Source organism: Athene noctua, chromosome 2 (assembly GCF_965140245.1).
Source record: "Athene noctua chromosome 2, bAthNoc1.hap1.1, whole genome shotgun sequence".
NCBI lineage: Eukaryota > Metazoa > Chordata > Aves > Strigiformes > Strigidae > Athene > Athene noctua.
In genome coordinates, this window is record NC_134038.1 from 129,926,348 (window position 1) to 129,995,394 (window position 69,047).

General features: G+C 41.0%; 1 protein-coding gene and 1 non-coding gene across 2 annotated transcripts; one reads left to right on the forward strand and one right to left on the reverse strand.

Moving 5' to 3' along the window:
* Positions 1–4,409: 4,409 nt before the first annotated feature.
* Positions 4,410–46,468, forward strand: COL1A2 (collagen type I alpha 2 chain). The gene is made up of 52 exons (XM_074900295.1): positions 4,410–4,600; positions 6,873–6,883; positions 7,504–7,521; positions 8,208–8,243; positions 9,970–10,053; positions 11,463–11,519; positions 13,792–13,836; positions 13,939–13,992; positions 14,299–14,352; positions 14,724–14,777; positions 15,295–15,348; positions 15,625–15,678; positions 17,376–17,420; positions 17,677–17,730; positions 17,843–17,887; positions 20,406–20,459; positions 21,954–22,052; positions 22,138–22,182; positions 22,279–22,377; positions 22,918–22,971; positions 23,073–23,180; positions 24,040–24,093; positions 24,199–24,297; positions 25,160–25,213; positions 25,599–25,697; positions 26,388–26,441; positions 27,082–27,135; positions 27,255–27,308; positions 27,399–27,452; positions 28,291–28,335; positions 30,478–30,576; positions 31,301–31,408; positions 32,729–32,782; positions 33,358–33,411; positions 33,990–34,043; positions 34,138–34,191; positions 34,294–34,401; positions 35,393–35,446; positions 35,540–35,593; positions 36,512–36,673; positions 38,067–38,174; positions 38,585–38,692; positions 40,345–40,398; positions 40,504–40,611; positions 40,790–40,843; positions 41,198–41,305; positions 41,982–42,035; positions 42,165–42,272; positions 42,677–42,923; positions 43,338–43,528; positions 44,620–44,862; positions 45,420–46,468. The coding sequence occupies exons 1-52, from the start codon at positions 4,531–4,533 to the stop codon at positions 45,564–45,566; spliced, it is 4,092 nt and encodes a 1,363-aa protein (XP_074756396.1). The 5' UTR covers positions 4,410–4,530; the 3' UTR covers positions 45,567–46,468.
* Positions 46,469–58,627: 12,159 nt separating this feature from the next.
* TRNAN-GUU (transfer RNA asparagine (anticodon GUU)) lies at positions 58,628–58,701 on the reverse strand. Its single transcript has one exon. It is a non-coding gene; the product is annotated as a tRNA-Asn (tRNA).
* Between the last annotated feature and the right edge of the window lie 10,346 nt (positions 58,702–69,047).

The window sequence follows — 69,047 nt, forward strand, 5'->3', positions numbered from 1 at the left end:
ACAGCAGACACCAAGTAAAATCTGTCCAGGGTTCAGCTTAGTGCTGCATTAAATCGTATAGACCTCATATACCTATGTACCCTACAAAAGAAAGACCAAATCCAGATTGTGTCACTTAACCAGCCCCAGTGCTCAAAGGAGCCCCAGAGGGAAACTGCTTCTCATATGCAGATTCGTTGCTCACCCTTTACTGCTATACGGTAGGGAATGCCTGAATTATCTGAACAAATGCGTGAAGCTTTGTGTTGGAATAGATGTAAAGAAGTGAGTAACTACTTGCACCAACCAGAAATACTGTGATTCTCCCACCCATATCAGCCTGAGGAAAACTACGATCTGAGAGCACACTAAAACCAGTTATGGTGTGAGGTTTGGGGACAGTCTAGAAAGATGCAGATTTTTCTCTGAACTCTGGCATTGCTCTGTGTTTTCTGGTAATAAGGTACTGGCTAGAGAGTATTAAATTGTTTGGCTGGATAATGGCTCACAGTTGGATGATAAGTTTTGAAGGAGTAGCAAGTGCTTCCTGGTGTATGTATTAGAAACAGTTATAGCTGTCAGAATTTTAGGTCTGCATTCTAATTAATTGTTCAGAATAACGAGAAATAAATGTTCTTCGACATTACCTGGAAGCTCATCTCTTTCAAAGCTTTCCCTACCAGCAAATTTTCCAAAGGTTATTTTTTATTATAATCAGTTTCAGTTTAAGTTGTGCCATAGGCATTACTGGCTTCAGTGAGAAATGGTTTCTTTAAATAGATAGGATCCAAAGGGAAAATGAGTTCTTAGATGTTTCCTTGCTAAAGCTGGCTGATCAAATCACTTCTGGTATGCTAACGGCTCCAAAAGCTGTCATGTTACTTGTGTTAATTTAGGAGTCCCTGTACTAGTAAAGATATTTGCATAATAGCAACCAATTTACAATAATTGTCTTTTAAGGAAAAAATATTTTCCAAGCTCACACCATAGAAATAAATTCCCTGTGCACTCTCTTTTTTGGCAATACTTTGAATCTTTCTCCAAGTTACCTTTGCATGTCTAGATGGAGTAGATGAGCAATGTAGCCTACCTTCACAACAGAAGCTGTGACAGTATCTGTATGATAATGATAGCTTGCGGGAAGATCAACCTAATGGGCCTTTGTCACTTACCCTAAAATAATTTGGTGTTGCTTGAATTAGTACTGATGCTAGAGGGAAAAGAGATTCCTCTTTTTCCTTCCTCATCTTTCCTCAAAATGTGAAGACTAGAGATAAATGTCAGTGAAGAATATCGCCAAAGGCTCCATAGGTTCAAAAGGTCAAGTATGCATCTGACACTGTTAGGTCAAAGCTGACAGTCCTAGAGAACTTCAGTTCTGGGTTTTTCAGCATGGTGGTTTGTTGAAAAGAGACTTGTAGACATGGGAAAAGAGCCATACCAACGAATTATTATCCTGTATCTCCTTTTCTTTTTTATTACCCATATGCACCAATACTGTAATGGCTGGAGTGTACCAAGAACATATCTTTTTCGAAGGCTAGGAACTGTAGTTTCATATAATCTCACCAGTTTTTGTGTGTCACTGAGCTTCTGGCTGCGCATCTCCCTCAGCTGTTTGCTTTACGGTAGGCATGGCGGTTGAAAATCCACATCTTTCAGGGTGGTTTTCCCTTCTTTGGGTTGGGGGGTTGTCTTTCCTGTGTAGGACAGAGGGGAATGGTAGTTTAGTTTGGTTTGATCAGGATACATGTGTCCATATTCTTGCACCATCAGAGTATTCCATTAGTAGAAAAAGGGCTATCATTTCTTGAAAATATGTATAAAAGCAACAGTTGTCTGACATTATATATATATATATATATAATCAGAACAGATTTCATCTCAGTGGTGTCTAATTACTATCATAATCGATCAATAAATGTTCTTCTGATGGTTATAGTGTGAAATGACTGATTTCAAAGGAAAAGTTTAAAAAACTCCACCACTATTCACTGGAAGTGGAGGTGTCAGGAAATACTCTGACTTGAGCCTCAGTGCTTTGGGTCTAATTTCAATTATTTCAACTTCTTTGAAGCCCACTCAGCTATTTTAGGTTTATGCTAGTGTAATCTTTAGCTAACTTTGCTGTCCAGGTTCACTTTAAATCCTACTTGATTTAAATTGATACCATTCCCATGAAAGAATACTTCTGTACTGCTTATGCCATGTACTTTTATCCCAGTGTTTTAATCTGTCATCATCTGTTGGGCTCCTATTTCGCGGTCAGGCAAATTTTGTTGGACCACCTTTTCCCGATACCGTTGGCTTTTCATCCAAACTGCAGGTTTAATTCCACGTGCAGTTTAATTCCATGTGTCGTTTGTCATGCACGTTACCCGTTTCATCGGAACTCCTGATAGCGAGGGAACGTTCCGAAGGCGGCTTCAGCCAGGCAGTTCAGCCCGGGTGCGGCTGGCTCTCCCTGACACGCGTGGAAGCCTGGCACAGGGGCTCCTGCCTTCGGCGGTGCCCGGTGCTGGCAGCGCCCCTGGGACACAGCCTCTCTGGGGGTCCCCCCTGAGATGGGACACCCACGTCCCAGCTTTTCCGTCCTTTCTGTACACGTCCCCCCCCGGAGGCAGCTTCTAAATCAGGGCTGCATACAGCCCCTGCGTCCCCCCCGAGACAGGCTGCGGGGGAAACGACCCCCTCGGCTGAGGGGTGGGCAGGGGGCGGCGCGGCCCCCCCAGCCCCGCTGCCGGGAGCCCCCCGGCTCCGCCCGCCGCGGCTCCCCCGCCAGCGCGGAGGCTCGCTGAGGCTCGCCGGTGTGTCTGAGCGGGATCCGCCTGCCTGGCGACCCACACCCGGGGCTGGGGGAGGGAAGGGGAGCCGGCACCGCGTCCCACCGCGCCCTCCTCGCCCCTTCCGCCCCGGAGAGGGGGGCCCGCTCTGAGGCGGGGCTCCCGCTTGCCTTCGCCGTCACCTCTGCCCGGGACTCCCTTCAGCGAGCAGAGGGGGCTCGGGAGGGGGCCGTCTCCCTGCCGTGGAGGAGCCCCGGGGCGGGGAGGGGGGGGGCGGGCTGGCCGCGGCCGCCGCTTGGCCCGGCCGGCGGGACCACGTCAGCTCCCCTCAGCCGCCGCGGGCCAGAGGCCGGCGGGGCCGAGACGGGCCACCCCAAATGACTGCAGCCCCCGACCCCGGTCCCTGGGGCAGAGGCGCCCGGGAGGGAGGACGGGGCCACGCTGCCCGCCGCGAGCGGCAGCCTGTCCCTGCCAGCCCTCAGGGGCGCGGCGCGGGCACCCCCTCTCGCCCCCCTCGGCCTCCCTGAGCGCCGGGGGGCGGTCGGTGCCCTCCCCCCCTCTTTTGCCCGCCCCCCCCCACCCCCCCCGAGAAGGGCGAAGCCGGCTGCCGGACAGACGTGGCAGGCGACCCCCGCCAGCTTCCCCCTCTGCTGGGTGCGCGGGGGGCCGGCGGGAAGGGGAGCTGCCGGCAGCGCCCGTCCCCAATCCCGCGCGGGGCTGTGTTTAACGGGCCGGCAGGCGGGGAGCGCTCGGTACGGGCGGCTGCCGGGGCACCCCAGGCCGCCCCCTCGCACACGCACACTGCCCCACCGGCCAACAAGCCGGGAGAAGAAACTCGCGGCTCTTCGCCCGCGGCCCGGCCGGAGAGACCGCCCCGGGAAGAGCAAACCCCGCGGAGGGGCTCTGCCGCGGGCATCTGCAGGCGGGCTCACGGGGCTGTGGCTGCCCGCTGCTCGCCGCGGGGAGCCGAGCAGCCACGCCGGCTGCCGGCGGGGAGATGCGAGAGAGCGGGGCGACAGGCTGCCCGCACCCCGTGCGGCAGGGGCCGGGCGCCGCGGGCCCGCTGGTGAGGGGGAGGGTCGCCTGTTGCCCTCGGTTGCGGTGGGGCGGCGGGGAGAGCTCGAGCAGTGGACCCGGGCTCCTGCCGGCTCTCCCGGCCGCTTCCCCGCCGCGATCCGAGCGGGGCGGGAGGCTCCGCAGGCCCTGGACAGCTCCTGCTTTGAAAGCCCTGGGAGCGCCCTCCCGGCCGGTGCCAGCCGCCCGCCCGCCCGTCGCGGCCCCAGAAAAGCAGGGCGAGGGGCGGGGGACGTCTGAAAAAAAAAAAAAAAAAAAAAAAGAATGAGACGACGAGTCAGATTTTCCTCCCCAAAGCCTCAAAGTGTCCACGTCCTCAAAGCATGGAACCAATTTAACGTCGTCGCCGCCCCCCGGCTCCCCCCGGCTCCCCCCGCCGACCCCGCGCCCGCCGCTGCCAAGGCTGCCGCCGCCGGCCGGAGACACGGGGCACGTGACGGCCTGGGAGCCGCGCGGGCCCCGCGGCCGCCGCGCGCCCATTGGCTGCGCCGCCGCCGGTGACTCGCGGCCCCGGGACCCTCCTGCGGTATAAATAGGGCGGACCGGGGCTTGATTAATTTAGCATCCCGGGCAGCAGGTTTCTGCTAAGTTTGGAGTTACTCCTCAAGACTGTATGCCTGCGCCCCGTAGGTAATCGCTAACCACCGACCAGGGGCTCTGCACCACAAGGAGTCTGCATGTCTTACAACTAGACATGCTCAGCTTTGTGGATACACGGATCTTGTTGCTGCTCGCAGTAACTTCATACCTAGCGACAGGCCAACGTAAGTGCTTTTAGCTTGTTCGCGGCATGGGTGGTGTCCGGGGGTGGCTGTCCCGCTCTCTGCGCTCTCTCCAGGCGCCTGCCCCGCGGAGCGGGTGGCTGCCTGCGGCCAGCTGCAGCTTCCCAAGCTCTAGAGACCCATCTCGTCAGGCTGCCGCCCCCGTCCCAGATCAGAATCTGGCTGCTTTTTTTTTTTTTTTTTCCCCTCAGAAATAGAAAAGGATGGCAAAAGGCCAACGAGACAACCCCCCCGCCCCCCCCCAAAAAAAAAAAAAAAAAAAAAAGAAAGAGAGGCTCGTATCCCAAGGAGAATGCAAAGCCCTAACTGAAGCGGAGATGCTTAAAGTCTGGGAGGAGCGTGTTGACGGCGAGCGGAAGAATCCCGGCTGCACCCACGATGCGCTTTTGTGAGACTTCAGGCGCGCTTGACCGAAGCGGGGGAGCGGAGCCGGCGGCGGCTCCCCCCTCCGCTCGGGAACAGGCCGGCCGAGCGGCGGCCAGCCCCGGCCGGGACCCCCCAGCGCCCCGTCCCGCAGCCGCCTCACCGCACGGCGGCGCCCCCTGGAGGCGGAGCGGGGCCGCTGCGGCTGGCCGTGCCCCTGGGCGCCCTCCGGCCCGGCCCGGCGGGGGGAAGCTGCCCGCGGCTCCCCGGGGCTGCCCGGGAGGCTCCCCGCAGGCTCAGCGCCCCCCTCCCGGGGGTCTCCGCCGAGGGGAAGACCGTAGGAGGCAGGAAGAGGGAGGCAGGGCAGGAATATCCCTTGGCTCCCGGGTGAAAAGGGGATGGGGCTCCCCGCGGGTGCAGCGCGGCTCTCCGCCACTCGCTGGGGAGAGGACTGGGTCTCCCCCCACCGCCCCGCTGGCGGAGGAGCGCGGCTGCCCACCCCCACCTCCCCGCTGGGCGGCGGCAGCCTGCGAAGAGCCCCCTCAGCCCCTCGCCGCCTTTCCGCTGCGGGACCGGCGTCGGCCTGGGGCTGGGCCAGGTTCCCGGGCGGAGGCGGGAGGGAGCAGCCCTGCGCTGCCCGTCCCGGCCGCCCGGAGCCCCCGGGACGGTGCCCCCCGCGCCCCGCCTGGCCCCCGCCGGCGCTGCCGGCCGCACGGTGGCAGCGGCCCGGGGCAGGCCCGAGGGCCCGCGGCGGGGCCGTTCTGGCGGGGCGGCCGGGCTGGGGCCTGTCCCGGCGCACCGTGGCCGCCCACCGGGGACATCCCCCCCCCCCCCCCCCCCCCCGCCGCCCCGGTGACGGGCGGCGGTAGCAGCGGCTTCGCAAAAGCCGAGGAGACGGAGCGGTGTGTGCGGGGATCCCGCCGTACCGACCGCCCCCTTTATTCCGGAAAGACGTGTAGTCGGCAGTGCCACCATCACCTGGGGACACTGATGGATTGAACTTCACGTTGGGTTGGCAGAGGCAGTCGGTGTTCTGCCGGGCTACTTCAGTGCTTTCCGTGTTGAGCACTTCATTATTGTTACCTTTTTGCTGGACTGTATGAATCGTCTGAATTTAGCGTGATCATACTTTGCCAAAGTGACTCTTTGTGGAAAAACACCCACCAACCTGTTGGTTAGTAATAATGCCAAATCGCTGGCATTAAAGTGTGCTGTAAGACGTTTTTACCATGGTAAGTTTCAGCCAAAATAGATTTTTAGTTACGTGAGATTCAGGAAAAAATTTTTCAAAATTAGTATGTCCAACTAATTAACAAGAGTGTACTTTGGAAGTAAGTAACATACAAAGAGAAAAATGATTTCGTGTTTAATACCTTCAAATTGTTCTCTCTTACACACTATGACATTTTACAGGAAATTGTGGAATGCTTAGGTATAACCATTCCCCACAAAAAGTGAGGTGGGGCCAGTTATATTAAAATTTAAGATTATCTACAATTTAATATCTTCGCATGTGGCAGCCTGTCTGGATTTATTCCTCCATTGCATGCACACATATGTTTAAATATATATATGTGCATTATTTCCCCCCATGGAGATATGTTTAAGCACATTTAGAACAGACTTATAGAAGATACCTGCCTTTTTACTGTATCAACCATATTAGTTGTTTTAATTTCATTAGCAAGTCTGTTTTGAATTTGAAATGCACAACAATTTCACCTGTGACTCTTTACAGTTTAAGAAAATCACCTTAAAAGTAAGAAATTACATTAAGAAAATGTTTCTTGTGTTAAGGAAAAAAAAAGCCTTGAAATGTAAAACTTGTCAAATAACTGAATCCACACTCTGATTATCTCTTTTTTTTTTTTTCTTTCCCTTCTTTTTCCAGATGTGAGTGAGGTCAGTATCATTATTTTTTATCTCATATATAATACTCAACTTCAATTAACAGGCTAGACTTCTTTTTCATGGCAGTATTATTTACTAACATTAATTCCCAATATGGTCATGGAAAGATACGGATTAGATCCTGAAGGGACTGCCTGGAAAGGTACCCACCCCAATTTCTCAAGTGGGACGGCCTTTTTAAGAGACTGCCTTCATAGGTGTAAAGACCATGAGGAGAAAGTAACGGAGCAGTGGTGTTTGGACATTATACCTGGCAGTTTGGATTGGAGATGACTCTCTTTTAAAGCCAGTCTTACAGTCCAAATTTCATTGCACAGAAGAATTATGAAAAAACTCAGGTGTGACTTTTTTATGCTAGCTTTATAGGCTGTAATAGGTATAAGATTGTCAGTCTTCAACAGAATGTTGTAATGTAGTTACATGTATCTTTATTATATAATGAATTCCTAGCCTTCATAGTAATTTAAAACCATAGGGCATACTTAAATATACTGTACTGAGAAAAATTATAGCTATGTAAGAAGATAAGTCTAAGTTTGTACATTATTTTAGTTTAAAATACTGGGAGAAACTGCATCTTTTTTTAAAATTCTCTTCTTTATTTTTTCCAGGCACCTGCAGGGCGCAAGGTAAGCATTTTTATTTTTCTTGTGTGGAAATGGAGATGATATTAGACATTCTTAGGCAGATTAATATTTTCTCAAATATTGGATGAAAGGAAAACTGACTACATTAATTATTTCCAGTGTTCCTTGAGAACAGCAGTAGCACTGAGATGAGTAGGAAGTAAAAAGGAGGGAACAATGGATGCAACATCTCAACACCAGGGTAAATTCAAATACTGAAATAAGCTGCTTTACCCAAAAGCAGGGCTAAGCCTACCAAGAACTAAACTGTATCAAAGTAACATTCTTGTTCAACCAGAGTTCCTTTAGAAAGATTTACATGATTTGAACAGTACAGCAATATCCATACAGGTCTGAAAGGCTAAATAGATTTTTGTTTTATTTCTAAAAGTCACTACTGTTAAATTAGAGCCAGTCACTCAGCAAAGACTAGAACCAACTTTGCAAGTATTTCAGTGGATGGTGCAGTGATACTTTTAACTGACATAGTAGTGGCAGTGACTAATCTATTTTCAGTAGCATATTGTGGAAAAAGAATATGCTGTCTGTGGAAAATAGCTATCAGACCTGTATGTGAAGTCTTCTTTCCCTTTTTTTATGTACACTAATTATTTCTAATGTATCTGTTTCCCTTCATAGTCCTGGAAAATTTGTATGGTAACTCATTAAGTTTTATTTTCTTCAAGCAGGGCCCTAGAGGAGACAAAGGGCCACAGGGAGAAAGGGTAAGGATTTAGACTGACATTCATTTGTTTGTGATCTTTGAACAACAGTTGTTGGAAGACCAGTAGGAAAAAATTAAGCTTAGGCATTGATGTGAGATCAAATTAATGTACCTGTAGAAGCTTGCATGTACATTTTAATTAAAAAGAAACCAAGTTACCTATGTACCAAATTCTGCCCCAGCACTGTCTCACCAACCTAATTATGGTAATTGTGCCTGAGCAGAATCACAGAATCATCAAGGTTGGAAAAGACCTTGAAGATCATCTAGTCCAACCAGCAGATGTGGTTGAGTTCAGACAGCAGCCTAGCACTCCCAATGATGGTTTGAAAAACTTTTTTTCCAACTGCCCACAGTGGAAAAAGTGCATGAATATGCAGAAGAGAAAGTTGTCACATAAAAACGTAGTCTTTGAACAATATGGTATACGGATAAACTCTCTATATCAAATCTGAATAGACAAAACTAGCTTTGAGGATCATTCATTATCTGTGCCTCCAAAGATGGCTTGAAAAAGCTCTCCCTAGGTAGGCATTTGTCACCTACTTTCTATTAGTCAAAGTGGATATTGTACTGTTAAAGGCTGCTGTAAAAGTAACAGCAAGGACAATTGAATAATTAGTTAAAGAAGGACAGCTGAATAATTAGTTGTAGCATTCTTTTCTATTACTGAAACCTGCTTTTCTGATTTGCATCTGCATCATTGCTACTTTTTATGAAGGCTTATTCTGAAATTCATATCCTTATCTGGGCAGTGTGTAGTTATCATGTACCTTTTTTGTATCTTCTGAAAATGAATATGTCGTAGTACTGATAGGTAGTTCTGGAAGATTTCTTGGATCATAAAATGCTGACAAACGTAAAGAGAACTATTAGGAAGAGTATATCTTTATGGTCAGCTGGATAGTTGCTTTAGGCTACCACTAACTAAATTTGTTTAACAAAATGAGATACACGCTTTGTCCCGAAGGCACCAAACCTAATCCAGCTCCTTTAGAAATCCATGACTTGTATTATGGATTTCATCTGGCACTGAACTGGGTCCAAAATACATACCAAATGAAATATCTCACCTCAATTGCCACGATGGCAAAAATTGACCAGCTTTGTGCACTGAGGATGAAAGAATATAAGGCCAAATGTTGCTGGACTGAAAACATGTAATTTCAAGCTGTTGTAAAAGAAGTTCTGACAGTGGTAGCAGAGTAACAGTATCAAAAATCTGTAAAAAAGCGCTGCTTTATTGTCACTGAATTTGCAATTGTACCAGCAAATATACTAGACTGATTAAAAACTGTCCTTTGACTTACTCTGTATCTATGTTAGTTTGTACCAGTAGGGCTGATCTCTGCCAGTCCTCAGTTGGTCACATTTTAGGCTCTCACTAGCAGAATCTGGCAGGCTGTGTGGGTCTGCATGGGTCACTTGGGGTTCGTGGGTCCAAAATTTGGTCACTTAAAATGAAAATTCCCAATTTGGAGATTACAGTTTGGTAGCATAGATCCAATATTGCCCCCACAAATCTTCTCAAATATGAAACTACAGTAATTATCTGATACGAGGTCTGGCAAGGCAATGTAATTTCAGGCTATGCTTATTTTCTAAAGTTAACCATTTATTGAAACTGCGTATATAGCAATGCTGCCTCGTTGTTAATGAATTTATCACTTCAGAGATTTCTTTAGCCGCTTCTAATGTTCACTTTATAATCCTCTTTTTGATTCTAGGGTCCACCAGGTCCACCAGGCAGAGATGGTGAAGATGGTCTACCAGGTCCTCCAGGCCCCCCTGGTCCTCCCGGTCTTGGCGGAGTAAGGCATCCAAACTTCCTATTACTGAAACTGTTAATCTGTGCTTTGTGACTAAGACTAAATGCATATCTGCCGGAAAACACTGCCGTTGTATTGGAGAGTAGAGGAAACATTCTCTTGTGATCTGCAAGAAATTGATGGTCCCAGTTCCAATGAAACTCTCCTTGGGATGTATATTTTTCGTGGCAGATTTGGATTCTGTATTTGACAGCGATTTATGCACAGGAGCAAATCAACCCTGCTAACGAGCATTAAATTTATACAGCCATAATGTGTATGGATTAGGAATCAAGTAAATGAAACCTGTGCTTTTAGGCAGATGGGGAAAAGAAACGGCACTTTGTGGTTGGTTTCAAGAGACAGCAACTCTATTGGAATAAGCTGAAGAAGACTACCCATAAGCGGAAAGTTCATGCTTAGAAGTCCTTCAGAATTTTAGAATATCTTTCTTTAGAATTTTAAATTTCTATCTGTATTCACGCTGCAGAATGTAACTGGACTCTCGCATACACACTTTCTGCAGAAGTGTCCATCATGTATTCTCTGCAGAAGGCTGGCTTTAACTCTTTACTTGACATTAGCTTGCACAGGCAGCATGAAGACATAGACAGTGTCACACTGATCAAGTTTAGTAAATCCTCCTGCACAGAAGAATACTCTTTTGCCTTCAATAGGAATAGCAATAATTTATTTTCCTAATAGCAACACCCAAACTGCTTTTATTAATTTCTATTATTTTAATATACTAATAAAAAAACACAAGAAAGAGATTTTTGGTGGTGTTGTATAGAACTTTTTTCCATTTTAGTGAAGCGAGAAAATGTACTTTACAAAACTAAATGTATATTTGCTTACAAAATTTGTATTGATAAAAGATCAAAAATCCAGTGCAGTTTTTCTGAGGCTGCATGATCCTCAGATCTTTTTGAAGCTGAATTACCCACCTCATCTGATAGTCAGGGGTGGTACATGAATTTTACTTAAGCAATATGGTGAAAAGATATGTGTAACTTCCCTCATTGGAAATGAGGCAGAATGATTTCAGGGTTTCAAGAAAGTTTTCAGTTTTAAATGAGCACTGAGTTTACATTCTTAATTTTCAGTTCACGCTGTTGCAGTGCTTCTCTTTCACTGCTGTGTAGATATTTGAAGCCATGTGTGGCTTTTGAAGCCGTGTGTGGCTTTGAAGCCGTGTGAAAGGGCCTTCCTAGTAAAATCAAGTCTTTCTGAAAACAAGTGAATAGAAATTTATTTGGGATAGGGCCGTGTTTACTGAGTTTTATGTATGCTGCTTAACATACAGTGTAGCAAGTATAGCAAGTCAGGTGACAGATATAGAATGATCATTTTCAATACTTTTTAAAGTAAAATTTTTAGTATTTTAATTTCAAACTTTTTATTACCTACAGAACTTTGCTGCTCAATATGATCCATCTAAAGCAGCTGATTTTGGCCCAGGACCTATGGTAGGTATATGATTTAGTACCTGATAACTTGTATAGATAACGTGTTTAGTATTTTCCTTTGAGCCTAATCCAGCTGCATTAATGCAAAGCATAGTGTTAAAATTGATGTTTTGCTCATATATTGAGTCAGACTGTAAACTGATCCTTTGATGTAGGACAATGAAGTGTTTGAAATACAGCCTTAGAACTTGAAATATGGTCTTGTGAGTGTATATTTAGCTTGAATATAGCACTACTGGGTCTTGTGCTTTAATTCTATCTGTTACCCACACTTTCATGAATCAGTGAATCTCATAATCTGATGTCAGATAACACACTGATATAGTATTATTTTACCCATATTGAGACAGAAGATTGTGTTTTAGGAATGAGATTGAATGTAAAGCTGCTCTCTTAAGCAGACATAGGTCTAGAAAGTAACTCAGTATCTCAGCTCCAGTTGGTGACCATTTTTCTGCCATGACTGTACGACCCTTTTGATATCCTTGGATTGCACAGGTTTGGTAGGAAATTGGCCACCACTCTTGGCTGTCAACAGTTGAATATTAGTACTTGCTACTACAAGGCTCTTCTGATGAGGATTCTTTATCAGTTATTGTATACTATGTCCAAATGAATGGTTAAGGAGTCTGTTGCCTCTCCACATGAATTTCTAACCTTTCCTGATGTTAGCAGTTATTTTCAGGGTACATAGATAGCAGAACATGGGTTAAATTCACCACATACACTGACATCACAGACAATGCATCAGATGGGTGAGGACCAGGATGAAGGCTGCCCAGGATTATTCTGGGTCAAGTGCTTGTTTCTATTCCTGAAAATAGTGTAACATTAAATTAATTTTTGAAAATATTTTTATATCCATTTAGATGCTAAACATAGGAAAATAGGAGTATCTTTAATCAAGTTCTGCCCTCAGTGTCTGACAATAAATCAGAAAATGTAGATTGAGGATTTATTTGGGGTGTCACAATTTCTAAGTTCCAATTTTTGAGTGAGTTAGGGTTCATCTGACAGCAACAGCAGTAGAATCTACCTACTGTGAGGATTTTTTAAGATTCATAACAAAAATGTGTGCAATTGGGAAGACAAGAAAAGGAGAGAAAAATGATTATGGAATATAATTTCTGAAGAGATTCACAGGGCTTATGCAGCACATATGATTCAGATTGTCCAGAAACAGTTATTTTTCCTAGAATTACTGCATATTTTTATAGCCACAAGATTGCTTTAGCTTCCATAAGTAAATGCCTGTATTTAATATGCATTTATTCCCCTTAATAAAAAGTATTCAGAAAGCTACATAAGCCATTGAAAAGCTGGCACATGATTTTAATCTTGTAATGAGAAAATCTAAAAGAGTTCCCAAGAAAGTTTTAAAACCAATTAAAAACATAATGATTTCTGTTGAAACATCTTATAAACATTCATTTGGACAATAAAAGCCTAAATTAAATTTCAGTTCAAAGTTGTTTGCTTCTTTAGTAAAGCTTAAGACAACTGTTAAGAAAGTGCAGTAATCTATGGAAATTTCCTTTTTAAAGGTGATTTTTGACCCTTTTTTTCCAAGATGTATATAAATTCTAATTTCAGGCAAGGGGAGTATGTTTGTGACTTATTTTGGAGGAGAAACGCAGATAATTGAATCAAAACCAGAAAACAACAAAATAGTTACATGGAAGTTGATCATTATTTGACATTGATGTATACACAATACGAGTAAAAGTTGTTTAATTTCTTTCCAAAATTATGTGTGAACCTCCCAGTTCATGGTATTACTGCCCTTTATATACCTTTATTTCTCGTTTTACCTTTCTACCATTTTAATGATCTTTTTCTAACAGCTCTTCTTGAAAATTACGATAAAATTGACAGGCCCAAAAATACAACCTTTCTTATGTGTTGTTATGACCTTTGTCTTTAAACTCTGGAAGTTCATGCACTCCCTTCGTGGAAGAGAGAGGGTACATAGAAGAATGAACAAGTCAGAATAGATTAAGAATCCTAATCACAAGGTACCCAGCCATAATGGTACATTCTTAATCATCTCACTTGATTCTGTGCTGATTCATTGCCATTAGAAGATCTGTTTGCACTTGGACTGCCTGTGCAAATTCTTGCAGATCTCAACTTCTTCTAACTTGATTTGGACATTGCACACTGAGAACTGTAATGCTTACCAATATTGCTTAGGAATAGCAAGAATTGGTGTTATAGATGTGTGTTTATAATAGTGATTTTTGTTAAAGCCTTCTCAATTTTTCTCACCTAGGGTTTAATGGGACCTAGAGGCCCACCTGGAGCATCTGGACCCCCTGTAAGTACAGTCTCATCTCTCCTACGGACTAATTAACATTGAAATACCTGTAAAAATCACAAAATAGCTTATTCAAACACTAACAAAATCTTTCTCTTCTAGGGTCCTCCTGGTTTTCAAGGTGTTCCTGGTGAGCCTGGTGAACCTGGTCAAACAGTAAGTATAGGTTTCACATACAGACGCTGTTAGCATTAAAAATAGGATTCCAAAGTAGGCTTGTAATGCTTAGTAATGCCCGTTTCTCCAATCCATGTGCACATCCTTGAACATTAGAATTGGGTATTCCTGCTTGATCCTGTTACAGAAACAGAGCTGAACACTCAGATTCAGACTTCTTCAGATTGCAATCATGAAGTGCAAAGTCAGTTAGGCTCCAGCTATGCCCCAACTCAAGTCAGAAACCAGTGAAAAGACTTATCTGAAGAATGATACTTTAAGTAATCTTCAATCTATTTTTAACAGGGTCCCCAGGGTCCTCGTGGTCCCCCTGGTCCTCCAGGAAAGTCTGGTGAAGACGTAAGTGATTATTAAATGTTTCTTATCTCTTTTGAGGCTGTGATTCAACTCTAACATTAGGTTATTGTTAAGCTAACATTCTATTGGCCATAATTTGTACACTGTTCTATAATACCAGGTAGAATAAATAAACCCTGGAACAATTATTTTACAGAGATGCTGTATGTTGGAAATGTACAGAAAAATGGATAACTTTGAAACCTCTCTAAATACATTATTTAGCTTCCTGAGTACAGAGAGAAGGAAAGCTAACAAGCTCTTTGTATTTATTGAAAAAGAGAAACTTTGCCAGAGTCTTTTTTTAAATGGTTTATGTTGTTATTTTATAAAATGACCTGTCTTTCTTAGTGTATTTTTACTGCATTTTTTAGGGTCACCCTGGCAAACCTGGAAGACCTGGTGAGAGGGGTGTTGCTGGCCCTCAGGTATGTACTAATCTATGAATATAATACAAACCAATTATCTTATCAATGAAACATGACAACACTTCTGAATTGCACCACATTAACAGTCTAGTAATATTCCCTATATGGATTAATCCAATTTCAGTTCTTACTAATGCAGGGATATCGTATAGTTATGCTTCTGGTTTGTGTTCCCCACCCCCAGTAAAGCTAGTATAATTAGTAACAGAAGTGACATAGTGAGGAGTTACACAGGAGCAGGTGAGCAGGCACCTTGGCATGGAAAGCTACAACAGCTGTGCTATCACATGTTAATGCATGAAATTTCTGAGATTCAAAACTGGAAAATCAGGTTGATTACTGTTAGTCTTGGAACAAGTCTGGTCCTGGGAGGTTAGGGAATGGACTGTGTTCCTCCCTTGAATGATCATGGTCCAAATCTACTCATTAATTTTATTGAAAGACTTATTCTTTTTCTTTCTTTTTAATTGTGGTATATAATATTAGAGATAATCATTTATGTCCTGTGTGTTTTTAGGGTGCTCGTGGTTTCCCTGGAACTCCTGGTCTGCCTGGCTTTAAGGGAATTAGAGTGAGTATATACATACTCTTTCCCTGAATAGTTAAGACTGAAAACACTTCAGCATACTGAAAACCTCTGGAAATCCCCTCAAAGTTAAGAATGCATGAACCTCTTCGAAGTTTTTAATATCTCCTGATACGAAAAACTGATTTTAAAGAAAAAAAATCATGATTATATTAAGAAATCATTTTGTATGGAAAGAAGGATTTACCTTTCAAGACTAAGAGTTTGTGTGTAGCCATTTGTAGCAAAATATATTAATATTTATTTTTATACTCAATATAGGGACACAATGGTCTGGATGGTCAAAAGGGACAACCCGGTACTCCTGGCAGCAAGGTAAAGATTAAATCTGATACTGTAGGATGCGTTTGTAGCTCATTCTGGTCAAAGGCATATAATGTCCCCTCCAATCAGTCTTCCATGTTGGCATTAACATTGCCCAGCTGCAATAATGTAGAAGTCAGTGGATCTGTGTAGGATAAATAGATGCACCTTAACATGAGAAATCATTCCTGGGGCATTGTTCTTGAGCCCTCCTGTCAAGTTAGTACTTTCAATGAGTAGAGGTGCAGAATTTGGTTCCTGATGATTGACTACCCAGCAGCATTTAAGACTGATTTTGCTATCTCTGCTTTTCAGTGGATTGTATTTTACATTTTGGTGGTTTTTTTTAAAGCACACTGAAATGAAAACATCTAATTTTTCTTCAAAATTCTGCTGTGTGAGACACGTGCTCTAGCATAAGCCTTTCTGCTAAAAAATTGGAGAGATGCAGTGCTCTTCTAAGTTAAGGTTATTTGATCTTCACAGTCTTTTTCCTTTTTGCTTTCTTCAGATTAGTGCATGTTTGAACACTATCCTTAAGAAAATATTTTTAAATATGGTCCAGAAACATCTCTAGCAAACTCCTCCTCTCTTAGTTTCTTCTTATTGCATTCCACCTCATTGCCTAATCACAATGTTCTTAAAAACAACACTACTGCAATATTGGGTTGTAGGAAATTTTAATGCTGCTGACTTACTCACAGGAGATTTGTATTCAAGAATTTCCAACACAATAAAGAAAAACTCAAATACTAATTCTCCCTCTTGCTTGTTTCTAAGAGCTTAGCACTACTTGCTTGTAGAGTTATTAATTATAGCACAGCATTCTCCAATATAACTGCAAGTTGTTAACTTTCAGAAGTTTGGTGAAGAGATAGCAAACAGTCTGCCCAGTTGTTGGAGATTAAAAGCAGATAAAGAAATTAAGGAAGGGAAAGAACAGTTATTAGTAAGAGTAGTAATCTGACTGGAAATCACAAGCGTAATAAATCAGGGTCACTCATGATGTAACTGTGCTGAAAGCAGTGAAGAAGGCAAAAACTTGTGCTGTTGGCTACATTTAAGACTAGGTGCATTTAAGACTAGGTGTATTCAGATATATTCAGGATGAATACAAGCACTCTAGGACAAATCTTATCACTATAGACCAGCCTATACCAACTGCAGTCTTGTTGAGAACACTTAATACTAAAGGGAGAGGAGTAATGTTTTAATGGCTGTCACTCATATCTCAGTGTTATTGGTCTTAAGTTAAAAATACCAGTGGCAGATCCTTATTTCCAGCCCTTTGAAAGGAATTTTGTCACCTTAACCTAAGGCAAAAGAAAGCATCATTCTGATTCTGCTCTAGCTAAAAAACAGTTGCTGATTGATCTGAGTTGGTAGTTGACTATCCAGGCCCTATGTCTTAGGTGTGTACTACAGAGTAAATAACGGAATAAAGAGAGGGGGTAAAGAAAGCTGAGATGGGTAAGTGAAACAACTTGCTCTGATCCTCTTCATCCTAGAGGATTCCAAGTGGCCGTGTTCCAGTATATGCAGGGACAATCACAGTCTCTGTACCCTCAGGACCTGATGTGCTGTTATGGTATACTGTGGTGCAAATGCTACAGAAGACAAAGGCAGTAGGATTCTCTCTAGATGGTGGTGTGCTGTCTGTCCAAAGCATCCTGAAAGTAATTCATGCCTGCAAACTTTCTTTTTCACAGGGAGAACCTGGTGCCCCTGGTGAAAATGGTACCCCAGGACAACCTGTAAGTATTTACTGCTTCTGTGGAAAATGATAATCTGATTAATATGGTTCAGCCAGCATTTTGGTTAATTTTTGTCATCAGTGACACTCTAGCTAGCTGGATACTCTAATATAATAGTATGTGAATGCTTAGAACAGAATTGCCTGGCTGCAACACGCTTCATATAGAGACCTAGCAGAAGAAAGAAAAAAAAAAAAAAAAAAGTATCTTTCTTTGGTGAATAGGTATAAATGAGTGTATTTAAATTTTCCTTCAGGGTGCTCGTGGTCTCCCTGGTGAGAGAGGAAGAGTAGGTGCCCCCGGACCAGCTGTAAGTGGCTTCCCATCTATCTGTTTGTCATTATGACCAGCCACTTACTGTGGCTTTTTTCTGATCTTCGAACCTCTTTTCAAACTCTATTTATCATGTTTGCTCCTCACAGGGTGCACGTGGAAGTGATGGCAGTGCTGGCCCCACCGGACCTGCTGTAAGTTTCAGTCTTGATCTTTGACAGCCTGGTTCCATTAGGCCTTGTGTCCTTCTTTCTATTTATAGAGGATTTCTTGGGCTTCCAAGAAGTTGGATTGTGTGGACATTTTAAACACAGTTCTTTGTTGCTTATCAGACAGTCACAAAAGAATTAATAAAACATAAACCCTTTGCAGATAATATCCTGAAAGCCTCAGGATTTATATTAAACACATCTATATCAAAGGAAACAAATATTCTCTCATTTACACTGGTGAGTTCATAGGGAAACACCCAATGAACAGAATTCTCATTTCCAATAGTCTACAGAACAGTTCTCATCCCAAAACTAAAGGAGGCTTCATACCTTTTAAAGATACATATCATGCACGTGTTGTAGATGACAGTAATTATATACATACTGAAACTATTCTGTGCATTCCAGGACACAGCTCTGCACCTGCAACGTTGTCCTGTCTGACTAACAGGAGCTAACCTTTTTCATTCACCACTGATACCTGAGTTATGTGAGCTAGTGTGAAAGGCCAGTAAGATCCAACTGTCCTGATCTGACTGGTAAACAATAACTATTCTAATAAGTGGTAATCCAATGCAGGTTTGTCTGTTTAAAAGGAGTTAGTGTTGCTATAGCATATCACTGACTTCAGTAAGCCTCATTTATTTCAGTGAAATAAATGTGTGTACAAGGGTACAGTTTTGAAGCTAAAAAAATCAGTAATAGCCCAGAATAGTTTTTCTTTCCTGCCTTTAAAATTTGAGCCAATGATGAAACTGTAATTGGTTCTGTTAACTTTGCTAAAGTTGATTTTAATACTTCTTGTCACTTGAAACATCTGTCGTGCTTTAACAGAGTAGAATGTTAGCATAGATGTGAATTTCACTTCAGTTCTCCCATATGGAGTATTTTAAAAATATATGTGATTGGGCATTTAAATTGCAGGCAAACAGAGACCTTATAGCTAAGATCTGATGTTATACTTTATAGTAGAACCAAAACATTTAGCTATCTTGAAAGCAATTGATCTACTATAGGACAGATACTCTGGAGCTGCTGGCTGCAGAGGTGTTACTCTACATGGGCAGCAGCAGGCAGTTGCATTGGGTCCCAGTGTCTCTGCCAGGCTAAAGTTATTTTACACATACTTAAGTTATGATTCTGTAACATTCTATAAGCATAGCAATTACTAACACTCCTTTTTAAAAAAAACTAATGTTTTATTCTTTTTACCACTGATAATTTAAAACATAAAAAAGGGTCACTGCAGTGGAAATTCTGGAAGTTTATATTTTCATACATATATTAAAGAGCATTTGGGTTTGTGTTTTCTTTCTTTATGCAAAACCAATGAGAATTCCAAGTACCCAGTTTATAACAAACACAATAGGTTATAGAATGGTGGAAGGTAATTCCTCTTTGCTCTACCAGCTGAACCATTTTATTCGTTTTGATTTGTGTGGCAGTTTTATAATAAGTATTTATAATTGACAGATGTTAGCTCACAAAAAAGTAGATATCAATCCCCAATAGTTATGAATGAGTTGCATATTTCATTAATAATTTTGAAGAAAAACTATCCCTTTGTATTTGTATGCATTAAAGAATAACAAAGGCTATGAATCCATCAGTGTATCTTCTCTTATGGTGTCTGGGCACTGTACATTAGGAAGCTTGTCCCATCATAATTACAAATCCCACAGCAATAGCTAAACAGAGTAGAATCAGTAGAAGACCCTCTTCAAGCTGATGAGCCATTGCCTTTGACAAAAAAAGCACCCAGTTTAATGAAAAGGCACTGGGGCTGCACATGTTCACTGCCTCAAAGTGTATACTCTGGCTATCAATTATGATTTCTAATCCATTTGCATGTCAGAATGAGCTTCTGCCCTCAGCTGCTTTTAAACCCGATGCAATTTCTAGTACATTCTTACTGACCTCAATGTAAGTTGTGCAAAGCACTGGCTTGCAAAGTGTCAGAGAGATTTTACCAACCCTCTTCCCATGTGTGAAGAAGGACAAAGGCTGTCATCAACACAGGGCTCTTGTGTATGACCAGTAGGCCAGAAGGACTACTGGTGTGAAAATGTACACAGTTACCCCTGCACAGAATATGTGTTGGAAACAGCCACCTAAGACTTGCATTTGCAGGATGCAGTGCTTCCCTTCATTCATTTCGGGATTGTACAGCAAGACATCTTGCCTTGCAGATGCTTGCCTCTGCATATCCTCTATTTATTCTTTCTCAGGTGTTTGGCCTGAAGGCAAGGTTTTACCAATTGTTGCTTAATTCACACTTCTTTAGCTGCAGTGCAAATGTTTTTCAGCACTGACCTGCTCTTAAGCATAGTGAACCAAATCTGTCAGTTTGGAGTTGCAAAAGGCAGTTGATATTCTGAGATGGTAATATGTGGAAGTGTCTAAGGAAATGTGCATTTTTTTAATCTGTTTACTTCAGCAAGTAAGATACTTCTGTCATCACTTAATACCTTTACACAACTGCTTCCCTTTCATTTCCTAGGGCCCTATTGGTTCTGCTGGTCCTCCAGGCTTCCCAGGTGCTCCTGGTGCTAAGGTATGAACATCTGATTCTACCGGTACATGCGAAAGTGAAGAAAAAATATCATAACTAGTATTGCGAGGCAGCAAACAACACCCTCTCTGAAACTGGAGTGCTTTCTTATCAGTTACAGATCAGTTACATCAGGATGAGGATGAATCCTGCAGTATGCATATATGAACGCTAATTCAAAATACAGCAGTCATTTCACAGCTGAATATAGCTGCTAGGCAAGTTCAGGAAGACTTTTTTTTTTTACTGCTTCCTATGTGGTGCAGTTTTATACACTTTGAAGGGTGACACGGATCATGATAAATAAGCAAAGCAGCAGTTTATATCAATTTACAGAACCAGTGGAGGACCAAGAAGCTGCAGCTGAATATCGCGTTCCTTCCAACTTAAGTTCTTGAAACTGGAGAAACTGCATTTAAACTTTTCAGGTTTAGGGCAGTACCATTTTGCTCTTGCAGACTATAACTTAGATGGTTTCAGTTTATTACATTTTTTCCTGGGTAAGAGTCTCGCTATTTTGAATTTTACTTTGTCCAAGGAAGGACAGAGGTTTTTGGGCAAGACTATTCCATATCCTGCATTTGAAAATTTCACTGACCATTTGCCAAGAAGCTCAGAGCTGCATACACTTACACATAGTGTGGTGCAGTTTTTCACCTTTATCACAAGTACAGAAATTCCATGCTACAACACACAAAACTCTTATGTTGATCCACCTTTAGAAGAAAATAGAGTATTTTTTGCTAGACCTCTTAATATTAACTGCAGGGAAGAGAAGGAAAAATTGTGATACCATCCTAGTTATTCTTGTCAAAAGAATTTTGGAAATCATGAAGTCTTCTCTGATGCAGATGTGAGTGTGGTTACAGCATGTAATTTCAAGAGAAGACTGCCTATGTGTCCTAGGTGAACTCTGACTACTTAAAGAATTGCTGAAGAGAAGTAGTCATTATATTCATTTTTTTGTAGTAGACTTAAGAAATACAAGCTTCTGAGAGTAAAACCAGGAATGTTTTTTCCTCTCATTTAGTCCATTGTGAACACTATCCTACTGTACCCTGATCAGGCATCGTTTTGCATTTTGCATCAGTGCAAATGGCATCTTAACATGCAAGACAATGATCAATTACATCTCATACACTGTGGGGTATCTCAGGCCAATGCCAGAGGCACGTGGCTGCAGATAAGACTGGAATCATCATTCTGATTTTCTAGATCAACCTTCTGTGTAATCCTTGGCAGTAGTGTAGCTTCTCAGATGTGCTGAGCACCTGTTGTTCCTTTGTTAGCCATCAACTTCAATAGAGCCTAGCTAGATATCCCAGCTTCAGTGCATTTAAAATCCAGTAAAAGCTCTCAGCTCCTTGATTTCCTGGCCTCTGAAGGGGGAATATGCATATATGATTGCCTTCTTAAAGTCAGTCCAATATAGGATTGGTCCACTATTGCCCTAACACTGTGTACACTGATAGAGGGCTCTGTTCTTCTACCAAACAGGGTGAAATCGGACCTGCTGGTAATGTTGGTCCAAGTGGTCCTGCTGGTCCAAGAGGAGAGATTGGACTTCCCGGTTCTAGTGGTCCTGTTGGCCCTCCAGTGAGTAACTTGCCAGACTTTATCTACTATTGGATAGGTGCACATGGGACTCTGAATTAACCAGTATTGTTATGTTTCTTAATAGGGCAATCCTGGTGCTAATGGTCTTCCAGGGGCTAAAGGTGCAGCTGTAAGTACAGCCATACTCGTTCTAAAAAAACAATTCAGTTATTGCAACAGAAAAGATAGTGGGATCATAATACCTTTTTTTCCCTCTGTTGGACAGGGTCTTCCTGGTGTTGCTGGTGCTCCTGGTCTGCCTGGGCCCCGTGGTATTCCTGGTCCCCCTGGCCCTGCTGGTCCTAGTGGTGCTAGAGGACTTGCTGTAAGTGGCATTGTATATTGCATGTCTTCATTTGAAAATTGGGCAGTGTCCACATCTGTAAAAGATGTCCTCTGGATATATTTTTGTATTTAATGCAGACATTTTTTCTTCCTCCACTATAATTAAACATTGTAGTTCATTTCTGTATCTTGCTGCTGGCTTCAGATGCTGAGGCTGAAGAGGTTCACTTTGCACTCCCTTTGAGTGCAAGGACTCTTAAGCTCTGTCCATGTTGATACTATCAAGAGAGATGTGGCATCAGTCTCACAATCAGGCCCTCAGTGGGTATCCTCAGTAGGGGAACCAGCTCTGAATGTGTCAGTTATTGAACTATGACTACTGGTGTTTCTAAGCATCTTTAACATGTTTATTTTCGTGCCTGTTAAACCAAAAATAGTTATGTTCATTGACTGTTTATCACAATAGAGGCAGGCATGGTGTTGTGTGATTAAAACAGTTTTTTGAAAAAGCTGTCCAGGTAGAAGAGAGATTTTTGGAATGATGCCTAATTCTATGATCTCTTTTTGTTTTGGACTGCAGGGTGAACCAGGGCCTGCTGGTGCCAAGGGAGAAAGTGGTAACAAGGGTGAGCCTGTAAGTATGACAACATGTGAAGGTTTTTTCAATGAAAAAGCCTGACAGTGTCTGCAATACAGCATCTGATTTTTTTCTTTTCCTCTATTTACCTGAAATAGGGTGCTGCTGGACCCGCTGGCCCTCCTGGTCCTAGTGGTGAGGAAGGCAAGAGAGGCAGCAATGGCGAACCTGGCTCTGCTGGTCCCCCAGGCCCTGCTGGTCTAAGAGTAGGTTTTTTCATGTTCCAGAAGTGAAGCAAAAAGAAAAGAGGAAATAAAGCTAGAGTCACAAAGGCAAATTAAGTAATTATGAGTAATTAAATTTACATTATTGCTGCTAAGCAAAGATCATTTGCAATTCTGAGCCTTTTGATTAGTTGGAACCAAACCTATTTTTGCTTCGTATTAATGCCATTTACTATCTTATCCCTGAAGTAATGAGAGGTTGCTTTGACTTATTCGACGAGTAATATTTAGTTAATTATCTTTGATTATTCTTAAAGCTTTGTAATGGGATTTAACTGCTTAAAACAGATAATTGGCTCACACATAATGTGAGACAAAAGGTTTCAATTCAGTGTCTTCAAGGGTGCCTAGTACTCTTTTTGAATGGGTGAGGAAACCACTCCATGTACTTTGGGAGGCATGTGGCTTCATGCAGGATAAGAATTCACAGGAAGATAGGAAAAATGACAGTATGACCACCAGTTTTTTTGGTAGAGATAAAAATTCAGCATTGTACCTTAGATAGAGTGTACAGAGTCATAGAGAAGTCAGTAGCTCTCTACGGAGAAGTGAAGGTGGGCCAGGCTGTGTGATCCTAGCTGCTGGCTAGAGCCACTGTTAGATGACAACAAATACTGAAAATGCTCTGATACAAGCAGATGAGAATTTAAAGAAATCTAAAGGAAGTGAGAGAGATTTCTTTCACAATACACATTTACACTGAGGTGTGTGTGCTTGGAGCTGCACTTACCTCACATTCAGCAGACCTGCTTAGAAAGCTGAAATTTAGCAAGCACTATACACCTTACAGGAACAGATTTATTTCTTTCCCTTTCTTGATTTGTTCTGTGTCCACTTGCAGGGTGTGCCTGGATCTCGTGGTCTCCCTGGAGCTGATGGCAGAGCTGGTGTCATGGTAAGACTTTTGTATGGGTCACTATTTCTAAACCATCTTCTTTTATATACAGATGTGTGATGCTTTTTGATACCTCTGCCTGATTTTATTTATTTATTTTGGTAGGGACCTGCTGGTAACCGTGGTGCTAGTGGTCCTGTTGGTGCTAAGGGTCCTAATGGTGATGGTGGCCGTCCTGGTGAGCCTGGTCTTATGGGTCCAAGAGTAAGTTTGAACTCTGTGGTGTAAGTTTGAACTATACAAAAAGAAAATTACTTACAATTTAGGGACAAAATTATACAAAAATCCAACTGCAAAAATTCAGCCTGTGCTAACCACAATTAGGGCACTTCCACTACTCTATTGAAAAAACATCCATGAGGAAATAATTAAGAAGCATCAAAATTTTATTGAAATTACTTTCTTTTGTATGTGGTAGCATTTTGATTACCTTGTTGTGGAGCAGTGCCCCCTTATACTGGATTGACTTCTGAGAGAGGGTTCCACTTGTGATTATTTACAGAATGTGATTTTTATGATCACAGATGAAGTGTGTGTGCCCTCTTCAACTAACTAAAAGAAAAGCAGACCCTGCTAAAATGATGTGAGATGGCTGATCTCAGTTATTTCAATTTTATTTTGCAAGTGATTTCACTGAAAAGAGCCATTCATTTTTAGTGGATGCTGCAGCCAGATTATGTCAGTATTGTTTTATCATCTTTAATCTGCTCTTTCTCTTCCTACCCCACCCCATGAAGTGAGTTTTCAACGCACATGTGAACTATTAGGCATCTGCAAACATTTAAGCACATTTTCTGCGAACATAGAGACTAAATGAGTTTATCTGAGTGAAACGGAACGGGTACTTACCTATATTGATTTTCAACTGGCATGGGAGCACACACCAAATTAAACTTCTGTGTGTTTTAGATGTAAACTTGATAGGATAATGAAGTCCTGTTTCCACAGTATATATTGATAACTTGGTGTCTGTCTGTGTATGTATGCATGCACAGAGAAAAAAAATTTGGTTAACTGTCGGATGAGTTGATTTCCTTCTAAAAACATGAAACCTTTACTTTCTCAGGGTCTCCCAGGTCAGCCTGGAAGCCCAGGCCCTGCTGGCAAGGAAGGTCCTGTTGTAAGTACCTTGCTTCTCATTGTTTCTGCACTGCATGTGAAACATAGACATAAACTGAGATTTTAAAAAGCAGACATCTTAGCACTGAGCTCTAACACAACTTTGTGTAAAACCAGCAAGATTTTATAACCATATAACCCAGAAGATCAGTGAGAAACTTTCCATTAATTTCTGTGGGTCTCAGGTCAGGCCTGTGTCCTGCAAGGGGGAGAAGAAATACATAGTTCTACAAAAAGGAGGAAAATGGAGGAATGCATGAGAATGCAATATATAAACAATGATTAAAAGTTAAATGGCATTTGCTTCCTGTCAGTACACATTTATCCTAAAACTGAACTCTAATTAAATTACCCCAGCCACTTAATAGTATGATTTCTTTTTCTAGGGTTTCCCTGGAGCAGATGGTAGGGTTGGGCCAATCGGTCCAGCTGGTAATAGGGGTGAGCCTGGCAACATTGGATTCCCTGGACCAAAAGGTCCCACTGTAAGTACAGTAGAGAAACTTTTTATTACTGTGAAGGTATTTCCAGACTAATCTGTAGGTCCCTAACTCTAACAATCAAACAAATCTCCCTGTGATGTCCTGTACTGCTTATTGGATGGCATCCACTTACATTCAAGCATTCTGTTTTAAATTATTTTCCAGTTATCTACAATACAATTACGCAAATGAAGAATAATTTAGTTTAGGAATATTTGGACACTGAAGTGATTAGAAAAAATGTATGTCTATATTATAATTTCTGCATGTCCATTTTATCATTTTTGTATATACACTTCAGTAAAAGTTCTGTTAAGTTTGGTCACCAAACCGAAGTTTCAGTTAGAGTATTGTTATTTAGCCCAGTCCAAAGCTCACTTATTTAGAAGAAAAGCTACCAGTGATTTCTGTGGGGCTCTTGACATGTCATGTAGAGGCCACAGGTAATAATAACCATCTCCTGGATTCCTTAATAAAGGAATGGAGTTTTGAAAAGAAAAGACATTTATTTTTGAGCTATTCTTTCTAAGTGATTCAACAAGGCAGGTGGAGCTTGTGGGTGTTTTAATTAGGGTTAAAGAAATATTACAATAAATCTTCTGGAAAGGAGACTATCAGTCTCTGTTTAGTCGTTTAAACTGAATCTAACGTGAAGTCTTGGTTATCTTTTGTATCTTTTTCTTTCAACTTCAGGGTGAACCTGGCAAACCTGGTGAAAGAGGCAATGTTGGTCTTGCTGGCCCACGGGTATGTGGATATGTTTTCTTTATCAACCTCCAGAGAGAAAAAAAAGTAGATTTTCAAAACCTCTGTAATGAGATAGCATTCTCTTGTGCAAGCATGAATAGATGATGAAATAGAAAAGCACTTGGGAATGCATTCATCTAGCCTCATGTAAGTGGAGACTATCACTTAAGGGATAAATGAAAACTATCCTTCTTGGGTATTAATTGGGTAATTAATTATGGGGTATTAGCTTCCTATTAAGAGGAAAAAATAGCACTGCCCATGAAAATTTTTGAGGACAGTGTCTGGTTTCTAATTTATCCTGTAAACTTCCAACTTCTTACTGATAGTTGACAATAATTCTTCCATTTAGGGGACCAAATAATTGATCTGTTGTGGGAAAAATGCTATGAGCAAGGTTCCTATAGTCTGTAATTCAAAAAAAATTTCCTTAAGGATAAATGTGCTGCAATAAGTAAAACAAATCACAGAATTTAAAATTGTAAGCATCTTTAGTCCGTTTGACAGTGAAGCTCCTCCAAGTAAACAGTTAAGTTCAAAATACACATCCAGAGACCTTTGGTTTTGTCACAGAATCACTTTAGAGAGATTCATAAGAAACCGAAACTTTGATAACAGCTTTCTACTTGAACACATTTAGGGTGCTCCTGGTCCAGAGGGAAACAACGGTGCTCAAGGTCCTCCTGGAGTCACTGTAAGTAACAGTCTCCACACAGACCCATTTTACTTTTCATTAATGGGACTTCTCATTTTAAAATCCATTTTCCTGTATTTCTTCTTCCAAGTTAATCACTTGTTTTTCATTCTATCCAGGGCAACCAAGGTGGAAAGGGTGAACAAGGTCCCGCTGGCCCTCCTGGCTTCCAGGTAAGTAACGATGTGCTCTTATTTATGGTTTAAAAAGCATGAAGTACTTCTGCCTTAACTTTATTTGTATTCTTGTTTCTTTACACTTAGGGTCTGCCAGGTCCCTCGGGTCCAGCCGGTGAAGCTGGTAAACCAGGCGAAAGGGTGAGTGACAGATACAGTGCTCCACAAGTAGGGGCAGGCATTGCATAAGCACTATGTTTACAATTGCACATGTGGTGAAGCAAGAGCCTGTTGAATCCATTTGCCCAAAAAAAGCAATCCGTGTTATATGCAGAGTTTAATAGTCCCTTTTGTTAAAGCTAGCCGCAAATGAAGAAGGTCCGTTGGAATTTGCAACATACAATTTTTTCAAAGTTTTGGTATGAAACTGAGCAAAGCCAGTCCTTTGCTTTTCAGGCCTTAAGCAACAATATAATATGCTCCCTCCCCTAAAAGACAAGACAGTGCATGAAAAATATTTTACCTCAAATTTCTTTTGAAATCTTCAAGGTTCAATCTAACCTGCATTACTCCAATTGTATGTTTTTGCAGCTCAATTGATTTTGGTGAATTTACGATGACATACAACTGAAGTAGCTCAGTGGTGATTCAGGCTCTTGGTTCTCTTCAGTTAGTGTGTGATGTAATCTGCAAATTGTGCATCCTGTGTGTCATAACCACCTTTAATGTTATAGTTACATCCCTCTGTGTCCCTGTAAAAGAGTTAACATTGCATGTACCTGAAAAATGAGCTTGGAATTTAATAGCTAACTCTTTATTCAGATGAGAAATTATTCTCTCATGTGCTTTGAGATACTGTGCAGCTATATGAAAAGGGGGTTTTTTTGTGTATCTAAAAGACTGGGTTTAGTCTGAAGATTTTCAATATGCTGCTGCAATTTGAGAAGCATTTCTATTTACTGCTAAGAAACAAAGCACAATTTAAGCTAATAAATTTGATTGAGAAAACAGCTTTACCAATATATCCACTCTATTCTAGGGTCTTCATGGTGAATTTGGTGTCCCTGGTCCTGCTGGCCCAAGAGTGAGTAACGTGTTTGAAATTTAGTACATACTGTCTTAATAATGTATTCAATAATAGTAGCTATATAGATTTCCAAGTTTCTCAAGAAGACAAACAGCTCTTCTCAGTTATAGAATACAGTGTATTGCAGCAAACTCCCAGCAACAAGGAAGAATTTTCTCTGCTCTCTGAATGTGTCAGGGTGTATGATTATATAACACAATAGTTGTTGGTGTTAGTAAACTTCTAGATAAGCAATATGAATATTACCCAAGTAAAGATAATGTGTTAATGTACTCTATTAATGAACTTCACAGTGAGAATGTGGTTGACAATAGACTGATCCTACAGTGTTACACTGAGGCCTTGGTGCATGTCAGATTTTTTCAACTCCAGTGCCTGTGTACAGACCTTGTAGCCTGACCATTTCAGTCATACTATCCCTCTCTAGCCAGCTCCTAACGCCCATGTAACGTCTTTGTGAACAAATTGTTCGCTGATTCCAGAGCCTGGAATAGTCAGAAGATACTGCCTCCTACTTTTCTTTATTCCTGCACTGTGACTAAACATCTGTAAAGTGCTTTGTGTAGAGGCTTTCCTGCATGACAAGAAAGTCCCACTTCTGCAGAGTAATGAGTAGTTTACAAAATGCTCAGTTAATTGCTTTCCAAGTCCACCTATCATGAGGCTGATATTTAAACTGCTTATGTTGCTTCCTCTTTTCTGCTGACTTCCAGACTAAATGTATTCATGACAAATATTCCCATTCACTCTTACCAGTCATGTCAGTCAGTTTAAACAGCACTTTACCTCCCTATATTTAGTTTCCCGAAGCTGTATTAGTAACCACGTCCTCTTTAAACTTCTGTTTTGCTAATCTATCCAAGTTCCCTTTATCATTGTAGCAGTTATCTGTCTCTGCTCTAGCTTGCCTTAAGTATCTCATACCCAGCGAGAGTGTATTTCATTCACTATTCCAACTTAGGTCTTACTGATGCTCTGTACAACAAAACTAACACTTCCTAAAAATACCTCGCTGCTTGTGCTAGATCACATTTGCCTTTTTCACATCTGCATCATATTGTTGGCTATTGGCTATCACTTTTCCATTTCTGTCATTTTCACCAGGTGAAACCCCTATTTACATCAGAAATTCTCATTTTTGATGCCTAAATAAAAGGCCTGGTACTTCACATTCTTGAATTTTGTCCCACTTGTGCTGTGAACAGCAATCCAGGAGGTTGTTCACTTCTTCCTGTGTAACATGCCAACCCTTCTTCCTGTTGACAAGAGCTTCCACCTTTGTGATATATGGATGTTTCATAAGTATCTTTCTTCCTTTTCTGCATCCCTGTCATTAAGGAAATGTATGTAAAAATAATGAAAAGATCTATTAATTGGGGAACATCACTACAATATGTTAGCCTTCTGCATCGTTTGTGCTTTTTAGCCATGTGCTATCTCTCCCTGAGCCATTTCTTTGACCACATTAGATTTCTCATACAAACTCCCAAATTCACCAGCATAACTAAAAACCTCCATTATGCCTTAGCAGATGTCCAGCTTGATCACACCATGATAATTTGAGATGTCTTTAGTAAAACTGATATTTCTATCTTTGATAGATCTCTTGTGCATTTAAGCCCAGTTCCTGGCTACTTCCATGTCTCCAGATGACCTCTGTTTCAGAATTTATCCTTAAAGTTGTTACAATGTAGAGGTCACATTAGTAGGCTTTATTCTCCAATATTCAGCAGGCATTTGCAACTGTAAAAAAAAAATTTTGCCAATTACTATGGCTTTAATTTGGCTAGAATCTATTAGCTGCCCTCAAATTGATAGCAGAAGCTCTGTTTGACAATAGTATGCAAGACACTGTTACTAGAAAGAGCACAGTAGCCAAAATCCATGTTCAAAAAGTACTTTACTGTCAGCTGTTACCATGATGCAAGACTTCAGTACTTCACTTTGCTGTATTTGTGTCAAAAGCTAGAGCCAATTCTTAGGACCAGTTTAGTTAATATCTGCATGATTCTAATATAGTTCATAATGGTTTGTTTAGATAAAAACACATCATGTTGTCAGTGCTACTAGTTAGTGCTCTTAAACCTCTAAGCTATAGAACAATAAAAGGAAAAACTCAAATCAGTCTGTTTCCTGCAGGGTGAACGCGGTCCTCCTGGTGAAAGTGGTGCTGTTGGTCCTGCCGGCTCCATTGGAAGCCGTGGTCCATCTGGCCCACCAGGCCCTGATGGTAACAAGGTAAGCCCTTTCCAGCTGCCATTGCCTTACTGTTGAATTCCTGATGAAGGCGATCCAAAATTTTCTTTCTTAAGAGCATAAGTGATTAGTGGTAATAGGTAGTTCTATATGCTATAGCCCCTGTGTCATTTCTTCAAGTGGTAAAGCTCCATCCCAGCTAGTCTGCACTAATATTAAAGGTTTTTATGTTTAGCACTATAGATGATGGAAGGGGAACTCCAGTTTGGACTTAGTTTGAATACAGCTTGTCATCTGGGCATACTATTATTCTGTTTTGAGGTTGGGTCTAAGATTTTGGCCAAAATTCATGCTGGCTTCCATTTATACCCACCTCTACTTAGACACAGGAAGTTCTTGTGTCTAGTAAGCAATATTTTCCCCAAAACATTAGGACAACAATGAGCAGTCATCTGCCAAAATAAGGTTGGCTTGACGCTAGCTGAATATGGGTCTTAGTTTTCAACACTTTCATGGGCAGTCTTTCTACAGAAGTTTGGTTGGGAACATAGGACACCCTAAAACCTCAGGAGCCCACAGAATCAGAGAGAGTGTTCATGTCTGGCATCTTGGCTAGCTGAAAAAGTAAAATAAGGACAATAGCTTAAGACAAAATACTACTACTCACACTGTTTTCAACCAAGCAGAATGGTGGGCAAAGTAGTAATGGCAGAATTTTGTTCCAAATTGAGTGAATGATTTGACCCTGTCTTACATGATATGCTAGGGTGAGCCTGGCAATGTTGGTGCTGCTGGTGGTCCTGGTCCTGCTGGCTCTGGTGGAATCCCAGGAGAGAGAGGTGTTGCTGGTGTTCCAGGAGGCAAGGGTGAAAAGGTAAGGTGGACAACCTGCTTTGTTACTGCATGCACAGGTTTGGGAGATGCTTGAATGTCATGAACTTAAAAAACCTGCAAGTTACCTCAATGCAACTTTTATTTACTGTGAAACTGTTCAATAAATAGATGGTTTGTTGGTTTAACAGACTGACAGTCTTTTCTAAGGTTGTATTTTGATCTTTTCTCAGCGTTTGGAAGTGGTTTAAGTGGCAGTTAGTTCTTCACAGGATTGGTTAACAATGATCTTTATGAAAGAAATACTAAAGCTGTCTTTGAGTAGAGGTTTTATAGTAGGAATGGGCCTACTAATCACAAAGAACTGAGTCTCTCATCAAATCCTTGACTGCTCTAGGTGCAGTGACTATGGTATAAGTAAATCAGTTACAAAAATTTTGTGATTATATCAATTTTCCATAAAATCAGAAAACATTTTAGCCAATTTAAGCCTTTATATAATAAAGCTGTAAAGTCTGGTTGCAAGTTGTGTTTCTACCTCTGCTTTATCCATATAATTATAAAATTGTTTTTTATCTTGCTATGTAAATTTCATTCCATATTTTCTTCTGTTCATTATTTAAACTCTAAACTGAGATTTCTAGAACTGCTTTGTTTTCTTTTTTTACTAAAAAAATCCAGTCATTTAGCAGTTGTAAGAAAATTAAGATAATTGCTTGCAACTTTTTATAAAACACTGTGTACTGACATGCAGACTAATGCAGAAGAGTAGGATGCATTTAAAGAGAGAGAACAGAGTGCTGGTCTGATTTCTTGACAGTAGTGATGACCTGGATATAATTTTTTGTTATATGAAACATATGGCATTTTATGTGACTACTCATGACATCATTGTTTTTAACCGTTATTCTCTTGCTTCAAATAGAAAGTGTAACATGAATACTCAAAACAATTTTTACGTATGGTTATTTCTTGACCAAAATAAAAGGAATTTTGAAGGGGGGGATTTACATTCATCATTTGGATTATACATCAACTTGGTTTTGAATTTTTAATTCCACACAAAATTCTTGCCACCTGAGGGAAACTAAGTAGGTTTCCCATGAAAGAGCCAGGCTCATAATTCTGAAAAGCCTCTCAGTCCCCTTTGTCTGCAGATTCTCACTTTGCAAGTCAGTACATACCCAGCAATAAGAATGAAATAATAATCAAAGTCCATTCCCCCAAAATACTAGCATGATAAACATCTCATATGATACGCAAATGATACATGGATACTCAGCAAACAGTTCAAAACTTCTTTCTTATGAACTATTGTCTTTGTTACCATTATAATGTTTTTTTTCTCCTCTGTGTATGCTAGGGTGCCCCAGGTCTGAGAGGTGATACTGGTGCAACAGGAAGAGATGGTGCTCGTGTAAGTATCTTTTGATTCTACTTGAGTTTGCCTTGCTACACCTCAGAATTTAAGTGTAGGACTTAAATTCTTAAGAAAGGACTTTCAGGACTTATATTTTCTACTGTATTGCATTTCCGCTTATATCCACTCACTTTTGATACAAATCAATATGATTTTGTTGCCCCTTGTCCATGGATGTTTGAATGTGGGGGGAGAGAGAAAAGTGATCACTTCTCATGCACACAAGCAGAGAAATGATGTCAGCAGAGAACCTGGTATTTCAGACAGCTGTTCAGTGTGACATTATCCTCTTTAACTTCTTGGGCTCAGCCCAAACACTTAATTTTAAAGACAGCATGCAAAACCAGACAAAATTATCATTAATTTGAGATTTTGGCTGCATGTCCTAGAATTCATACTTTGAAAGGAAAATGACAGCATAGATTATTTTATAAAATCATGTGCTCTTTATAGTGAAAACAGCTGGAAGAAAGTCACACACTTGTCTCTATAAGGAAACAGAAAAAAATATTAAAAGCAGTCACTCCTGCTTACATTGTGTTAGAAATGGTGTCCTGTCTCTTGACTTATAGGGTCTCCCTGGTGCTATCGGTGCTCCTGGCCCTGCTGGTGGTGCTGGTGATCGGGTAAGTCTACTTTTTGAATGACAAATGTTTTGATTGTTTATACAGTTTACCAGGTATGAATGCGGAGGAAAGATGAGGAGTTCCATAAAAACCGATTCCATCTTTCTAGTATGCACAAACTCGGCAAGCTTTTCAGATTTGGGAGGCAAGGGTTATTGGGACTGAGGAACTATTCAGTGAAGTTTGCTGTAGCACCTCAAACCTTTTCCTAAAAGGGCAGGGAAGGGATGCACATCTACATAGCAGTGAGTTATATGGGGAGAAGATTCTGACTTAGGCTTTCTCTGAACTCTTCCTAGTTGAGGCTAATATCCACAATCCTACTCACTGTGAGAAGAGGTTTTGATATGGCAATGAACAACTACACATTAGCTCAGAATGATCCTTTATCCTGTCTGAATATCATTAGAAATTATGAATACAGGGTGGGTTAAAACAGAAGCATTTTCAGTAACACCCTTTTCGTTGGAGACACGGGGAGACTCACTATATGCATCTGTACCACAAGGTCACCCCTGTTCTGACTGCAGTGAGGCATTCCCCCACAGTGTCATAATGTTTTCTGCCTTCTGTTTTAGGGTGAAGGAGGTCCTGCTGGTCCTGCTGGTCCTGCTGGTGCCCGTGGTATCCCTGTAAGTAGCAATCCCTACAACCATTCCTGAGTCAAAGACATGATGTTCAGAAAAATGCCCGTTCCAACCAGTCCTCTCTTTGTCCTCTCTTTAGGGTGAGCGCGGTGAGCCTGGTCCCGTAGGTCCTAGTGGATTTGCTGGACCTCCTGTGAGTATTGCTTGCGCTTTCCTCTTATTGATGCCATGCCATTCCTCTGCTCCCTTTGCATGCTCTCCTAACTCCTTGTTCTGTGTGTTTTTCTGACTACAGGGTGCAGCTGGTCAGCCTGGTGCTAAAGGCGAGCGTGGGCCTAAAGGACCTAAGGGTGAAAGTGGACCGACAGGTGCTATTGGCCCAATTGGTGCTTCTGGACCACCAGTAAGTGAACTGTGTCTTTGTAAAATGCATAGTTCTTAACTGTGCTATGCAAGCAATACGCTAACCTGAAGGCCTTGAATTTTTAAAAGGTAATTAAAAAAAACCAAACAAAACCTTCAAACTAAGCTGCAAGGAAAGTCACCATACTGATTTTCACACATTATATAAACTTTGTCAATCTATTTATGTGGGCTCAGATCATAAGTCTGGAACTGAAATGAAGAGAAAAAAAAAAAAATTTTCAACTTGCCCTGAAGATCAGCAAAATCAGTCTATCTTGGACCATTCAGGGGGTGATTGTGGGTAAGTTCTGAGCTGAGGATATTGATATCTTCCTCTCAAAGACAGGATGTGCTATCACAGTCTGATTTTCAGACCCAGTCATCCAAAAGCATACATGCAAATTTGTCTGTGCACCCACTTACACACAGGCTTTTCATGTGCTAACACCTTTATAGCCCAAAGGTATATACTGCTTCACATGCATGCAGCCCATTATTGGGGAACTGGTTGAAATGATGCAGAAAGTCAGGCCCTGGTATTTCAGATACTGTAAAGTGTTGCAGGATAACATGGGTTCTTACTGTATGACTCTAATAGAGCAATACCAGGCCCTTGTACTACATGGCTGTATGACTGTATAGTCATACAGTGCAAACAGAGGACTTGCTGTTCTTTGCCTTACTATGTCTTTCACGTTTTGACTTCCAGATTTGCTTAGATGCACATAACATTTGCAAGGCAAATTCATTTGAATCGTAAATGCCTCATGCAACTCTTCTCTGTCCTTACAAAGCTGATTTAAAATGCCTCTGAGAATTTACTACCCCACTATCAGGACAGGAACTGTGGGTTTGGGCCCAGTCCTCCTCCTGTTAAAGTAAAAAGCAAAATGGCCCTTAACTTCCATGAGGGTGAGACTAAGCCCTTATTCTAAATAGGGAACAGTCTTTGCTTGATTCATCTGTTTTCTTCAATCCTTTGTACATAGGGTCCCGCTGGTGCTGCTGGTCCTGCTGGCCCTCGTGGTGATGCTGGTCCTCCTGTAAGTCCTCAGGCTTTTGGCACTGACATTGTTGCTTTTCATTAAGTCATTGTTTCCTTTAAACCAAATCTTCCTCTTCACTTTTATTTTTAGGGCATGACTGGTTTCCCTGGTGCTGCTGGAAGAGTTGGTCCTCCTGGCCCTGCTGTAAGTAGCTAACAAAGAAGTTCTAATAGGAGATAACCCAGACATTGCGTTGGTTAGGGATAATCCTCATTTTTGTTACATTGACACAAATTCTAACTGCATTGTAGTCACCTTAGATCCTTGTAGGACTGGATGAGATAAGAAAAAGTCTCAACTGTTTAACCTCCCAGTGTGGGAGTTACGCATTTAATTTGTGGATTATTTTACAATCCATTGAGCATCCCTCTGCATCTTGAGGTGCCTAACCATTTCTAAAGATCTGGGTTTATTTTGCTTTAGTTCACCATGAGTAACTGCATAGTCTTTGATTTTGAGTGAAACAAGAAGGTCATATCCTATTTGAAAGAAAAATGTTAAGTTTATCTTGTATCCACACTGTCTATAGTATCTGCAGTTCCAGCCCCTGCCTCAAGCAGAGCAACTTCTGCTTGTGTTTACAAATGTGAATCCCTGCTTCTTCATTTTTCAGCCAAGAATTCTTATTTCAAAATGACATTTGTAGCTTTTCTTTTTAAAGATGATTCCAACATTTACCAAAAAGCACTTTTTTTCCATAGATATCCTACACTTAAATTATTGTAAATCTCAGTATCCAAAGCAAATAATCCTGTTGAATCTGGAGAGGTTTTTTTCTCATAGATTTTATAGTTGCAGTTAATGTCTCCAGAGCCAAATCAATATCTTCCTCGCCAAATTTTGCCACTTTCACCTGCACTGAGAAAAAAAAATCTCAGTTCAGTAATTCTACTGATTCCAGCTATCTGCTGCTAACAACAGCAATAGAAGTTGCTTCAGAGCAGCTGATAACCTGTGTATTGCAAAGCATAATTTTTTGCACGGACATAAAATGAAATTTATCTCTGTTCTCCTGTTAATGGGTCTATATTGTAATGGTATCCTATTCATACTCAATCCTAGGGCATCAGTGGTCCACCTGGTCCTCCTGGCCCAGCTGGCAAAGATGGTGCTAGAGGTCTACGTGGTGATGTTGGTCCAGTTGGCCGTACTGGTGAACAAGGTATTGCTGGCCCACCTGGTTTTGCTGGTGAGAAAGGTCCATCTGGAGAGGCTGGTGCTGCTGTAAGTTGTTGAGTATTGCATCTCCTTAAAAATGTTTCTCTTCATGTAAATGTTATGGCTTCTAAGATACTTTTGGTATTTGTGACGGGCTTTTATCTTTTATTCACAAACTTAGCAAAACTTTTAGGTAGAAGTCCCACTGAGACTCAAGAAATTGTTATAGACATGTTTGACAAACATGCCATAAAAAGTGAACCTGATCTCTGGATCAGGTTTTTCTCTCTTTTTTTCTTGTGATGAGTTGCATCTTTCTCTGCTAGTAGCTCAAATGAAAGCAACAAGGCTAACTACAAAAAAAGTTGCTACTTAGTCTGAGAAGGGAAAGCAGAGTCTCCTGCTCTGAAATTGAGCACCATGGATGGAAAAGAGGAACGTGTGAACATCCATTTAGAACAATCTCAATTCATTTCTGCATCAGAAACTCTATAATTTGTGGGGATCACAAGGTTAAAGTTGTCTGGCCTAAGGTTGGCTTAGAATTATGCAAATATATTAATTAATTTTGAGTGTCTTTAAGCTTGCACATCCAGAATTACTAGCTTTTCTAAAGCCAGACACATTTCTGTCTTATGTAAGTATGCACTTGTATGAATTAGCACTCTAGTGTTTCTCAATAAAAAATTATACAAATTTCTTCTGTGATTTGCAGAAGTTGCAGCTAAGAATGAAATCTTCAGTGTCATTGTCACACATGTATGTTAAAATTTTGTACATGACGATTGAAAATTTGCCCTTTAATGCCCAGTAAAAAGCAATAAATTTTCTAATTTTGATGTTCTAATTTAATTTCAATAATGAAAAGCAATTGAACTAGTAGGCCTGACAAAATTAAGATAATTTAGGGTAGTCTGTCAGGTTGATTACTTATGTCAAGTTTAGCTCTACATATGCTCAAATTTCAAGGAAACGGAAAAGTCACTTAACTAAACAAACTTTACCTTTCAAATGGTCAGCAGAGACCTCTACAGGTTGTTTGGAGATGTCAGATACCACCTAGATATCTTCTAAGGCTGTTTCATCATCAGTCTCTTTGCTGTGGAATCCTCTCGCATAGTTGTCTTCTCTTACTGAATACTCCAGTTTTTATGCATCACCAACTGTTACTGAATGGGAAAGGAAGAAGCATGTGTTTAATGTTCAGAAACAGCATTTTCACTGGAAATCAATTGTGAGGGGAGTATAACTGGCATTACATTCTTACAGACCTTTAGTTTTGGAGTTTAAAGTCTTACGGCTTGGTTGCAACTTCTTCCATGCAGGAACTACCACTGACACACACAGACACCCGTGGAAAGCAGTTGGTACTATATAGAGCAAAACAAATAAGAAATGTGGAGGTCCATAAAATTGATTTTTCTCTGTTAATGTAAATAATATTCTCTTCATGTCATAGGGTCCTCCTGGTAGCCCAGGTCCTCAGGGTATTCTTGGTGCTCCTGGTATCCTTGGTCTGCCTGGGTCTCGGGGAGAACGTGGTCTTCCAGGCATCTCTGGAGCAACAGTGAGTATATTAATTAACTGCTTTAAACAGATATGTGTAAAGAAAAAGTTGAGGTCTCCTCTTATGGGAAGCCGGGTAAAAGGAGATCTAGATTCTGCTGCTGCAAACAGAGGGTATGAACCTAACAGACTTAGAGCAGTGAGGAAATTATTTCTTGCTGTAGACAAACAACACTGTCTGCAGGGGAGTGTATTTTTGAATGGTATGAGAGGTTTCAGATAGAAAAGGTAGAAAATATAGAATTAAGATAATATTTGGTATAGTTAGATATGTTTCTTATGTCCTGGTTCTTTTTTACTTCCAGAATCAATTGCAGAGAAATCTTTCTCTTAGACAAAGGTCAAAAGTTCTGTAAGAATGGTTTGTGTTGTATTATAATGCCACATTTTGTTACCACTGTTCTGTATTAGGGTGAACCTGGACCCCTGGGTGTTTCTGGTCCTCCTGGTGCTCGTGGTCCCTCTGGTCCTGTGGGTTCTCCTGGTCCAAATGGTGCTCCTGGTGAAGCTGGTCGTGATGTAAGTTATGTCTTATTTCCTCTTCAGGATTGCCTTTATTTTTTTCTGAGCTAAAAACAAATACACAGAAAAAATGGATGCAACTGGAGACTGTTCTGCTTAGCAAACTTGCACCTTCTGGTGTCTTCAGGGAAAATTATAGCAGGATTCTAATAGACATGGATTGCCCTCCCCATCCCCAGCTAGGTGGCAGATTCTTCACAGCACAAGTTGTATCTGAAATGCCTCCTGGAGCCACTGTCAGAATCTTTTGACTTTTTACTTAATTGCCAAGAAAGATGGAGTGGAGAACGAATTACTTCATTGTTGGAACTGGGGAAAATAGTACATCCCAGGGGATAAGGTTTTGGCTATAGAGATTATATCAGGAAAGCTTGTTATCATCAAAATTTCTTAAACATCATGTTAGATGCAATATGCATATCTTTCAGGGAAGTATAAAAATTGCAGACACTTTTACTTGAGGGATCTAGTGAATCATGGTATTAAAGAAAAAGCATTTTTTAACTTAAGGCCCACTCAAAAGGCATATGAATCACATAACACAAAATGTTGGAGATCAGTTACTGGACTTGTGATCACTGTTTTGGAGTCCTAACAAAACAGATACACTGTAATGTTGTGACTGAGCGACATAATGTTTCTCAATGTCCATTCCCTTGCCACAAAATGTAAAGTATGTTTCTAGGCTAAAAACATGACAGAACGAACTCTGGCCTGTGTGGCAGCTACCGCTGAACTGCAGAGATCAATGCAGGTTAAAACACAGCAGAGGGAGGACCTGAGTCCTGTGCAGAAGGGGAAATGTGGGAACACTGGAGTGGAACAAAATGCTCCCTCTAATGCCTGCTTCATGGGGGATTACCTGGAGGATAGGGCCCTGCTCCCAACTCTTCACAGAGCAGCAAATAAACTTACCCATTCAATTTAACCATCCAAGTTAGTAGTTCACCTTGGAGGGTATCCATACAGTGGCTCTACGTGTTGTCTTGTCTCCTGTTAGGATAAGGTTATAAAGCTTTCTCTGAGCCTTATTAGGGAAGCTTATTTGATAACCTGAAGCACTGTTAATACAGGTCTCCTGCAAGTCCTGAGACTTACAGGATTTCCAAGAGATCACAGAATGGTAATTAAAAAGAAATAAACTTTCTGTTCAGTTGGAATTTTCTGAAGGAAAAGGTTTTCTAATGTACTTGGTGAAACAGTTGAAGTTAAATTAACATTCACAAAGGAAGCCATTTAAGCTTGTGAAGTACAACAAAGTAACTTAGCTGTGTCTACTGTTTAGGTCCTTTTCTCGCCACTGACATTTTTCATCTAAAAAGTAGGTCTCAGTTTCACAAGAGTGCAGGCTAGATGAAGACCACTATTGTTTTGAGCTTTTCATTTAGAGTAATACAGCAAAACCCAGTAATTTTCTTCTAGGCTGAACTCATAAAACCTAAAATATTTGATCATCTTACTTTTCTGAGAACATGAATACATTTAAGGGATTTGAGAGTTGCATCTATAAGGAAGAGTTTGTTATCTTCAAGATTTATGCTATTCCATCTCAATGTCTTACTCTCATTGGGAGCAATTAGACTGACTCACAGTTCTGTGTGAGACGAAGGCTGATGGAATTTAATATTTTTTTCATGGTATTTTAACAGGGCAATCCTGGAAACGATGGTCCTCCGGGCCGTGATGGTGCTCCTGGTTTCAAGGTAACTTGTTCTTTTCTTTTATTTCATAATCATGGAATAAATATTCTCATATATGTAAGTCAGTAGTAACTCACTGTCTTTCCTTTTTCAATCCTTTGTTCCCAGGGTGAGCGTGGTGGTCCTGGTAACCCTGGTCCCAGTGGTGCTGTGGGTGCCCCTGGTCCTCATGGCCAAGTTGGTCCTTCTGGAAAGCCTGGAAACCGTGGTGACCCTGTAAGTTGATGACACCTTAATCTTTCGATTGACACAGGACTAACATTTGTCCATCATACATATACATTATACACCAAATCTCTACAGTACATGGATAATTACTTTGGATGTATGGAGCATGGAAGCTTTATTAGGTATAATATACAGCAGTGACATGCATTTTCTATTCCCGTTTCAGGGTCCTGTTGGTGCTGTCGGTCCTGCTGGTGCTTTTGGTCCAAGAGGTCTTGCTGTAAGTCTGATCTCTAAATACATTACCACACTGATGTGAGAAAACATGTTTTATTAATAAGGACTCATGACTGCTCAAGATATGGGCCCAAAAAGTAGTACTTAAGGAGCTGTAAATACAGATCTAGAATCTGAATCAGTACTTGCTCCTGTGGGACCGATCTTGAAGCTTTTGGGATTGACACTCTTCCCAGGTGTGTTAACAGAATGTATATATGTGTATATATATATATATATATATATCAGGGGCAACCCATGGCACAGTGTAGAATGCTCACACTTAATTCTTGCTTTGACAGTGGTATATACTTGAAGCCTTCTATTTTATTCCTCTGATACTTATATCCCTTCCTAGGGCCCACAAGGTCCGCGTGGTGAGAAAGGTGAACCTGGTGATAAGGGGCATAGAGGTCTGCCTGGCTTGAAGGGACACAATGGATTGCAGGGTCTTCCTGGTCTTGCTGTAAGTAAATGATTCTCAGGATTTTTCATATAAAGAGCAAAAAAGGGAAATAAGGTCACCTTGGTGTGGAATTACATATGCACAACCCAGCAGGCTGATACCACTTACTCCTCCCTGCACCATCTTTCAAAGGCCATAAGATTCTCTTTAACACTCAAAGCTCTTCACATGAAATGGCAAATTTTGCTATTGCCATTGATAGTTGGATTTAGAACTATGAGTACCATTAGCTGTCCTGAAACTCAGCTGCACTTATCTAGCACAGAGTTCAAAAAGCTCTGCTTTTTTTTAAATATTATTTATTATTTTGGCCATGAATTGTAAAGCCTTAGTATCATAGAGAATCAGAAGTAATGTGTAGATTTTTTTTTTCCTTTAAATTCTAGTATCCCCTTTAGGAGTTCTGACTTTTATTTTAAAGCCCTCTCTGAAAATCTGAAGAAACAATACAGAGACTTTCATAGGTTATCCTCTTAAATAGTTCTTTCTGCTGTCTCTCCTTCCTCCCCAAAACAGGCATTTTATACCCCAGCTCCAGTAATAAATGCCATTAGCTCTAGACTCCTATTCTCTGAGCCCAAATACACATGCTGACTATAGCTCCCTCTTAATCGTGCAAATACAGATGTGTGCCACTGCATGTTTTTAATGACTATGCATGTATCTTTCCCAATAGGGCCAACACGGTGATCAAGGTCCTCCTGGTAACAATGGCCCTGCTGGCCCAAGGGTATGTGAATTTAAAAGCATATTCAAATAACTCTCCCATTCCTTCTGTGCAATATATATGTGCGCTTCCATTTATATTAATCACTATTTGTAGTGTTTCCTACTGTCATTAAACCGAGTTTCCTTTTAGGGTCCACCTGGTCCTTCTGGTCCTCCTGGTAAAGATGGTCGCAATGGTCTCCCTGGACCTATTGGCCCTGCTGGTGTGCGTGGCTCTCATGGTAGCCAAGGACCTGCTGTGAGTATAACTTATTTTTTGTTCATTTAACACATTTATGTCAGAATTACAAGAAAAGCACTTCAAAAGCTTTGCAATTTAGGAAAATATGTGGTGTTATTTATTAAAAAAAGAAACTACTTCCAAATGTCTGTTGTTACTTAACATTAAACACTTCCCTGATCGCCCTAAACCTGAAGTCCTTGTTCATGCCTTATGGCCAGGCAGCAAATACACAAAGAAGATGCATCTTCTACTGCTTGAGCCCATAGTAGTCACCACAGGACAAGTCCACATGTGCTGCCTCAGATTAGAGCTAAGGGTGCTAGGAGTTAACTAGCCCTTTGCATGTGTGGAAGCATTTAATTGAGAGAACCATATGTCTAATAGAATGCTTCTTGTCTTTTGCTTTTGAAAAACTTTAGGGTCCTCCTGGTCCTCCTGGTCCCCCTGGTCCCCCTGGTCCCAATGGTGGTGGATATGAAGTTGGCTACGATGCAGAATACTACCGGGCTGATCAGCCTTCTCTCAGACCCAAGGATTATGAAGTTGATGCCACTCTGAAGACATTGAACAACCAAATTGAGACCCTGCTGACCCCAGAAGGCTCCAGAAAGAACCCAGCTCGCACATGCCGTGACCTAAGACTTAGCCACCCAGAATGGACCAGCGGTACGTTAGTGCCAGATACTTGCCCCTTCTGGCTTAGGGAGTGCTTTCAGCTTATTAGCTGGCTTTGATGAATGGTATCCTTGGCCACCCAGTGAAAATACTAAATGATCAGTGAAGTTCTCTCTGCCTCCACTGAAAATAGATATAAGGACATTCTGAAAAGCTCTTTATAGCATGATTATGGCAATAATTTTTCAAAATAAGAGGAAAATATTTAACCCTATCTTTCAAATACAGTTTCTTATACATTAACAATCTAATATATATATTTATCCCAGTTATCACCTTAATATTGTATCTAGTTGTGATATTTATGACTTCTCTCTGAGTTTCTATATCAAACAAATGAATATAAACTGAATGCAAATGTTAGGCTGAAAGAACTATCGTTCACATTTCTTTCTTCAACGGCAGGCTTCTACTGGATTGATCCTAACCAAGGCTGCTCTGCAGATGCCATTAGAGCATACTGTGACTTTGCCACTGGTGAGACTTGCATCCATGCCAACCCTGATCATATTCCCACTAAGAATTGGTACATCAACAAGAATCCCAAGGACAAGAAGCACGTATGGTTTGGTGAAACTATCAATGGTGGCAGCCAGGTAAGTGATGTATGAGAGGATGATTCCTACACTGCTCCGTGAATAATTCCCAATTCACTGACTCTCAGCAAGCAAACACATAAATTAAACACTCTTAGAGGGTTACTAAGAAAAAGGGAACTATTTTTTATCTCAAGGGAATAGAGCTTCAGTTCTGGTTTGGATCACAATTAGCTAAAAGGATTTCTCAGTATTATTCCAATTTTTCTTGGTATCTGCAAATGATCAATTCAGCTTGGCTAATGGCTATTGCTAAGGGATGCCTGAACTGAAATACGGTACATTAGAATAAAGACAGTCCAGAAACTGTCTGAAAAAGTACAAAAACCATCTTTGCTTATTCTTTTAATTGAGATTTTTTTACATATGACACTGTTCCTGGAAAGATACTTGTATTACACATCACAGATTCTGAGTGTATGCCACTGTAACATTCAGAATTGCCAGTGTAAGTAAAAAAATATGTCTACTTGCATGTTAGACGCTGTATGAGCCAATTGCAAATGTATCACTTTTGTACAGCTAAGGAGATCTAATTACATAAGTCTTAAATGAAATTATGATGAAATTGCAATGCCCAGGATCTCTAATATGAGGAACATTAGACTGTTCTGACCCACTGTGATCAGTCTTGGGTCCCGTTTGTTACAGTGGCTGAAAGTAGATACTGTAAAATAATAGAAGAATGAAGTAAACATTTGTAATATCCACAGACGCTATTCTATTAGACTCAAAAAAAAAAAAAAAAAAAAATCAGGGTTTTCTTGAGACGGGTATTTCTGTGTATCTATGGAAACAATAGATTTCTCTTCTGTGAACTTGTCTGATCTTGTCTTTGAATCCATATAAACTGCTAATATTATCTTGGAACAGAGTCCTACAATTTAACTACATCCTCCCATGTCTGGTTGCAACTCACCACCTACTAGTTTTATTTGATGCTCTTTGGCTCTGGAGTTGCAACAGACAAGTGATTGCAGACTTACAAGATTTTTTTTTTAATGTTTCTAGAGTAAATATCACATACTTCCATTGCAAACATCCACCTTTCCCCAGCAGTACAAATGACTTTGTTTCTTTCTGGTTTTCAGTTTGAATACAATGATGAAGGAGTGACCTCAAAGGATATGGCCACCCAACTTGCCTTCATGCGTCTGCTGGCCAACCATGCCTCCCAGAACATCACTTACCACTGCAAGAACAGCATTGCCTACATGGATGAGGAAACTGGCAACCTTAAAAAGGCGGTTATACTGCAGGGATCCAACGACGTCGAACTTCGAGCTGAAGGCAACAGCAGATTCACTTTCAGCGTTCTTGTGGATGGCTGCTCCGTAAGTAATGCAGGAACCATGGGCACAATAATTGCCCATGCTTAAGCATGTGATTAGGGACAGAGCTGTGCTTTGATTCAGAATTGGATTATCAGCCAGACCAGCAAAATTTTACCCAGATAAATAGCCTACAAAACTAACTATGCCAGATCATTAACAAGTGGGAAGGACTGGGATACAAACAAATCCTACCTTGTACTGTGCAGTGTGGCAAGAAAGAAAATGCTTTTCCCAAAATCTGTGTAAGCTGAAGACTGATGAGAAAATAGTGCACAAGCTGTAGAAGTCCTGAAAATCTCAGGCAGAGTTCTCTAAGGATTTAACATCAGTGTGAACAATGTGGTAGTTTATGTAGAGCATCACGCATATGACTTCAGAAGATTAAAGTAAATATCCTCTCTGTATCAGAGACCTAAATAGTTGGATATGGGTATCTGATTTGCAAACAATGGCAGCAAAATTAATATGAAAGTCTCCCAGAAGGTATCCATTCAGGTGAAACAATTCTTAATACTACGAACAATGCAATAACAATTGTAATGAATCTTCTTTTGCAGAGAAAGAACAATGAATGGGGCAAAACAATCATTGAATACAGAACAAATAAGCCATCTCGCTTGCCCATCCTTGACATTGCACCTTTGGATATTGGCGGCGCTGACCAAGAATTCGGTTTGGACATTGGCCCAGTCTGTTTCAAATGAACGAACTAAAATTAACTTAAAGCCTCTCCCAAATTATTCTCTTGTCATTTCTTTTTATAATGAAAGCTGACTCCTTCCATTTCTTCTGTTCATCTACTTGCTTAAACTCTGGGCGAAAGAGAAGGAGAAGAATTGATTGGAGCATTGTGCAATGAAATTTAATTCAGCCCCAAAAGGACTTGGAAGTCTTTCAAGATTTAACACCTTGCTTTGGGAAATGTCAACCTTTGTAAAGAAAAAAAAACAAAATAAAAAATATGAAAGTCTGCACCACTTGTGGCCTTTGAATATCTTCCACGGAGGAAGTTTAAAACCACAACTTCCAAAGGTTTAAACTACCTCATACACTAAATCAAGTGTGATCCACATCTTTTGTAGGTACTTCTCTATATGATCTGAGGTACTTTCAGTTCCACTCAAAATACAGTGGTGCTAATTGCATTATTACAGAGTATCTTTCCAATACTTGAACTTTGATGGTGCTAGTAGCATTTAAAGTATCACTTCTCTGTTTCTTTGAAGTCTGTCTCAAAACGTAGAATGTCCTGTCTCACCCGCAGCTTAAGCATGTGGATCATTTTTCCTCATCTTTGTCCTCTTCCTCCAAAATCGGGTGCTCCTGTTTTCAAATCTCATTTCCATCTTCTACAATGGGTAAAAAAAAAAATTCATCATTTCTCAAAAAAAAGAAAGAAAATGTATTTTGTATATGTGAGATGTTTAAATAAATTGTGAAAAAAATGAAATAAAGCATGTCCAGTGTTCCAAAAGAAACTAATGAGTTAAGTTACTTGCTTAGATGCAGTGGCAGATATTCATACCCAGAATTTACAATACATTTTCATTACTGCAACTATCTTAGCCCATTGCTGTAAAACATTTGCTTAGAGCATTCAAAGACTGCCTACAACTGTCTTCAGGGTGCAACTGACAACTCTTCATTTCAACACCACCTTCTGAAAAGTCCACAAGAAATTCAGTAACTCTGTGCCTCATAGTATGAGAAGTTAAGAAGCAGAAATCATTCATTCCTTTTTTCCAAATGCTAAGCAGAACTAATGGCTGAAAGAAGGATCATCTTCTCACTTAAAGGTAGAAGGAAAACAAAGCTTCTGTCTCACGCTTGAAAACAGAAAGCTCCTTGGTGTTAAGAAAACTGTGCTGGCTGATGCTGTGCTGTAATCAGCAGAACTGTGCTTGCGTGCTTTTGAAATGGTGTGCGAAAGTCCAGACAAGGAATCTCTAAATTTAGTTGTCTTATCAGGGTGATCAGCGTTTGTTAGGGCCTTACAGCTTATTCAGTCCTGTGTGAGACACAGAACTATCTGCTCTTGATAACCTAATTTACTATCACAAAAAACACTACGAGAAGCAAAAACTGTTCCTATCGGAGGCCATTTAAGAGACCACTACCACACAGTGCTTTTCTGAAAACCCTAACCGAACTGAAATTCCAACAGCTGTGGTTTTGGAACTGGGAAAGAACTTGGGAGGACACACAAATGACCATGAAGACAACAGCAAAAGCAGGTAAGGAGAAAAGCTGAGACAAGCTTAGTCAGCAGGAAGCCAGCAGTTCCCTGAAGGGAAGCATGAAGTAAAAGGTCCCTGTAACCAGAAGAAAGCACCACTCCAAAGGTTAGCAGCTGAGAGTCTGAAGATGAAGGCAGCTCCAAATGGTGCAAGGAGGATTAAGTACTAAAAACTGTTTCTAAAGAAAGTTTTTCATTCTTGCTTGCAATGAATTGATTAAGGAAAAAAGGTCAAATATCAAAACATGGCCTAAGTGCAGCTACTATGTGCCCACAGCTGTGTGCTGATTTAGTAAAAGGGGAATTGCCATGATAAAATACACCCCATCTTTTCTTAAGCGAGTTAAACATACTGCAGGTAAATACCTGAAAATGTATTCATTAGACCATGATGATTCTTAAAGTGTTAGTATTTCAAAATACAATTTTTGTGTTGTTGTAAAAAGAAAATAATTAAATGCTTTAAAATGGTAAGAGTTTATTTTTTCATGTAGGTTATCTACAAGCCAGGAAGTTTCTACAAGGAGCAAAAAGATGAAATTACATCCCTCAGTCTATGTAATCTGCTAGGATGTATGCAAAGGTTATTGCTAGGACTGGGAGGTGGACTATTGCACCCGGGCAGGGAAAAAAAAAAAGAGTTAAAGTAACACTTGAGGTTTAGAAAAGAAACAACAAAGGGCAAATGCTGTCATTTTGTCATCTTCTGATTTCTCCTTTGCTCTCTGATCTGTTCCACAGCATGTCCTGCTAGGCAAAGAACAATTCCTTTCTACCAGCCCACTGGTAACATCCAAATTCTGTGTTTACACACCTTTGTCACAAAAGTAGACTTATTTGGAAATTAAACCAGAGGAAATACATAGCACCTACCTCACCACTTCTAGCCTCATCAGCACTGAGAAGATACTCAGTTTGGCCAGCAGGTTTTCAGCTCATCAGAACTTGCTTGCACAATAAGTATTTTGTTTATGCTGTGTACACTGTTGAATAAACTGTCTTTCCTCTCGAGGATTATATCTGAAAATGAGATGAAGAGCAGACAGGGAAGGGAGCCTTCATATTGTCTAATTTCAGGAATATAAAATGCTCAATAAACTTCTGGTAAAGCAAGTTTAATCACCTTTGGGAGTGGTCTGTCTCCCTGCAAGGATTATCTCTGGAGAATTTAATCATCAGCAGGTATGCATCAGCAGTAATGCAACCGGATCAGTAGCATAAATTAGCTAAAACAAAAGGGTTAAAATAGATTAAAGTTTGCACTGGAACAAGAAAGAAACCTGGAAGGAAAGAAAAACAGCTGGAGTAACCAAGTGATAAAGTTTGCAGCAAGCCCTGACTGTACTGCATAGGTAGAGAATTTCTGGAGCTGGGTAGAGAGACTAAGGAGCCACTGACATGCACAGTGCTCAGCTGTGGTGCACCTGTGTGAATGAAAGTACTGCAGCATTCAGACCATTTTCTTCCTTGGAATCTGAGAGACATCAATAAATGTGTCCTGTCTGCCAGCTCTTACGCCATCTCTCTGGGAGATAAACAGAGATTAAAAGGTTCCTGTCAGTAGGCGCTACGAATTGCTGCAGCTGGAGCCTCTGGTGCAAATATTTCTTCCTGTAAAGGAATAAATCTTACTAAAAAGTCTTCAGAAGTGTTTAAAGTGCCTCTGCATGTATGGACTGGGCTTGCTACACGGTGATCTTGACACCTGAATTTTACTAGCTGTAATAGGCAACAGCTTTTGGGGCTGGTTTGCACCTTTATAAGCACATATTTCCGTAAGCACAATTCCCTCTGTCAGCCTGTGATCCCAGTATGTAGGGGAATCATTTGGATCAACAGCATTCAAACAAAACAGCAGTTGCCAGGGGGTGATGAATTTAGTCTCCCTTTTCCCTGCTCCCCTCGAGCATAACTTGCTTTCCTGGGTCCAGTGTCAACCTGATAGATACTGCTTCCCATTTCAGCAGTCTCAGCTGGCAGCACACTGGGATCTGTGTAGCATGTGCTTTTGCATGAACGTGGCACAAGTAGGTAAAAAACAGAGGTGATGAGAACACTGTAAATTCAACCAATGCAAAGCAAAAAGAAACTCAAAACCTGGAAAGCGGCTGTAGAAGGGACAGTTGTAACTGTGCAGTCTGCTTCCCTCGGAAGAGAATCATGAGCCACTGACAATTATCTTAATGATCTGTGTTTATCAGTTTAAAATATGAATACTGTGCTAAAGACTATGGATAGACAAATTTCCTTTAACACAAGTAAGTGACAAAACAACATTAACAGATTAACAGATCTACACTTCAACCACACAGGCTTAAGTTGCATCTTTTGACGAGACTTTTGATTAGTTTTGCTGTAGTGCTTAGTGGTTTCAGACAGGTTCTCCTACAAGCTGCTGTCCTACCACCCACCTGATGAGGTGTTCTACAGTGTAAGAATCATGTAAACCAATTTCAAACAATGACACAACAGCAAGTTTTAATAAAGCAATTCTTAGACATACTAACAGAATGAATCTCTAATTCATATAGCTTTACTCATGCTTCATGCCAAGCTCATTAAAAACCTGCTAATTTTATGTATTCTTCCCTGTAAAATTCAGATGCAAAATGAATGCAATCTACAGGTGTATAAATTAAGATCTTCCACAGAAATTACTATCTCTAAAATATGTCTATTTTTATTCCAGCACTCTGTTCTTTCCTAGAAAATAGGTGGTTGAATACAGGTATTACATGAGCATGATTCCGTGTTTAAGTCTACTCTCTAACTACTCATGAAATAATGATTCTCATTAAGCCAAATATAAGTATCAAAACAAACAAATACAACAACATCCTGAGTGCCATCATACAACACATGCAGGACAACCAGATGCTCAGGCCCAGTCAGCGTCGGTTTATGAAAGGCAGGTCCTGCTTGACAAACCTGATCTTCTACGACAGGATGACCTGTTTATTGGATGAGGGAAAGGCTGCGGGTGTTGTCTACCTTGACTTTAGCAAGGCTTTTGACACCGTTTCCCACAGCATTGTCCTGGTGAAACTGGCTGCTCCTGGCTTGGATGGGCACACGCTTTGCTGGGTAAAATCTGGCTGGATGGCCGGGCCCAGAGAGTTGTGGTGAACGGAGTTAAATCCAGTTGGCGGCCGGTCATGAGTGGTGTCCCCCAGGGCTCGGTGTTGGGGCCACTCCTGTTTAACATCTTTATTGATGATCTAGACAAGGGGATCGAGTGCACCCTCAGTCAGTTTGCAGATGACACCAGGTTGGGTGGGAGTGTTGATCTGCTCGAGGGTAGGGAGGCTCTGCAGAGAGACCTGGACAGGCTGGAGCCATGGGCTGAGGCCAACTGGAGGACTTTCCATAAGGCCAAATGCCGGGGGCTGCCCTTGGGCCACAACAACCCCCAGCAGTGCTACAGGCTTGGGGAGGAGTGGCTGGAGAGCTGCCAGTCAGAGAGGGACCTGGGGGTGTTGATTGACAGCCGGCTGAACAGGAGCCAGCAGTGTGCCCAGGTGGCCAAGAAGGCCAATGGCATCCTGGCTTGTGTCAGCAATAGCGTGGCCAGCAGGGACAGGGAAGGGATCTGAGCCCTGTACTCGGCACTGGTGAGGCCGCACCTCGATTCCTGTGTTCAGTTTTGGGCCCCTCACTACAAAAAGGACATTGAATGACTCGAGCGTGTCCAGAGAAGGGCAACGAAGCTGGTGCAGGGTCTGCAGCACAGGTCGTACGGGGAGCGGCTGAGGGACCTGGGGGTGTTTAGTCTGGAGAAGAGGAGGCTGAGGGGAGACCTCATCGCCCTCTACAGCTCCCTGAAAGGAGGGTGCAGAGAGCTGGGGATGAGTCTCTTGAATCAAGTAGAAAGCGACCGGACAAGACGGAATGGCCTCAAGTTGCACCAGGAAAGGTTTAGACTGGATATTAGGAAGCATTTCTTTCCAGAAGGAGTTGTTAGGCATTGGAATGGGCTGCCCAGGGAGGTGGTGGAGTCCCCATCCCTGGAGGTGTTTAAGAGTCGGGTTGACATAGCGCTGAGGGATATGGTGTAGTTGGGAACTGTCAGTGTTGGGTTAAGGGTTGGACTGGATGATCTTCAAGGTCTTTTCCAACTTAGATGATTCTGTGATTCTGTGATTCTGTGAACATTTGAATGCCATTTTGAACACAAGCATTTGAAATAGATATAATTAATGCCAATAATTATTATCAACACCATCTTAAAACAGCTATATTTTTTATTTTGTCTTACTGCTTTCAAGCTACTGAAATTGGTTCTTTGGGTGAAATGAAACAAATTTTCCCCAAAGCCAATTCTTAAGACCCTTAACAGCAAGAAACAGCAAGAGCAGTTCTCCATTGTTTGCACACGCGTAGTGCACCACCTATTGACCTACACTCTAATTACCAGCCCCTAAGGAGTATTTTTCTAGGGTTTTTTTCCTGAATTCACTGTCATGGTTACTATCCAAATCTTCTGAAGTTGCCTGTGGCCAAGAATATCCCACGGGCTAATTCTGCAAAATACCAGTATCACAACTCATGCTAAAAATATATTAGCTTATCGGAAGAACACCCATCCGAACCAGGAAAGCTCCTGGTCACAAACTGGAGTCTCACTCAGGGTAGGAAAGATTCAAGACAACAATCTTAGTCTTTCAGTTGTCAGGTTCTATGAATCTGAAACAGAAGATGGAAATTCATCTGATTAATAGCTCCCCAATAAGGCAAATTCTAGTTAGCACGCTGCCTGTAACTCACCTCTCAATCTCCTGCAGCCAGCTCTGTGCAAAGGTGCTGCCATTAAACAGAATTCTGTCATTTTAGGTATGCAGTACATTTGGTAGTGATCTGGAACAGGTCAGAGTTAATTTACAGTTCTGCACTGCAGAACTGGGTTCCTTCTCTTCATCCAGACCCACAATCCTGCTGTGAGGTTTATAAGCACACAAGTGGCAGAAAGGACGGAAATTGAAAATGGCATCTCACAGGTGTCTCTTTCTTCCTCTCTATCTTCCTGACAGATTGCTAGATGCTTACTCAGCTCCCATGGTCAGGGCCTTAGACTTTGAGCATACCCTGTGTTTTCAGACAAGAAAATTGGTCAGAGAAATAAAATTTTATACCACCTCTCTTTCTAAGCAATCCATTTACACTGGAATCAGTCTGGACTATGTAATTATATCTAAATCCAGGGCAAGGTTTCAACTTTGTCCTCCTGTTGTCTGCACTTCTGGAAAGGTTAAATGTTATTTTTGCAAGGCAAAAAGAGCCTTGTCCTAAAGTGTAAGTGGAAGACATTAACAACTGCACCCACACTTGAGTAAATCACTCACAACCCACTAAATTAGCCTCCAGACCTCACACTGAGACTTGGGCATCAACAATTATGCTTTACACAAGTATATATACAGGGTTAGCATGAAGTTCATAATGGGGGAAGATGGTAGCAAACCAGTTTGAGGTGAGAATGGGTTTGGATGCCCTCCCGTCACTGATGGAGGGCAAAAATTTCCTCCACAAATTGCCAGTCAACCAACAGGGTTATTTCAGAAATACCACTGTTCCAAGACTCTTACCATGAAAACACACCAGCTGTAGCATTTCTTGGGTGTTTGATATGAACACCCTCTGCATCAAGTTTCTGAAGCATTAACTCCACGGTAGGAGTGAAGAACATCTTTCCTCCATATTACAAAGTCAGAATAGGGGAGAATAGGGCCTTGACTTACTGTCTGCAAAGGCAGGCAATGGCACAGCCCTCATATTTCTATCATCATGCATCTTTTTTCAGTTCTCACTTCAGAAACCAAGAAAGGGATCTTTGATCCCGTGTCTTGAGGTTTAACTATTTTGTTAAAATTCAAACTATCCAGGAGAGCAGCATTTCCTCAGCCTATTCATACTCTTTCAAAAAAAAAAAAAAAAAAATTAGATTACCTGAAGATTGACAGGAACAATAAGATGTCTGAGTAACTAAATAACATAGTAGTAATAACTAGATGTTATAATTATTGTAAATATTAATTATATTAATCAATTAACCATTTAACTACATTTAATTTGAACATTATTGATTAATTCTGGTATTATACTATTAAATAGCAATAATGACATAATTACATAATTACATAATGTGATGAGAAATTTCCCTTTAAAAAACAGAATTTGTTTTCAGTTTTCTGTTCAAGTGGTTCTACCATGTTCATGCCTGTTGAAGGAATATCTGTCCCTTTCTTCCTTCCACACCTTCTTCCATCTTTAACGCCGGTATGGCAAACTATCTCACCCTGCCATTTCTAGCTCTACACTTAAAATTTTTTTTTAAGTGGATTCTTCCATTACCCCACCACCATACCCAAATGCTTTTTGTACTCTTCCCAGAAGCAGTAAATAAGTCCAGGTTCTTGGGCCTGGGCAAAATCATGCACTAGTCTAATTGCTGAAATAATGTTCTCTACTTAGTGGTCTAAAGGACAGGGTTTTGTCTTCATGAAATCCTCCCTCCATGATTATAGGTTTTTCTGGGCAATTTTGCTTGAAGAGGTTTACCAATATCTTTTGATTAAGTTATTTAGCATCTCAAGGTGTTAGTCTCTGCTCCTGATTCCCTAAGGAATCAGGAATCATTTACTCCCCTAAGAGTAAACTCTCTACACGGCTAGAATATGTGTCAAGAAGAGTCACCCACACAAAGCCTTCCTTAATTTAGGCAAAATGCTTTTCATGTATACAATTGTTTCTGGTCGATAATCTTTTTTACCTTCTTCTTAATGTTTATTTTTCAGCATTTAACAGGTAATAAGACTAACTCTAAATCCTCAGTTCAAAAGAACACCCATGGCTATTATTACTGTACCTATCTGTATACTGGTTTACCACAGTCATCAAAAATTTCAGTTCCTACAGAAGCTGCACATATCTGAAATGATCGGTTCCCCAGACTCTGCCATAAGATCCAAAGGACTTCTGATTTTTTTTTTTTCTGAAGAGGAGCAGAGGGCAAGCCAAATCCATGCAGATCACCTGCTTCACAGTACACAAAGAGCAGAATTAAAGTCTGTATCATCTTCATCTTCCTCAGCTACTTTCATTTGCAAATAGATATAATAGGTTCTTTGAACTTTTTCAGTTCCATATTTGGTTCTGGGGTACTCATTTCAAATACTTTATTTCATAGAGTTCCTGTAACTTTTGAAACTTGTTTTAGTTAGCAGTCTCCAATTTGCTGAATATCTTAAGAGTTAAGGTTAAGAATTCCTCCCCTGTGCAAGACAAGCTGGTGGCTTGCACCTAGAGATGACAATGTCCTTGGCTGGCTCCAGGTGATAGGAACTAACGTTTCAGCTGCCTCCTCCTGAGCTGGGATGCCCTCAGCTCCTTTGAGTATGAGCTTTTTATCTCTTCTGGAGATTCAGGAATGACATTCCTATCCCCACCCACCCCCCTGCAGGTGAGCCATTACAGAATCACAGAATCATCTAGGTTGGAAAGGACCCTGGAGATCATCTAGCCCAACCGTTCACCTAGCACAGTTCCCACCTACAGCAGATCCTTAAGCTCTAAATCGACCCTACTCTTGAAGACCTCCGGGGATGGGGACTCCACCACCTCCCTGGGCAGCCCATTCCAATGCCTAACAACCCCTTCTGGAAAGAAAAGCTTCCTAATATCTAGTCTGAACTTTCCCTGGTGCAACTTGAGGCCATTCCGTCTTGTCCGGTCGCTTTCTACTTGGTTAAAGAGACTCATCCCCATCTCTCTGCACCCTCCTTTCAGGTAGTTGTAGAGGGTGATAAAGTCTCCCCTCAGCCTCCTCTTCTCCAGACTAAACACCCCCAGGTCCCTCAGCCGCTCCCCATACGACCTGTGCTGCAGACCCTGCACCAGCTTCGTTGCCCTTCTCTGGACACGCTCGAGTCATTCAATGTCCTTTTTGGAGTGAGGGGCCTAAAACTGAACACAGGAATCGAGGTGCGGCCTCACCAGTGCCGAGTACAGGGCTCAGATCCCTTCCCTGTCCCTGCTGGCCACGCTATTGCTGACACAAGCCAGGATGCCATTGGCCTTCTTGGCCACCTGAGCACACTGCTGGCTCCTGTTCAGCCGGCTGTCAATCAACACCCCCAGGTCCCTCTCTGACTGGCAGCTCTCCAGCCACTCCTCCCCAAGCCTGTAGCACTGCTGGGGGTTGTTGTGGCCCAAGGGCAGCCCCCGGCATTTGGCCTTATGGAAACTCCTCCAGTTGGCCTCAGCCCATGGCTCCAGCCTGTCCAGGTCTCTCTGCAGAGCCTCCCTACCCTCGAGCACATCAACACTCCCACCCAACCTGGGGTCATCTGCAAACTGACTGAGGGTGCACTCGATCCCCTCGTCTAGATCATCAATGAAGATGTTAAACAGGAGTGGCCCCAACACCGAGCCCTGGGGGACACCACTCGTGACCGGCCGCCAACTGGATTTAACTCCGTTCACCACAACTCTCTGGGCCCGGCCATCCAGACAGATTTTTACCCAGCGAAGTGTGCGATTGTCCAAACCTCAACCAGTCATTTTTGCCAGGAGAATGCTGTGGGAAACGGTGTCAAAAGCCTTGCTAAAGTCAAGGTAGACAACACCCGCAGCCTTTCCCTCATCCAATAAGCAGGTCACCCTGTCGTAGAAGGAGATCAGGTTTGTCAAGCAGGACCTGCCTTTCATAAACCCACGCTGACTGGGCCTGAGCATCTGGTTGTCCCACATGTGTTGTGTGATGGCACTCAGGATGAGCTGCTCCATCAGCTTCCCGGGAACTGATGTCAAGCTGACAGGCCTGTAATTTCCTGGATCATCCTTCCGACCCTTCTTATAGATGGGTGTCTCATTGGCCAATTTCCAATCAGTCAGGACCTCCCCGGTCAGCCAGGACTGCTGGTAAATGATGGAAAGCGGCTTGGCGAGCACCCCAGCCAGCTCCTTCAGCACCCTCGGGTGTATCCCATCTGGTCCCATAGACCTGTGTGTGTCTGTGTGATGCAGCAGGTCACTGACTGTCTCCTCCTGGATTGTGGGGGGGTTGTTCTCCCAGTCTCTGTCTTCTGGCTGAGGAGGCTGGATTCCCTCAATACAACTAGTCTTGTTATTAAAGACTGAGGCAAAGAAGGCATTAAGCACCTCAGCCTTCTCCTCATCACTTGTTACCATGTTTCCTCCCACATCTAGCAGGGGATGGAGACTATCCCTGGACTTTCTTTTGCTACTGACATACTTATAGAAACTTTTCTTGTTATCCTTGATTGCAGAGGCCAAATTAATTTCCAGTTGGGCTTTAGACCTTCTGATTTCCACCCTGCATAGCCTCACAGCCTCTCTGTAACCACTGTGAGTCACTAGCCCCTTCTTCCAAATGCTGTAAACTCTCCTTTTCTCCCTGAGTTGCAGCCAAAGGTCCCTGTTCAGCCAGGGTAGTCTCCTCTGGCGCCAGCTTCTCTTACAGAACCTGGGGACCGCCTGCTCCTCTGCCATTAACACTTCCTTCTTAAAGAGTGCCCAGCCTTCCTGGGCCCCTACACCCTTCAGGAGAGTCTCCCAGGGGATCCTTTCAAGCTGGTGACTAAACAAGCCAAAGTCAGCCCTTCTGAAGTCCAGGATGTCAGTTCTGCTTAGCCCTCTGCTGGCCTCTCTAAGAATAGAGAACTATTATTTCATGATCGCTGTGCCCTAGTCGGCCTCCAACCTCCATGTCATCCACCAGCCCTTCCCTGCTCACAAAGAGGAGATCCAGCAGGGCACCTTCTCTGGTCGGTTTACTCATTAAACATCCATTTTGACAAGCATGTCCAATAGTAAACAATACTGTTTCTCAGACCTTGCTCATGTTTAAGCCAGTGTTTCTCTGCCCCTGTATACAATGCTATTACCATCTCCAAAGACTTTACTGTTCTCTGTAGATCAGGATCTCACAGATCACTTCTTTGTAATAAGAGTTGGGTATCTATTCCAGGTGTGATCACCTTGTTAATAAAATTACAGGCCAATGACTGACCTTTGGATTAACTGAGTTTCTCTCTCACTTTCTTTCCAGGTCCATATCAATGTTCTTATCTTCTCCTTATCCGCTGCTTCAGAAGATTAGTGTATAAACTGTTCTCTATGTTAATTCTACATAAACACAGTAGAAATGTCATATGCAACAACTCAGTAGCTGTTTTCTGTGGGCTTTGTCTAAACTACTCCTTTACTTTGTCACAAACATGATAGTGCACTGTTCAAACAGAACATGAAGAATTTATTCCTATTGACCCTTTCACTTGCTTCTTAACATGGTTTAATAGATATTTCAGTTAAACTCATAGCCTTTTACTATATGAAGCTCTGAAATTTATAATAGCATGATCTTCTAAAAAATAACAATTTTAAACTGATTATCTGATATGATCTACATCAAGTTTGTTGAAAAACAGCTGGGAATTCTTTCCTGTTTTCAAGTTGTTTTGCACTCTTCTGCCACCTTGAGGACATAGAGCCATCTGCTGAAAACCAGAAGGTGTTTTAAGACGGGAGCCTTGTTTGTAGAGTGGAAACGCTCTGTCAAAGCCAGACCAAAGATCTCTGGTTTTATTAGCTGCTCTTTTGCACATAGATCAAGGCCAGCATTTTTTCTTGGCTCACCTCTTTACCAGCTAAATGTCTCCTTCCTGCTCCCAAGTCGATAGTATGCTAGAGTTTTTGCCTTCAGCTTTGAAACCAGCATTTTGATTGCCTCTTTCCTAGTATTTAGATCCTTATGCTCCAGCACTATAGAAAGGAAGACATCTCAAAAAGATTAAATTCTTGTACACATCAGGAAAACAGTCAGATGGGCAGTGGAGAGAGCCCCATCAGTTTTTCCTGTAAAATAAGGGCTGACTCATAAAATGATAACAAGAGAGACCTGCTGAAGGATATGGGCTTCAGTGGTTTCACTGCATATGGATTTGTTCTGGTTTTAGGGTTTAGCAATTATTAAAGTGTGACATGCCCAGGAGATTTAAAGCTAGAAGCAAACATTAACAACTGTCCTGCAGATTCCAACTCAGCAGGCTTTTACACGAATTTTCTGGAACTGGCATGACTACTCAGCTATCTGTTAATTCCTCAATGACAAATCTTTGCTAAGCCTAAGGTGCACAGTATACCATGTTGATAGTTTGTATATATATGTTTACATTTCAAAATCATAAGAATACATAGAGCTCACAGCAACACAACAGAGCACCATGCAGACAAGCAGATATGACAGAACAATGTGAGACCTAAGGAACACTCTGTAATATTCTGCTTAAATTAAACTATTTCTATGCAATTTCATCTTTAAATAATGACCCATGGAAATATATGAGTCTGTTAATCCATTGCTGATACTTCAGCAAACTAGTGTTTTAATGAGCCTGATGTTAACAAAGAATTTGTTTTCTACAGTTGCATAGAATGATCTGGGTTGGAAGGGAACTAACTTAAAGACCATCTACTTCCAATCCCCCTGTCACAGGCAGAAGAAATGCATTACGTCTCCGGGTGGGCTTGAACCACCAACCTTTCGGTTAACAGCCGAACGCGCTAACCAATTGCGCCACAGAGACTCCCTAGTCACAATTATCTTCATAATAAAAAATAATTTTCTGTCTTAAAATAAAATTACCTTCCTGAAAACATTGGTTCCAAGTAACAGAGATACTCTGCACTGAATCCTACTATATCCTAGAACCTTTCAAACTGAAAAAAACCTTACAATACAATGTTTCATTGTAGCTGACTATTTCATATAGGATCTAAGTAAAAACTACTCAACGGCACCCTGCAAATCCCAGGAAGAAATTACAATGGAAAAATAAATAAGATTGTTCCTACTGGAGAAAATGTACTAGGTGGCAGGGTCTCCCTGTTAGTAGTAAGAAAAGAGCCCCCCTCCAAAGGCTTGATCTCTCACTATCAAAATCAACAGATAGGGATATTTTCCTCCCTGAACCACAGTCAAGCATGCTCAGTTCCAACAAATTACAAACTGGTTTAAAGAAACTGGGGAAATTACCATAATTCAAAAGATTCAGAGTTATATCAAGTTCTGTTAGAAATTACCTTCTCAAGATACCTTCATAAAAACTGTCTTCTTCAATTTCTAATACAGCTTGGTTTTCATACCTCAAAGACCATTACATAATTAAGTGTATAAATATCACTTGCTTGGAAAAATCAGAGTTGACAAGACACTTAATAATTTCAAAAAAGTGTATTTTTTCACTTGTGTCCATAACAGTCAATTACAATTTTAAGTTCACAAATAAAGCTTCTCCTACTTTGACTTCTCCATTTTAACTTTTGTCCCATAAACTAGTCACACCTTCACATTTTTATATTTGCTTTTAAGTTATAAATTCCATAGCTTGTTCATAGCTCATTCTGTAGTGAAATATGTGCCACTTCTACAATCACCAAGTTTTACTGCCTGAAATATTGCTGGATAAGCAACAGCAACTGTTCATAAAGGGAAGGATGCTGAATAACAGCTTAAAAGTTGCTCTGCAGAGCTGGGGTATTCTCAGTGGTCAGACGATGGAATTGGTGTGCATTCTCCCTCCAACAGCATTAAATTACCTAGTCAAGTATTTGCTAATCGACATTGATATGTTTAATATTTTACTTTCTATTTTGGAGAGGTTCTGAAACCCCAAACTGCACAAAAATAGTGGCAATCATACATGAATGAAAACATGTTGGTTAGTTTTGGGGTCTGAAACCCAGTGGAATATTCTTCCAGGTTCTTACAGGCAATAGGAGATGTCACTTCATTCATCATTAATCCTTACAATGTCCTTATTTTTTATTTAGCCAAATATCCTTTGTGACACTGAAGTTTGCCTATGTCCGGTCTCAAGGCTCACAGGGTTTAGTCTCCCATATCAGTGTTTTCCTATCCACTGGGTTATTTTCCTATCCCAGTGTTCCAGGCATTATTGCAGGTAGCAATAGCTGCTTCACTTCTTGCCTTTTTTTTCTAAAAGAAAAGCTTTGCTTTCTTGTTCCAATTTTTTACCCACTTTCAATTCTCAAAATTTCACTCCTTCCTTATAATGCTTTTACGCTTGTGAACACTGTTTTGCAAGGAAATCCAACTTTCCTAATTATGTGAGCCTCTTCTTGTTGTTCTTTTGATAATTTTCTAGGTTTTGTCTGATTCTCTTTACTCTTGTCCTTGCTGTGTTTTGCTCTATATTGACAGCTGACCCCATTACAGACTCCAGGTTTTGAAAACTGAACAGTATCAACAGGCACAAGTCATGAACAAAGCTGTAAGAGTAAGTGTTGTGCAAGCACATAGCAAAAATATTCCATCTAGAGTAGAAATAGTGCTAGTGGATAAGTAGCCGTGTGAAAAGACTGTTAAAGAGCTTTTAAAAGGACTTCTAATATCTTATAAATTAAGAAGCTACATCTTTAGGGCTAAGCTATTTCAAGATTATATCATGGAAAGAGAAACAAAGCAGCAGGGAATTTGAGCACAAAAAAAGATCAGATTTGTTTCATTAGTACAAAGTATAAAAATGGGCTAAAGACTGGAACTAGTTGGCCTAGAGACAGGATGAAAAGTCTGGTTTTTTAACATATTTTCCTGTTTGATTTGTAGTAATGCAGCTTTATATTAGTAATTAGATAATAACCCCTAGAAGGGATGTGTGCTCAGGCACTGCTCCTCTGGGATGAATCTCACGCTTGTTCAGATGTTTACACTTCAAGATGCACTGAATTTTTAATCTCCTATGGCTCACCATCTGAATCTTAAGATGACTTAGGGAAGACTTAGCCTTAACAGTTGGACTACTTACTAGTATTTTTTTAACATTTCTTTAGCTAGAATGCAGAAACAATCAGTAATAAGTTGTTTTCCCTTCTGTTAAGTTTATAAGTCTACTCTGCCTATGTATTTCTTTCATGCAATCTTTTATTACATTGTTTTAGTTCACTTGTTGTATTCCCTAATTAGTATCTTCTGTAAAGTTTGTCCTGGATCTTTCTTGCCTCTCAGCTTCGTGTCAGGGTAATCAAGAAATGAAAATCCACTCTCACTCATACAGGCACATGGCTTTTTTATCAGAGTACATTTACCTAACATCTGTGCCAAAGATGACTGCTGAAGCAGGAAATATTTTTAGCTGCACACTAAGTATAAGCTGCCCAAGACTTTGATGTAGGACTTTTCGAACTCAAGGCTATGTATTTTTTAATGGACCAGTATCAGACGAACTATTAATACGCTGCAAAGAATGTTGATTATGATTAGTGTTAATGATTTTTACTAGATATCACACTGATAGAAGTGGAAATGATGTTCTCTCTCTCTCTGTTTTAAAGAGAACACAGTAATTACAGGATGGTATCTGTATTGCTGGCAGCTAGAAGAGAAGGCTTCTAATGCTCCATGAACTCAACACAGCTTGGGCAGTGGCTGTGTAGGCTTCCAAAGTCTGCCCCATAAATATAAAGAACTCTGAATTTTAAAGAGATACATCTGGGAGAGAAAGGGTGAACCAAGAAGAGGAACAATATGAAAATGAAGTGTCAATGAGAAAACGATAACTCAGTTTGACAAGGAAGCGACAGTAACTACCATTTTTTCTCAACCAGGAGACCAGAAAAAAGAGGGGGGAAATAGAAAAAAAAATAGTACTTACATACCCAGAAACTCAACTAAATTGAAAATTCTTAACCCATTACATTTATGAATACAAAGCTTTGAGTATAAAAAACTAAGAAAAATGGATTTGCATTATTGAGCCATGCAGGGTCTCAGTTTGGACTCAAGACTGCATAGCTGCACAGTGATGGCCACATGCCATGAAGCAGAAAGGTGCAGCCTCTTGACTGTCTTTAATGGAAGAGGACGAATGATTTTAACATTACCTGCCTACTTTCCTTCCCTGTCCCCATCCTTTCAATCCACCACTATTTTAGATCCACAGAAACCTAAAATGAAAAAACTATTAAGCCTCATGTTATAGAACTGCAGATGTATTTATCTCTTAGTGATAAAGCAAAAATAGAGCTTTTCTATATGTGATTTCAAAACTACTTCACTTAATATCAGCTTGATTTTAGTACAGATTATTGAGGAAACATTTTTATAACTGTTATAAAATTAGAAATCTGTAAAAGAAGCAATTTGTGATAGAACTTTCAAGACCTTACAGATTTGGTGGCATATTTGTTTCACTATATGGCTGAGTGTACTCAGAGTACACTGCTTTATTGAACAAGTCTGTGGAGAACTTTTTGGCAGAAAATGGACATTTCGGCTCAACGATGTCCTTGACTGAAGAATAAAAGAACAATTGAAGAAAGTTGGCAGCTGGTAAACAAGAAAATGCAGAGTTGCAAGAACTATAAAGGACTGATAACCAGGATGCGGACGGTAATCTTTTAGCTTAGCTAATCAATGTATAGACTAGAGCGTGTGAACAGCAAATGCATAATACCCTGCAACAAATTATTATAACGCAGCCTAACTCATGCTTACTGACATAGCTTTGAAGATGGTATAAATTCTCAGTGTTAAAAACAATAAAGGTGTCTGTATGTTTGCACTGTACACAGAGTCTGTGCCTCCGTCTCCTCACAAGTCCACTGAGAAAAAAACTTCTTACTCTGTGTTCCCTCTTCATCAGTGTAATCAAATATTTGCAAGAGATGGCATACATGCACACACCACATGGAAACTTGATGCTTACGGAAAAATTGATTGCCATTATGATGCTGAAAACGCAGCCATTAAAATGTCTGATGCTGTCATTTGGCAAGTACACAAAAGCTGCTGAAGCAAAAGCCACACTACTGAAACTATTATTCTGCCCAGGAATCTGTTGGAGATGCAGCTTTATTTCTGGAATTACAATATGACCAGAGCAATCTGACAATGCTGCACAAATAAAATTAAGATGTGATATGGTTTGGGGTATGGCAGATCCTATTGATTAATTATTAAACACAACCTGTAAGGCAATGTAGAGAATATCCCAGTTAGTATATAGCAAGCGGTATGTTTCTTTTGAACATACGAACATTTTCCTTATGAAATTTATGGATTAGAGGTAAATAATAATTTTTCTTCCAGCTCTGGTGCTTATATTCCTTGCTTTACATACTTGTGAAAAATTTTAATTCCACTCCTATAAGCATATAAAAACTCTAAAGGGAAAATATCACATGAGAATGCCCTAGTATTCCTCTGAATGAGAATGTTTAAATACTGACTCTCTGTAATTGACTTTATACTGCAGTGGTCACTTTATCTCTTTTTACACACTTACAGTCCTTGGGATTGCCTTGTGCCTTTGACTGAGGACAGCAGATCTAACCCCAGAAACTACATGTGGCTGCAATGCTGAAAACAGGAAAATCAAGAGGAGATCTACTGTGAACTAAGCTTATCATCACGCTCGTATGTGCATGCCAGGTTTGACCCATGGCACAAAGTTCTTCTTCCATTTACACCAAGCCTGCCAAGGAAAGTCAGGAAGCAGTAAAAGAACAATTATGTCACCTAAATTATACTTGTGTAAATGACATCTGTCCAGTTTAAACTCATTATCTAAATTCAACAGAGGGTTGCCATTCCTGATGGTAAATCATCCACCTTATTCTGATTTATGAGTAAATTACCGACACCTTACTTGCACCAGTTCTACAGAGGGAGATCGATGATTAGTTTAAAATCACAGAATCCCAGAATCATCTAGGTTGGAAAAGACCTTGAAGATCACCTAGTTCAACCATTAACCTAACACTGACCGTTCTCAACTACACCATATCCCTAAGTGCTATTGATTGGTTCACTATACGTGGGTGGAGTTAGGTGAGATGAACCCCATCTTTCCTGATTGTTTTATTATACTGACACATAGGGGAAGTAGTCGTCCTGATTTCAGCAGGGATACAGTTAGTTTTCTTCCTGGTAGCTGGTACAGCGCTGTGTGTGATTGAGTGTGAGAACAATGATAAAACACTGATGTTTTTGTTATTGCTAAGCAGCGCTTATCCTAAGTCAAGGATTTTCCAGTTTCCCATGCTCTGACACTGAGCAGGTGCACAAGAAGCTGGGAAGGATCACGGCCAGAACAGCTGACCTGAACTAGCCCAAGGAATATTCCATACTACAGGACGTCATGATCAGTATATGAACTGGGGGGAACTGCATGGGAGGGACAGGTCACTGCTTGGGCATTAGTCAGCCTGTGGTGAGCAACTGCATTGTGCATCACTTGTCTTGGGCTTTATTCCTCTCTCTGTTATAATCCTTTTCATTACAATTATTATTCTATTTCATTATGATCATATTTTGGGTTTTTTTGTTTGGTTTTTTTTTTTTTAGTTATTAAGCTGTTCTTAACCCGTGAGTTTTACTTTTTTTCCGGTTCTCCTCCTCATTCCACTGGGAGCCAGGGGGAGTTGAGTGAGCAGCTGCATAGTGCTTAGTTGCTCTCTGGGGTTAAACCACGACAGTAGTGCAGCTGAAAACCATAGTAATATTTTTAGCTTCTGTCGTTAGTGGCCATACATAACACCACAGTCTCTTATGAAAATAATACATTCAGTTAAGCCAAGGCTACATCTGTAGAAAATAGAAATGTGAAATCCCTCCTGTGGCTTCTCAGTATTCATAGACATCATCCCATGCACACAGTAGTGTCACATCTCCTCTGCCTCTCAAAAGGAACCACTTTTCTGTTCGCTGGGTCTTCTCTCTGTGCCTGCTCGAGGTGTTCCCCTCCTGCTGATGGGCTTCGGTGCTTCCAGCAGAGCACGCAGAAAGCCAACACAAAACTTCAGCATTTTCAAACCAAAAGCTGAAGTTTGACTGATCAGAAGAGCTAGCAGTCTTCTGGTTTACTTCCAGCATGCTAAGTTTATCAGCAGACAGGAAAATAAAGTAGGCGTACACTTTACAGAGCTGTTTCTAGCTAATTATAGTTCATCTCTGGAGTTGATTTCATAGGGCACTTAGCAATCCTTAATTAGCCTTTTATACCAGGTCTTTTATATATAGTGGGTTTGGTGTGAATTATTAGGTATATGTAATGATACCAGATTCAATTGCCTTGTGAAAGTCAAGGAGGTATCCATAAGAAGTGAAACTGCATGCATGCAATTCACTTCCTAACTCACGGCACTTCAGCCAAATGCTTCTGGCTGAAATGAGGGAGATCTCTTTTGTCAAACACCTAAGCAATGTCTCCAGAGGAGCAATGAAGCAAAAGCTGATGCTTTGCTCACTTCCATGTAAATACTTAATATACACAAGTGTATTGTCTTAATTAAGATATTCAAACTGCAACAGTATCAGCATGTGTTTGGACAGTCCTAAAATAATGGAGATGTAATCTGGACACAGAGTTCTTAGGCACTAATGAAAGCCAGTGTCGGTGCTTCAGCACAAGTGGGGACTGCCCAGGGACTTCCAGTGGCAGGCAGCAGATCTGAAGGAGCCCTCCAGAGGCTGTGGGACAGCTACTCTTCCTGAATGCTGTCATCTTCTGAGATATCTGTAAACAAAAGTATGGTTGTTTTGATAACTTTTAAATTTATTTCTGCTGTTCTTTCGCAGGAAGAAACTGATTTAACTGAAGACCCCTTGAATTCTCCAGAGAAACTACCTTGCAGGAGAGAATTTAATTATTTTTTTTATTTTGAGAGAAAAAGTTAATTTTCCCTGTTCAAGCATTGCAGCCATCCTAACTGAGAAGCTGAGTCAACACTCCAGGAGCTCCAGTTGAACTACGTGCTTTCTGCATCTACACTGCTTTGATAACAGTATTAATTAGGGTAAGTTTTGAGGAGCTACACTCAGAGTCATAAATGCATCTTGCAGACTTGCAACACAGCCAGCAAACTTAACACAGTTATATTGCAGAATGAGGCAGGCTGAAGTAAACCTGTTGGTTGGATGAAAAATCCTACTTGTTCATGAATAAATGTTATAAAAACAAATAAATAAGAGTATCTGTGACTGCAGGAAAGACACGTTTTGTAAAACTGTTAAGAATCATTAATGCACAAACAGTGCAAAAAGCAACAAAAAATATTCTAGTGAATACTTTCAGTTAGAGAAGCTGTTAAAAAATGTTTAAGTCGCTTCTTGAAATGTAAAATGCTTGCAGCTGTCATTTGAATGTATCTGAAATGGGGACAAAGAAAGCTAAGAACTAACAGAAATATTTTAACAAAAAATAAAGTTTGTTCACAGTAAGAAGGCTTTGAAAATTATTGTCTTTTTGAATGATTCATGACCAAAAAATATTACATGAATGGGAATTTTTCATTTATGGAGTAAAAGAATCCATACTATGACCAGGTTTTAGGGCATTTGTTTGGGTTGTTGGGGGAAGGTTTGTGGGGTTTTTTCTTTGTTTGGTTTTGTTGGGTTTTTTAAGAAAAAAAAAAAAAAACAAAAACCCAGTAACTACAAACCTGTAGACTTGGGAGTTTACCTGGTACCTTTTTTCCCTCTTTCCCTGAGAGAATAAACCTAAACACTTCAAAATAGAAAAGTGTTTTTATTATTTAAAAACATTGCTGAGAAAGTGAATGAATTAACAGACAGAATTGAAGAAAATACAGATTATATGTTAACAGACAGTAAAGAAATCGGTCAGGTGGAAATGGGATATACACTGAATATATAGTAACAGTGCACATCAAAAGAATACTTAGAACTCAGATTTTGTATGTATATTATGTCTGCTTAATGCTTTAAGTTCTTTTGGTTTTCAGATAATATTTGGAAATAAAACTTTGCTTGGAGTGTGTAGACTTCCTGGTTTTGTTTCAAATGTTTCACTTCTTATTTATTTTCCCAACTATTTTTTCACACATTATTAAATGAATAATAAGATTCAATGATTTGCAGAACTTCCAGAATAGTGATTTTTGCATGACAGGGAAATGGAAAGATGATGAAATGAAAACCAAATTTTTTTGTGTTCAAAATCCAGATAATTCATGATTGTTATTTACCTGATCAGTTAAAAAAACCTTTTTCCATGCTTTTTTTTTTTTTTTTTTTTTCCTTATCCTCATGAGACAAGTTCTGCTGGATCTGAGAGAGAATATCTCAACAGGGACAAGTATAGAGTCTTATACCAGGGAAGACATAATCCAGGAGTGCAGCACAGACTGGGATTTACCTGGCTGGGTGTTACTTGTGTAAAACTCTGTTTGAGTAAGCACTTATGTTATAGTGACACTATTCAAGTTAGAATTAGATACACTGCATTTAAATCCTCCAAGGAGGACAGGGAATCCAGGCTTTATTGTGTGAGCATGGTTACTATGTATAAACGATGCAGGCCCTGCTAAAGATTATACCCTTGGAGAGAAACTACAAGATTGGTAAAAAGGGAACATCCTGCTCAGAAGGTGCTGAAAGTTGAATAAGTGCTAAAGAAGTAGACAATCAGCAAAATCTATGGTAACTGGGGGAAAGGTAAAGGTGGCAGGTGGAGACCGCAACCACTGACTCAATTTAAGACCAAAAAGACTTGCAGCCCTCCACCCTTTGAGTTTGAGCAGAATAATTAAAAGACACTGCAACTTTAAATCGAGACAAGACATGTAGTTAACCAGTGAGGGACAAAGTGATAAGAAACTACCAATGGTCATTACAGTAAATGTGTATTCACATAGTTTGAAGTGTATAAATACACTGAATTTCTTCTGTGTGGCATGCTGGCTTTGTGGTATTACCACCTAGCACCCCTCTTTGCACAAACATGAAAGAAATAAAACACCTCTGCTCTGTCTGTATACTGGTGTATTGCACATCAGGTAAACAACCCCGTTTGTGGGACAACATGGGGGGCAGTTCTGTAGAAAAGGAGCTGGGTGTTTGTGGTGTACAGCCAGCTCAGTCTGAGTGAACAATGTGCTGCAATGGCAAAGAAAGCTGACAGGACACTGGGTTGCATCAGCAAGGGCATCACCAGCAGAGATAAAGAAGTCACTATCGCACTCCACTCAGCGTTTGTCAGGCCACACCTGGAATACGGTGTTCAGTTTTGGACCCCACTATGCAAACAATCTGTGGGCAGGCTGGAGAGGGTCCAGAGAAGGGACACAAAAATGACCAAGGGACTGGGAAAGCTGCCATATGAGGAAAGGCTGAGAGAACTGGGTTTTTTCAGCTTTGAGAAGAGAAGGCTTAGGGGAGACCTTATCACCATGTTCCAGTATTTAAAGGGTGGCTACAAAGAAGATGGAGACGCCCTTTTTACAAGGAGTCACATTGAAAGCACAAGGGGTAACGGGTACAATTTACTCCTGTGGAGATTCCGACTGGACACAAAAGGAAAATGTTTCACCATGAGAACAATCAGCCACTGGAATCATCTCCCCAGGGAAGTGGTGGATTCCTCAACACTGGACACTTCTAAAAGATTGTCGGACAAGATGCTGGGTGATCTTGTCTAGACCGCACTTATGCCAAGAAAAGTTGGACCCTTCCAACTGATGGGAAGATCCCTGAGGTCCCTTCCAACCTGGCATTTTATCATTCTATGGTTCTATGATTTGTCAAGCACAGTAAATACCTCATCATGAACCTGAAGCTTAAGAACTGCTTGCTGTTTCTTTCCCATACTTACAAGAATCCATAGGGAACACTTTTCTGTAGTTTTATGTTTGTTTAGATATGGTTTAGATGGTTTATACATGGTCACTTTATTTTGCGGAAACGTGTCTCCTGAGAGCACTGCAGGCCGGGCGGGTTAGGCGGGTAGCTTCCCACCACCGCCTCGGGTGAGGGCCAGGTCTTGGAGAGCGGATTTGCTGCCCTGTGCCCTTCCACAGGGCAAGTAACTCAGGTAACCCAGCTACTTGAGAGTTCCCCAGTTACTGGATGAACTTCCCATGGAAGCACAGTATTTCCCCTCCGTGAGATTTC

Excerpts from the sequence above, each read along its gene's own strand:
- COL1A2 (XM_074900295.1), top strand. The coding sequence starts at position 4,531 with ATGCTCAGCTTTGTGGATACACGGATCTTGTTGCTGCTCGCAGTAACT. Across the intron at positions 8,244-9,969 it reads AAGGGCCACAGGGAGAAAGG|GGTCCACCAGGTCCACCAGG; the intron begins GTAAGGATTTAG and ends TTTTGATTCTAG. Across the intron at positions 15,679-17,375 it reads CCGGTACTCCTGGCAGCAAG|GGAGAACCTGGTGCCCCTGG; the intron begins GTAAAGATTAAA and ends TCTTTTTCACAG.